We start from the raw sequence: 71,916 nt of genomic DNA on the forward strand, positions 1-71,916 counted from the left end.
GTACTTCGTTTCAGTGTCAGTTGTCCGGCCTTTCCTGCCGCATTTCAGCCACTTCAGCCACTTCAGCTACTATCCGGTCACTCTGGCCACTCTCGCCCACTGTCCGGCCACTTCTCTGGCTGCAATTCGGCCACTGCCACTATCAGGCTACTGTAAGGCCAATGCCACTTTCTTTGTCCATGGCATCTGGTTGTCACCACTCCGGTCGTCGCTCCTCTGTATTTGTCCGGCCCTTCCGGCATCTCTGACGCCGGCCGTCATTCATGGTTGTTCTTAGCCGTTGTCCGGTTTCCGCTATTTTCTGTTGTCCGGTTGGCCACTGATCTGGCCGCTACCGCTCTGGTGTCGTCGTTGTTCGGCCATGTCTTTCCGTCCGACCGCTGCCCTGTTCTGGCCGCTTGTCCGACTGTTGTTTTCCTTTGTCCGGCTGCTCCGGCTATTTTTCAGCCACTATCCGGCAACTCCAACTGCTCCGACTGTTGTTCAGCTGCTCTTCAGCCATTGTCCGGCCATTCCGGCCGCTCTTCAGCTGTTATCTGGCCATTCCGACCGCTCTCCGGCCACTCCAACCTTTGTTCGGCTATTCCGACCGGTTCGGTTGCTTTTCGGCCGCTGTCGGTACTCTTTATCTGTCTTTGTCTCTTCGCAGATCCATCGTTGTCGACCTTGTCTTACTGTCTTCGTTCATCCTAGCCGTCGTCCCCAGTCATCTCCATTGTTCAGCACGAATGGCCTTGTCTTTCTAGCTGTCCGGTTGTCGTCCCAATCGTTTTCGGTCCGGCCATCATTGTTGTCGATTTCTTCGTCATTCCGATTGTCGCTATGATTATTTCTTTTTTTTGTTATCATGGCCATTTCCAACACATTGTGGTCACCATTTCTTGCACATTACCGATTTGATTTGCCACACATCATCAATTCAATTTCTCGCACATCATCGTCATCATTATCTCACATTTCGTTGTATTTGTCTCTACCACGTATTAGTCTTCTTCGACTTCGTCTCGAAAGGGGGGTCGCCTTAGTGGTCGCCAAATAGTGTTGTACGTTTTAGGGTTAGGGTTAATGGTAATGATGATTATCGATGACGAAGATAGAAATGGTGGAATAGTGAAGATGGACATGGTGATGGAGAGTATGATGGTGAGAGAGATCATGTAGAGAAGCATTGTGGGGTGGGGGGTGGTGCCTAGAATGGCTCCACCCCCCTCCCATGGGGATTCAACGTTAAAGGGGAGAGAGAGAGAGAGAGAGAGATGACAAAGAGAGACGGGAAGATAAAGAAGCAAATGAAACAACGTGGACAGAAAGGAAAACGAGGGAAAAAGAAAGAAGAATAGAAACGAACAAGAAGAAAGAAAAAGTAAACCTGGCAGCGGGAAAGAAGAAAACGGAGAAGAGGAAGCAAAGAATGATATCAGAGACAGGAAAAAGAAGAAGAAGAAGAAGAGAGAACCATAGGAATTTCGAAACTACTTTCGAAAAAAAGAAAAACCTAAGGGCATTGTTGGAATTATAAAAACATGAGGGTACATGATACAATTTTCAAAATCCAAGGGCATTGTCATTGGTTTAGAAAATTTCAGGCTACAATGCTTAAATTTAAAAACTCATCCACCTAAAGAAATGGACGTGATCGACCACGGCAACTCACAAAATCAACAAAAGGAAGATACACATACACACAACATTTTGGGACCCATGACGAAGTTCGTAAGTCGACAGAACGAGAATGTTCGTGTCGCGGAAGATTTGCTGACCAACAAAGATGTTCGAGTCAAGCACTCCGATCGAGGGAGTCGATCGTTGAAAGGACCGATGGAAGTTCCGGTCGAAGAAATATCATCATCAAGGCATGTGGGATCGACATGCAAGGCACTCTCCCACGGGTGTGCCATATTGTGTTACCCCGTACAAGATGTACGGAGAGTCAATGTGATGAGCGAGGGTCAAATGTTATCATGATGATTGTTGTGTGTGTAGGGGGCATAAATGTAATTGTGAGTCGATATGTATGTGAACACATGCACATGTGTGTGCATGTGGATGGATACGAGGAGGTGTGAGTGAGTGTCCACTATGAATGCTCTAGGGGGCTTACACCCCTTTGTATCTACCCCCTCTTGTACTATTTAACTCCTTATGGGGAATGAATGAAACAAGAATAATCATTTTTCTCTCTCAACCTCTCTCTCTCTCTCTCTATCTCTCTCTCTCTCTCTTCCCTTTCCCTTATGTTGAACCCCCTTGGGAGGGGGGTGGAGCCCTTCTAGGCACCACCCCCCACCCCACAATGCTTCTCTATGCTTCTCTATATGATCTCTCTCACCATCATACTCTCCATCACCATGGACTCTATCTTCATTACCAATCATCATAATTATCACCAATAATCAATCATGATTATCATTAACCCTAACCCTAAAATCATACAACACCTTTTGGCGACCACGATGGGATTCGAACCCACGACCTTTGGATATCATGTCTCCGCCATCGGAAGCCTGATGTACGCAAAGTTGTGTACCCGGCTGGATATCATATATGTAGTCGTAGTGGTCAGCCGTTTCATGAGCAATCCGGGAAGAGAACACTGGATCGTGGTCAAGTGGATACTCTGGTACTTGAAAGGTACCTCGAGTATGTGCCTCCGATTCGGCTCAAGAAAACCCTAACTTGAAGGATTCACGGATTTGGATATGTCGATTGATGCGGATACCAGCCGGTCTACATCCGGGTATGTCATGACTTATGCAGGGGGAGTCGTATCGTGGTAGTCGAGGTTGCAAAAGTCCGTTGCACTATCGACAACAGAAGTGGACTACATGGCGGTCGTGGAAGCCGATAAAGAGGTAATCTGGATGAAGGACTTCATCAAAGAGTTAGGGATGTCATCCACCTCGCGAAGAACGTGGCCTACCACTCACCGACCAAGCACATCTAGAGGAGATATCACTGGCTCCGGGAGAAGGTGGAAGATAAAGAGTTCTTGCTGACGAATATCCATACGGAGGCGAACAGGTTGGACATGCTGAACAAGTTGTTGTTAGTTGACAAGCTAGACGTGTGTAGGAGACGGGTAGGATTGACAAGACATCCCATGCCACAGTGAAGGGGGAGCTTGTTGGGAATTTGGTCCCTCCAGATGAGAATCGGAGGAACCGAACCAGATAGATCCAGAAGGTATATGGATGGATCCGGTGTGAACTGGATCCAGGGACATATCTGTAAATATGTTTCTAGAGTGCCTATCAAGGCCATATATGTAAATATTCGTAAAGTCATATAAGTATAAATATGACTTAGGGCAATCACTTATGCAAGGGGGTTGTTGTTATCATTGTATAGAGATACAACGATATATGAGAGAGAGAGAGAGATAGATAGATAACTTGTTTTCTATTGTAATCGCCGGTTGGCGAAGGCATAAAGCTCGAGGTCGTCGCCTCTGAGTCTCGCAATTGTACCCCTTTCTCTTATAGTGATATTTGGAGTCTGTAGGCTCCCGTGGCTTTTCCCTATTAGGGTTTTCTAGGTAAACATCTTGTGTCCTCTCTCTTCTATGTAAGTGTATTAACCACCATTTCTATTTTTTGTTCTTCCATTGAGTGATTAAGACTCGGTTGTGGCCTATCACCATTCCGCACACCAACTACGTGTAATGATTGTGTTGCAACAATCATACTAACAATCACACTACATTGATTCAGCGAAGTCACTGGCATGCACTAAGGTGAACTCATTCACTAAGAGTTGAAATCATTCACAATCTATTAATCGCACGCACTAATTTCATTCACCTCAAACACAATCAAACCATTCAAAAAGAGTTTGCATTCTCGATCATTCACTAAGAACTGAAATCATTCTCGAACTAAATCATTGAAGAAGAGCTGAAGTCATTCACTTCATTCATGTGCATTATCAATCACTGTTGAGAATCAAGCTCAACCTAGCCTAGTGTGTGAACACACACCCTTGAGAGTGTATGAACACTCAAAGGTCAAAAGTCACACCACTACTCTTTACACATTAACTATGTGTCATAGAATCATATTCTATGACACATAACTAATGAGTTTCCACATTCCCCGTGACTCATGAGCTTCGGTAGTTAATGAAGAGAGAGAGAGACTATATAAAGCACTCTCCTCCTACTTTGTAATATGACGGTTATCTCCTTTGTAATATACAATCTTCTTGAGTATTTTCTATTACCTATCTTGTGTTTCTCTCTCTCTCTCTCTCTCTCTCTCTCTCTTACACACACACACACACACACAATACACATCTCTAACCTATTCCGATGCACAAGAATCACCATCATTTGTTTTCATGGTATTAGAGTGATTTGATAGCTTGGTCTAGCCCACTCGTAACCATGTGTTGTGTCTACCCCGACAATTCAAAGAAATCTGGCTCATCGCTATCGTAGTGCCGCTACATAGCTCATATTCAAGAGAGAAGAAGAAGGAAGACATCTACATCGAACACCATGAATACTCAAATGGGGACCGCTCTCCCTAGCGAGAATTTGGACCGAAACAACTTCGCATCTTGGGAGTACAAGATGCACCAATACCTTGTCGATCAAGGTTATTGGAGCTACATCAAAGGAGCACAAGAAAATCGACCCGACCCAAAGGACACTGACTACTCAACATGGGAGCAAGTGGCAAGTCGAATAATGTATTGCTTGGCGACATGTGTTCATGATCATATGCTCGGCTACATTAGAGAAGCCAAGATGCCAAAGGAAGTGTGGGAGAATCTACGAAATATTTTCGCTGCCAACACAACTGCGAGAAAGCTTCAACTTTGCCAAGAGTTGAACAACATCCAACAATAGGACATGTTCATCACAAGCTACACCTTGAAGATCAAGGAGCTTTGTGACTTGCTCGGCTCAATAAGCGTCAATGTGGATGATGATGAGATGGTGCCAATATGCCTCGGCGGTCTTGCACCACGGTTCGACGCGATGAGAACCGTTGTCCTAGCAAGGGAGAATCCTCCCTCATTATTCGATCTTCAAGCCATGTTGTTGGTTGAAGAAAACCATGTTCGAACAAGGAGCAACACCTCGGAAGGCCACATGCTCTACACACATTCGAATGGAGGAAGAGGACATAACCGAGCAAGAGGCCGATTCAGCCAAGGACAAGGCGAACGAGGTCCGACTTACGATAACAACTCCCAATTACAGCAACAAGACGGAAGCTATTGAGGAACCTTCAGAAGAAGGGGGAGTGTCAAGACTGAGAGAGAGAAAGAGAGAGAAAAAGAGATAGAGAGATAATTGAAAGAGAATTATTATATTGAAGCGTAAAATGGATTACAAAGAGTAGGCTACAAAATGGCGTTGAACCAATTTAGGTTTGGGATGGGTGGTAGATCCCTATTTATAAGTAATAGAGAACTCTCTAGAATATTCTAGGTTATCCTAGAATGTAGAGTAATCTAGAAGATCTCTAGAGTATTCTAGAAGGTTCTAGTGGTATAGAACACTCTAGAATATTCTAGGTCATTCTAGAATGTAGAGTAATATAGAATATTCCTATGATATTAGATTTCATATTCTAGAGACTATACATATAAGAATATTAATACAATGGTTAAGGATTTGACATGTGTACAACAGGGTCGTGGGTTCAAATCCTTTCGAGTCATAATGTGAGTGTCATGATCCTTTCGATGCATAATGTGACTGTTATCATGACACTATCCCCCTTCTTCGACGACACGTCTCACGGGTCGTAGGGTTTGTATTAGGACCTGGTTTACAAGGATATTGGCGATGAAATGCATTGACGAGTTCTGCAGCATTGGAAAGATTTGTGGCAGGTTCCCAAGTTCGATCATTGGGGGTATAGCCTAGCCAATCGACCAAGTAATACAACTTGTTGCGCACGATTTTAGAATCGAGAACGGCAGCAACTTCAAATTCAGGCCCGTCCAAGAACTCGATGGTGGGGGTGTCGTAAGACGGCCCGGAATTGAACTTGTAGTATAAGGTTCCAAAAGGGATACATGAAACACCGGATGAAGATGCATGTGCGGAGGGAGGTCAAGACGAAATGCAACATCACTTATCTTACCAGTGATCATGTAAGGGCCAAAACGTTGGTAATCCAATTTACTGCAAGGTCGAGTGGTCTTGATGTTGTGTTGGAGAAGCCATACATGATCCCCAATGCGGAACTTTTTTGAGGAGTCTAGACGATGACGATCGGCAAGCCTCTTGTGTGTAAATTGAGCATCGTGCAAATTGTGGAGAATGTTAGCTTGAATTTCTTGGAGGCGACTAAGACGATCCTCGGCAGCAGGGTTGGTAGGAACTTCTGGATGCGCATTCATCGTCCATCGAGGATGACAGCCCGTATTTGCGAAAAATGGGGAATATCCTGTAGAAGAATGGGTTGAGTTGTTGTAAGCGAATTCCGCCAAGTGCAAAAATGCAACCCAATCATCTTGTTGATAGTTGATGAAACAACGAAGATATTGTTCCAATGTCTGGTTGGTACGCTCTGTTTGGCCATTTGTTTCAGGATGATAGCCCTGTTGGGATTTCGGTCCCTCCGGATGGGATGTCCGGAGATGAATGACGGCAAGCCCGGTTGCGGTTACGGTGCCGGATGATGAAGACCCCGGCTACGGAGCCGGATGATGAAGACCCCGGCTACGGTGCCGGATGATGAAGACCCCGGCTACGGAGCCGGATGATGAATACCCCGGCTACGGAGCCGGATGCTGAAGACCCCGGTTACGGAGCCGGATGACGAATGTACCCGGAGGGAGATCCGGATGCGGGGACATATTTGTGAATATGTTTGCCAAGAGCCCTTGAGGCTATATTTGTAAATAGCCCGAAAGTCATATGTGTATAAATATGACTTAGGGCAAACAGTTTATGTTGCTGCTTATTTTTCTGTTTTTCCACTCAAGGGGAGTGAAGAGAGAGTAGCCGTGAGAGAGAGAGAGAGATAGAGCGTGAGAGACGAAGAGGTAGACGCCTCTGTGTATTTCCGCCGCCTGTGGCGAGGACAGCGAGCTCAAGGTCGTCGCCTTGCAGCTCGCCATTGTATACTTCTCTGTATAGTGTTTGGTTTGGAGTCTTGTACTCCCGTGGTTTTTCCCGTCTAGGGTTTTCCACGTAAAACATCCAGTGTACCCTTCTCTCTATTGTTTTCGTGCATTGTTGTATTTCCCGTTTTCTGTGAATCGATCCAGTTCCTCGGTTGTGGCCGAGCACGGAATTTCGACAAAGTGGTATCAGAGCGACGGTAACACAGAAAATGGAAGGCGGCAGCAGCGGGCAGCCGGGGATGATGGTGCTGAATGCGCAGAACTACGTCGACTGGAAGATAAAGATGGAGGATCTGCTCATTGTTCGGGACCTGTATGAACCGATCGACAGGTCGGAAATACCCAAGGGGGTACTTGAGACGGAGTGGAGGCTTCTGAACCGGAAAGCCGTTGCAACCATTCGGCAATACGTCGACGTGAGCGTTCTACAACACGTGGCGAACGACACCAACGCATATGAGATGTGGAGGAAGCTGTCGGGCCTCTACGAGAGGAAGAATGCGTTGAACCGAACCTCCCTGATGAGAAAGATAGTGAACCTCAAGTATCGGGACGGCGAGAGTATGGTGGAACACGTAAGCACGTTCATGGGATTCGTGAACCAGCTTGCGGCGATCAAGTTCCCGTTGGAGGATGCAATGCAAGCCATCATTCTGATGTGTACATTGCCGGAAAGCTGGGAGAACTTGGTGGTGACTCTCAGCACCTCCTGCACCGAAGATAACTTGTCTCTACAAACGGTAAAGACAAGCATTTTGAACGAAGAAGCGCGTCGGAGAGATAAAGAACCGGCCTCCGACTCGAAGGCGCTGCTTACCGAATCGGATCGGGGAAGACAATGGAACCGGAGTCCGCAAAGACGGGAGAAGTCGGGGACCCGGTCGCAGTCAAGAGGAAGGCCCACATGCTTCCACTGTGGGAAGCCGGGGCACTTCCGGAAGAATTGTCGGCATTACCGAAAGGACAACGGAGCCGACGACACCGATTCGAAGAAGTCACCGGAGAGAAACGGTGCATACCGGGGAGCCACGGACCGGAGAGGTCCGGATCGGCGAGGGCAGGACCGGAAAGGAACGACGGCACTCGCGGCAAGTGAAGAAGAGATAATGCTCATTACCGAAGAGAGGGAGCTGAACCTTGCCGGTGTAGAGATGACCTGGGTGGTCGATTCCGGAGCGTCGTTCCACCTGACCCCGGAGAAGAAATACTTCTCATCCTACACAGCCGGTGAGCATGGCTGTGTCCGGATGGGAAATGAAGGCACATGCCGGATTGCCGGCATAGGAGACGTGTGGCTGATGACATCAACCGGATGCAAGATGCTGCTGAAGGATGTGCGACACGTTCCGGAAGTCCGATTGAACCTGATCTCGGCCGGGAGGCTAGATGATGAAGGCTACACGGGTAGCATCCGGAACGGTGTCATGAAGTTCAGCAAGGGGAGCCTGATAGTGGCTCGGGCCCGGAAGGTCAACACACTGTACCTGATGAACTCCCGGCTATGTCCGTAAGAGCTGAATGTGGCAGCCGACACTGCCGGTGAGCTGTGGCACAAAAGACTGTGCCACATGAGTGAGAAGGGGATGAAGAGGCTTGCAGAAGACAACCTTATCCCAGTGAAGCATGTGCACCTGGAAAAGTGCACCGATTGCCTGGCCGGTAAGCAGAACCGAACCTCCTTCCACTCAAGGCCACCGACGAGACGTAGCGCACCATTGGAGTTGGTGCACACCGATGTGTGTCAGGTAGAAACGAAGTCACATGGCGGAGCCCAGTACTTCGTAACATTCATAGATGATCATAGCCGAAGACTGTGGACGGCACCGATGAAGACAAAGGACCAAGTGTTGTCCGTCTTCAAAGAACTCCACGCGAGAGTGGAAAGAGAATCCGGCAAGAAGCTGAAAGCGATACGAGCGGATAACGGAGGGGAATACCGGGGGCAGTTCCAGGAGTACTGTCGCTCGAAGGGGATCCGGCTCGAGTTTACTGTGCCGAAGACGCCGGAACTGAACGGGCTGGCCGAGAGGATGAACCGGACCATAATGGAGAGGGTCTGGAGTATGTTGGCGCATGCGAAATTACCCAAGGGGTTTTGGGCTGAGGCAATGTCGACGGCGACGTATGTGATAAATAGATCACCCTCAGTACCTTTGGACGGAGACACGCCGCAGAAAGTGTGGACCGGTAAGGAAGTGTCCTACCGGCATCTGAAGGTGTTCGGGTGTCTCGCATACGTGCATGTGGCAAAGGACCGGAGAGGAAAGCTAGATCCAAAGACCCGGCCATGCATATTCCTCGGTTACGGCGACGACGAGTTCGGCTACCGAGTATGGGACCCGGTCGACAAGAAGATATTCAGGAGTCGAGATATCATCTTCATGGAGAACAAGACACTCGCCGACTGGGAGTCGGAGAAGAAGATGAAGAGCTCCAAGTCGACCGGTGAGGATCAACTCTACGAGGAGCAGTCCCGACCGGCAAGGGACCGGTTAGCTCTCGAGGATCCGGCCGAAGACGGTGAAGAAACAGAACCGGCCGAAGAAGATGAAAATGATACCGGAACCGGCCCCGATCCCGAAATGGATTCGGATGAAGAAGAATCGGAAGAACCGGTTACCGAAGCTCCGGAACGGAGATATCCTCTAAGAGAGAGAAGGGCCCCCCGGAGATTTCCGGAACCAGAGCACGTGCTGCTAACCGACGAGGGGGAGCCGGAGAGCTTTGAAGAAGCAAAGCATGACACCCAGAGCCGCAGGTGGTTGAGTGCCATGCAGGACGAGATGGATTCCCTGCATGAGAACCACACATATGAACTTGTGGAGTTGCCGAAAGGAAAGCGGGCACTTCGAAACAAGTGGGTGTTCAAGCTGAAACCGGGAGATGCCGGAAACCCCCCGAGATACAAAGCCAGGATCGTGGTGAAGGGGTTTCAGCAGAAGAAGGGCGTCGACTTCGACGAGATATTTGCCCCGGTAGTGAAGATGACCTCCATCCGGACGGTGCTGAGCATAGCGGCAAGCATGGACCTCGAGGTAGAACAGATGGACGTGAAGACGGCATTCCTTCACGGTGACCTCGAAGAAGAGATCTACATGCAGCAACCGGAAGGATTCGAGAAGAAAGGGAAGGAGCACCTGGTATGCCGGTTGAAGAAGAGCCTTTACGGACTGAAGCAGGCTCCCCGGCAATGGTACCGGAAGTTCGACTCCTTCATGACCGACGAAGGGTACCACAAAACGCAGTCCGATCACTGCGTGTTTGTGAAGAAGTTCGAAGGAGGAGACTTTCTAATACTCCTCCTATACGTGGACGACATGTTGATCGTCGGACGGGACCAGGTCAAGATACGGATGCTGAAGAAGGCTCTTCACCGAACCTTCTCAATGAAGGACCTGGGTCCGGCGAGGCAAATACTAGGGATGCACATCATCCGGGACCGGAAGAAGAAGCAGTTGTGGCTGTCACAGGAGAAGTACGTGACAAAGGTGCTTCACCGGTTCAACATGTCGGAAGCAAGACCGGTCGGGTCAACCCTCCCGGCAAACTACAAGTTGTCCAGCAAGCAGAGCCCCAAGACAAAGGCTGAGAAGGAGGACATGATGAAAGTACCATATGCCTCTGCCGTCGGAAGCTTGATGTACGCAATGGTGTGTACAAGACCGGACATAGGATACGCAGTCGGAGTGGTGAGCCGGTACATGAGCAATCCCGGCAAAGACCACTGGAACGCGGTCAAGTGGATACTCCGATACCTGAAGGGCACGGCAAACGTGTGCCTCCGATTCGGCTCCGGTAAGCCCGAACTCGACGGCTTTACCGATTCGGATATGTCGGCTGATGAAGATACCAGTCGGTCCACATCAGGGTATGTGATGACGTATGCAGGGGGAGCTGTTTCGTGGCAGTCGAGGCTGCAGAAGACGGTTGCGTTGTCAACCACGGAGGCGGAGTACATGGCGGCTGTTGAAGCCGGCAAGGAAATAATATGGATGAAGGACTTCATTAGAGAGCTCGGTATCCGGCAAGAGGAGTACCGACTCTACTGCGACAGTCAGAGTGCCATCCACCTTGCGAAGAACGCGGCCTATCACTCCCGGACGAAGCACATCCAGCGAAGATATCACTGGATCCGGGAAAGGATAGAAGACCAGGAGTTCATGCTGACGAAGATCCACACGGAAGAGAACGGGTCAGATATGCTGACCAAAGTGCTCACACCCGACAAGCTGGAAGCGTGCCGGAAGAGGGTCGGATTGGAGAGACATCCCATGCCGAAGTGAAGGGGGAGTTTGTTGGGATTTCGGTCCCTCCGGATGGGATGTCCGGAGATGAATGACGGCAAGCCCGGTTGCGGTTACGGTGCCGGATGATGAAGACCCCGGCTACGGAGCCGGATGATGAAGACCCCGGTTACGGTGCCGGATGATGAAGACCCCGGCTACGGAGCCGGATGATGAAGACCCCGGCTACGGTGCCGGATGATGAAGACCCCGGCTACGGAGCCGGATGATGAATACCCCGGCTACGGAGCCGGATGCTGAAGACCCCGGTTACGGAGCCGGATGACGAATGTACCCGGAGGGAGATCCGGATGCGGGGACATATTTGTGAATATGTTTGCCAAGAGCCCTTGAGGCTATATTTGTAAATAGCCCGAAAGTCATATGTGTATAAATATGACTTAGGGCAAACAGTTTATGTTGCTGCTTATTTTTCTGTTTTTCCACTCAAGGGGAGTGAAGAGAGAGTAGCCGTGAGAGAGAGAGAGAGATAGAGCGCGAGAGACGAAGAGGTAGACGCCTCTGTGTATTTCCGCCGCCTGTGGCGAGGACAGCGAGCTCAAGGTCGTCGCCTTGCAGCTCGCCATTGTATACTTCTCTGTATAGTGTTTGGTTTGGAGTCTTGTACTCCCGTGGTTTTTCCCGTCTAGGGTTTTCCACGTAAAACATCCAGTGTACCCTTCTCTCTATTGTTTTCGTGCATTGTTGTATTTCCCGTTTTCTGTGAATCGATCCAGTTCCTCGGTTGTGGCCGAGCACGGAATTTCGACAAGCCCGAAGAAAGCTTAACTGAAATGTGGAGAAGTTTGAACAGGTGCTTCCAAAACTTTGAGATGAATTGTGGACCACGATCACTAATAATATCATCTGGCAGACCATGATGCTTAAATACCTCCCGCATAACGAGATCAGCCGTCTCTTGACTAGTAATCGACTTTGTACATGGCAAGAAATGTGCCATTTTGGTAAATCGATCAACCACTGTGAGAATTGCATCAAAACCTTTTGAAACTGGGAGATCAGTAATGAAGTCCAAGGATATAGACTTCCAAGGTGTTTCCGGAATGGGAAGTGGTTGTAGTAAGCCATAGGGTCGGTGACGAGGATTCTTTGATCGACAACATATATCACAACTCCGAACATACTCCTCAACAAAATGACGAAGGCGAGGCCACCAATAGCGTCGAGAAATTAATTCTAGAGTCTTGTGAACTCCAAAATGACCAGCCATTGGTGAGTCATGGCAATGTTGCAAAACTTGTAGCCGTGGGGGACCATCAGGAACATACAATAAATTTTGTCGAAATAGAAAACCATCATGCCAATAGAACTGACAATAGTCATTACGAGGATTTTTCGACTGTGAGCAAGAAGCACGATCCGGGACGATATGATCCAAAACATCCTTGGCGAAATCATCAGTGGCCATATGATCTCGAATGGAATCAAGAAGAGTGGAATTTTCAAGAGCTGTTATGGCGTTAACTACCATTAATCGTAATCGATTAGGACCCAAAAGGATTTGTTTTTGATGCTCAAAAGCAGGTTCCCCAGGACGAAGTTCCATATAAGAGCGCCGAGAAAGAGCATCTGCTTTGCCTTGTTGCATCCCAGGGCGATATATGATGATAAAGTCGAAGTGAGTCAAAAATTGCGCCCACCAGGCTTGTCACCGACTCAAGACTCGAGCATTTTGGAAATAAGTCAGGTTCTTATGATCATTGTAGACAATGATCTGCTGAGAAGAACCTTCTAGGAAATGTCGCCATTGTTGAAACGAATCCACGATTGCAAGAAGCTCTTTGTCATGGATCTCGTAGTTGATCTCTGCAGCTTCAAACTTTCGTGAATGAAAGGCGACAGGGTGTAGTTGTCCATCATCTCCAGTCTGCGAGAGGACACTCCCTAGTGCAAAATCGGATGCATCGGCTTCGAGGATGAAGCGTTTTGTTGGGTCGACATGTGCTAAGATAGGTGCTGTTGTAAATGCTCGTTTTAAGCTTTCGAATGCCTCGGATGCATCTGAACTCCATATAAATGGTTGATCTTTATGTGTGAGCCGAGTAAGCGGAAGCACAACCTTGGAATAATCTTTAATAAATTTTCGATAAAAATTTGCAAACCCGAGAAAACATTGCACATCACGCACTGAAAGGGGCGTTTGCCACTCTAAAATTGCCTGTACCTTTATGGGGTCCATAGCAATACCATTTGACGATACAACATACCCCAAAAATTCCACTTGATTCTGGCCGAAACTACACTTTTCTAATTTTGCGTAGAGACCATATTCTCAGAGTCGGCATAATACTTGACGAACATGTGCATCATGCTCCTCTTGGGTCTTTGAGTAGATTAAAATATCATCTAGGTAAACTATAGTGAAGATATCAAGAAAATCTCGAAAAATATCGTTCGCCATATGTTGGAAAACAGCAGGTGCATTCGTGAGACCAAATGGCATCACTGTATACTCAAAATGTCCATAGCGAGTGCGGAAAGCTGTCTTCCATTCATCCCCCGGGCGAATCCGAACTAGATTATATGCTCCGCGAAGGTCCAACTTCGTGAAATATTTTGCACCACTGAGACGTTCCAAAAGATTCGGGATTAATGGTAGAGCATATCTATTTCGGATAGTCACTTTGTTTAGCCCTCGATAATCCACGACCAACCGAAGAGTCCCATTCTTCTTCTTAACGAAGAAGATAGGTGCACCATCAGGGGATCTAGAATGCCGAATGAATCCGTTTGCCAGATTCTCATCAATATATTCCCGCAAAGTCTCTAGCTCTACAGGGGAGAGATTATAAATTGGGCCCCATGGAGGTTCTTTCCCTGGTTGTAAGTCAATAGGGCAGTCGTATGGCCGATGCTCTGGCAATGTATTGGCCTTCACCTTATCAAAGACATCTGAAAACTCCTTGTATTTCTCTGGTAGTTTAATATCCGCGTCACGTGAAGTGGATGATGGAGTTGCTACTATTGCGAAGACGAACATGGCCTCGTTCCCCCCTTCCTCCCGCAACTGTCGTAAAGAGATGGGCGATAACTCTGGGGATCTATTAGCACATGTAGGAGAGAGGGATGCGGGATTTGTGCTTTTTTCCCGAGTCTCCTCAATTGTTCTTTTCATCCAATCAATCTTCGGGTTATGGAGTTCAAACCAGGGGAGACCTAGAACTATTGGGTGGTCTGGACTACGAATAATATTGAAAGAGATTATGATTGCCAAATTGCCAAGAACTATCCTAATTGGCTCGGACTCCTCGACTATATCTCCTGATGCTATGGGACGTCCATCGATGACTCCTACGGCTACTGGGTTGGGAAGCTTATTCAAGAGGATGTTTTGTGACAAGGCAAATTCACGATCCATGAAACAAGAGTTGGCTCCAGAATCTAGAAGGGCAGAGGCTAGGACTCGATGACATGTAGATGTGGTAAGCTCGACTTGTGCTGAAAAAACTCGACTCACTTGATTTGATGAAATGGAACCACGACTAGGAACTAACTCTACATAGCTAGGATGGTCCAGCCAAATGGCTCCTATTTTGGCCGGACTTACTCGTTTAACACATCCTCTAATTGACTCAAGACATCGAATCTATTCTCATGACATGGACTATGAGGCTTATTTATGTTATTAGAAGTAACAATAGAACTCGATGTAGGGTTTTCATGGGCACTTACTTGGTATACTTGACGCCTAGGTTTATGTGGACAATTTACAGCTATATGTCCTGGACCACCACAATACAGGCAGAGGCGATGCGCTCGACGTCGTTGCTTCTCAGCATCTGATAACGGCCCACGACGTTGTGTTGACTCTATTTCCATCGGAGTTGGGCCATCCCTTGTAATGGGTCTAGAAACTTGTGGAGGCGTTGCGACTACGGAAGCGTAAGTCTGTTCAGGTTGGTGGCGTAACATTTGTTGGCGCTCAGAACGTCGCTCAAATAGGCGATTATCACATCGCACAGCTCGACTAATGGCTTCTGTAAGTGACTTCGGATCTTCAGGGAAAGTAAGAAGAAGATCTTTGACATCATTTCTCAAACCTTGACGGAATTGATCCATTAAAGCTGCCTCATCCCAAGGGATATCGCATGCCAAGAGACGGAAATCGGCTGCATAAGATGACGCGGGACGATCTCCTTGTCGGAGCCTTCGAATCTTGTTTATCGCTGTCCTAGTGCTGTCGGTGTCTCCGAAACTAGCTTGAAACTCTTTAACAAAGGCCTCGAAATCCTCCAGCAATGGTGATTTCTTCTCGAGAAGTGGTGCGAACCATGCTAACGCCGTACCGCATAGCAAAGTTCCCACTAATCCCACACGAGCAGCATCAGTTGGATACCGATTGGGATGTAGCTGAATAACTAAACGAACTTGATTCAAAAAGCCTCGAAATAAAGACCTCGTACCATCAAACTTTGCAAGGAGGCTGATCTTTGGCTCTCTAGGGGAGTTCTGAGCCCCCGACGCTTGCTCTCGTAATGACAATATAGTCGCCTCAAGTTGATGAACCCGCTGTGATAACTCTTCATATTGTTGAGCTTTTTCGGCGCTCACGTGTTGTAGATCTCCAAGTAGCCTTTGATTCTCATGCTCTAATGCCACAAATTTATTCGTGAGCATGTCGAGCTCAGAAAGAACACGCATGTATTCTTGTTTGCTCACGGACTCCATAGCTTATGAGGGGAGAGGAGAAGGAAGAAGAGAACTTGTTAGGGTTTGTGGAAGACGAAGAGATGAAAGGAAAAAAATTGGTTCAAACTGTCAAGACTGAGAGAGAGAAAGAGAGAGAAAAAGAGATAGAGAGATAATTGAAAGAGAATTATTATATTGAAGCGTAAAATGGATTACAAAGAGTAGGCTACAAAATGGCGTTGAACCAATTTAGGTTTGGGATGGGTGGTAGATCCCTATTTATAAGTAATAGAGAACTCTCTAGAATATTCTAGGTTATCCTAGAATGTAGAGTAATCTAGAAGATCTCTAGAGTATTCTAGAAGGTTCTAGTGGTATAGAACACTCTAGAATATTCTAGGTCATTCTAGAATGTAGAGTAATATAGAATATTCCTATGATATTAGATTTCATATTCTAGAGACTATACATATAAGAATATTAATACAATGGTTAAGGATTTGACATGTGTACAACAGGGTCGTGGGTTCAAATCCTTTCGAGTCATAATGTGAGTGTCATGATCCTTTCGATGCATAATGTGACTGTTATCATGACAGGGAGCTTCCATTTCGGTTCAAGCCGACAAAACTCGATCGAATGCGGATATTGCGGCAAAATCGGTCACCATGAAGAAGAGTGTCAAAAGAAGATGTGTGAGTCAGCTTCCACTAGCCGACGACTCACCAATTACGCCACCAACTCCGACTATGAAGATCATGGTGGAATGTTCGTAATGAGACATAGAGAAAATTCTATGTCGACCTCTACTTCGACTAATGCCTCCAATCCGGAAGATGTATGGTTCATCGACTCCGGTGCTTCGAACCATATGACGTCCCATCAAGAATGGTTCAAAGTTCTTCGAGATCTGGATCGACCCGATTATGTCGAGACCGGAGACAACACCACTCATCCGATTTGGCATGTCGGCAATGTCCCATTCGAGAAAGAAGGTGAACAAACTTGCATAAAAAATGTCTTGCATGTACCCACCATAACGAAGAATTTGGTCTCGGTCGGCCAAATTGTGGAGCAAGGGATGTAAGTTCGATTCAACCAAGGTAGTTGCTTCATCAAGAAGGAAGTTCGACTAATTGCTCGTTGTCGAAGGGAGGGCCGAATGTTTATCCTCTAAGCGAACGAGGTAAAATTGGGCATGTTTGCAAAGGGCCTCAAAACCGACACCGACATAGAGTTATGGCATAAAAGAATCAGTCATATCAATCTCAACAAACTCAAGGCGATGTAGTCGAAAGGAGTCGTCATTGGGCTCCCGACCTTCAAAGAGAAAGAGATTGAAGGAGTATGTGAAGCATGCCAATTCGGCAAGTAACATCGGCACCCATTCCAGAAGGAGAGGAACGTGAGCAATGGCCTATTGGACGTAGTCCACTCGGATGTGTGGGGACCAGCACAAACAACCACAGTTGGAGGATGTCAGTACTATGTTACCTTCATCGACGACTGCTCTAGATACACATGGATCTTTCCCATGAGGATGAAGAGCGAAGTGTTTTCACACTTCCAAAAATTCAAAAGAGAAGTCGAAAAGACAATTGACTGCCATGTACGATGTCTTCAGTTAGACGAAGGAAAGGAATACTTCTCTGATGCGTTCATGGCATACCTTCGACAGGAAGGAATTCGGTGAGAACTCACTTGCCGACACACACCGCAACATAATGGTGTAGCCGAATGCAAGAACCAGCACATCCTCAAAGTAGCAAGGTCCATCCTAAATGAGAAGCATATGCCCAAGTCATATTGGGTAGAATTTGCAAATACCTCCGTCTACCTCATGAACCGGTGCACAATAGCCGGAGTGCACAAGGTCACCCCGCACGAGAAATACTATGGGAAGAAGCCGGATCTATCCCATGTAAGGATATTCGGCTCCATTGCATACGTGCACATTCCCGATGAGAAGCGGCAGAAGCTTGACCCAAAGTCAGAGAAGTGCATCCTCGTGGGATACTCACTAGAGCAAAAGGGGTACAAGTGCTTCAACCCCTCTACTCAGAAGGCTCGTGTAAGTCGGGATGTCATCTTTGACGAATCGACATCATGGTACAAACCCGAGCCGACTCCTCCCGAACCATCTGCGAATGACCTCGACAACACAGAAGACGATGATCAACTAAGGTCAATACTTGAAGAGAGTCTGATCTCAACCAGATTGAGCAGTGTCGTGAAGATCCGTCACTACGTGCGGATTGTGAGGCGGAACCACCAGGATCCTAGACTGGAAGGATTCAAAGTTTGCACTAGCTTTAGCAAGAAAGGATGTAAGATAGATTGAGAGAGAGAGATCGATATTAAGATTCCAATTTTGAGACATATTGAGAAAAAGAGAGATTGAACCTTTGACTTCAATTTTGAGGGAGAAGATACATCACCAATAGGATAACTAGTTTTCTTAAATTTAATTTTGATATAAAGTACAAAGCTTGCTTGATTTCCATTCCTTTCTCCTCTACTCTTTTATAGATGCCCCCATCATATGATGCATGTGAGGGTACAAGACATGCATACAATGCATGCTTGCCATTTTTGCATTCATGCATGATGACCATGTCACTCATCCAAGCTCTCATGTATGGGAATTTATATGTGAAAGTATAGTGATGAAAATATAACTTTTAAAGAAATGATTTGACTTAGTGGTAAGTCTATTGGCTTCTACCTTGGGAGTGTAAGGTTCAAGCCTTGCTTGCATCCCTTTCTATGCTCAAGATATTACTAGGCTTTAGTCTTATGTTTGAGTACACATTACACCTTCTTGATTTTGTTTGTTTCACACAATTTTCACACCATTGCCGAAAATCTTCACGACAGCAAACCACAAAAGCCTCCGAGCAACCAAAGCATATCTCGGCCAAGTCCAAAGATGGACAAAGGGAAGGCCAAAATGCTGGAATATGAAGACAATCACTTTTATGACAACGAATCGACTCACTCACTCGATAGTGAGTTTGATGGCTTTGATGAGCCTCTTATGAGGTCACTTGGAGTTAAGAAAGCACTCACATCGGCAAATGAGAAACTTAGTCGCTCCACCCGAGAGAAGAATCTGGTTAGCCGATTCGGCTACAACAACTATATGGCATATCACTATGCCTTTATGATGAAGGTGGCAGCGGTTCGAGAACCGGAGAGCTTTGCCGAACCCGCTAAAGATCCGCGATGGGTCAAAGCGATGAACGAAGAGATGCAAACTCTCAACAAGAACGAGACATGGGATCTCGTCCCTCACTCACTGCACAAGAAGGCAATCGGCTGCAAATGGATATACAAAGTGAAGTATAATGTCGACAGTTCCGTCAACAACTGCAAAGCTCGACTCATAGCAAAGGGCTATGCACAAACACATGGAGTTGACTATGAAGAGACCTTTGCCCCAGTGGCAAAGATGACGACCGTGCGCACCGTGATAACGCTTGCTGCAGCGAAAGGGTAGCACCTCCACCAGATGGATGTCAAGAATGCCTTTCTTCAAGGCGAATTAGAAGAGGAGGTGTACATGGTACAATCACCCGGCTTCGAATCCAATATTCATTTGAAAGTCGTCCGCCGACTCCAGAAGCCTCTCTACGGCCTTAAGCAAGCATCACATGCTTGGCACTCTAAGATAACACAATATCTTCATCGAATCGGCTTCTGAATGTAAAAATCTGACAATTGTCCCTATGTAAGAAGCGATTCTGAAAGTCTGATTGTCATCATCCTATATGTGGATGATCTGGTCATTGGAGGTGAGCATCTAGTCAACATCAACAAGGTCAAGTCCCTCCTCTCCAGCAAATTTGAGATGACAGACATGAAAGAGCTCAATTACTTCCTTGGCATTGAGGTAATCCGGACTCCAACCGAAGTAATGATCTCTCTGTTACCGGCCGGCAAAGGAGTCCAGAGTGGGAAACGGAGAGTTATTTAAGTAGTAGGAATGTGGTTGCAATTAAGCTATGAGTGTGGACGGACGGACCGGAAACGGTATGCCGTTCCGGATCCGGACCGATCCCGAACAGGTGCGGATGGCACCGTTTTGTAATACAGACCGGAAACCTATTTAAAGGCCCGGATACAATGTAATAGTGAGCAGTTAATTAATGAAAGCTTAAGCGTTGTTATCTCTCTGTGTTAATTGCCGTTCTGTCTTAATTGTTATATCTTACACGTGTGTTATGAAAGACGATCCTAATATGTAACTTAATTAAGTCGGATTAAGCATTGAAGTCTAATCCGGTTGCCGTAACACCCTTTGGTGAAGTGTCTCCCGTAGACACCCTGTGTTAGGCCATTGTCCGGCCCGAAGAGTTAACACTCTCAACGTCACTACATACTCAACTTGTTATACAAGTTTGGGATGACCGAGTGCAAATCTGTGGCAACCTCTCTCGATCGAAACCTCAAACTGGATGCCAATTCTGGCACCACAGAGTGTGAGCCGGCACACTATTGACAACTTCTTGGTAGTCTCATCTACCTCACGATCACTCGACTTGACCTGAGCTATCCGGTCGGCCTCCTTAGCCAATTCATGCAAACTCCACGAGATATCCATTTGGATTGTGTTAAGCGAGTGCTACAATATGTGAGCGGAACGATGGACTATGGTATTCTCTATAAGTTGGCCACGCTAATTCAACTCGAAGGGTACACAGATGTTGATTGGGCCAGCTACAAAGCCGATAGATGATCAACCTCTGGTTTCGTCTTTTCCCTCAGAAGTGGAGCCATCTCCTAGAGTAGCAAGAAGCAACCCATCGTCGCTCTTTCGAGCACAGAGACAGAATACAGGGGCGCGACGGTGGTTGCATGTGAAGCCGTATGGCTCAAGAGGATATTGAAGGATCTGAGCGTTCCCATCAAAGATCTGATTCCTCTTTACTGTGATAACATGAGCAATATTCATCTGGCTTGGAACCCGGTGTTCCACGCATGCACGAAACATATCGAAGTGCACTATCACTTCATTCGAGAGCGCGTTCAGGCTGGAGATGTCGACCTTCAACACATCAGTACGAATCTTCATACAACCGACATCTTCACCAAACCCCTGGGAGCCAACAAGCTTCGGCAATTCATGTCAGACCTTGGATTGATGCTCCCTTACTTGCCAAGCTTGAGGGGGAGTACATCTGAACAGGGTTCAGCCGAAACGGACACCAAACAGAGAGAACTGAATACCGTTCGAATTAGGTACCAGCCGAAGTGGACAAGCCGACCAAAGTTGAGCTCAAGGGGGTGTGTTGAGAATCAAACTCAACCTGGCCTAGTGTGTGAACACACCCTTGAGAGTGTATGAACACTCAAAGGTCAAAAGTAACACCACTACTCTTTACACATTAACTACGTGTCATAGAATCATATTCTATGACACATAACTAATGAGTTTCCACATTCCCCATGACTCATGACCTTCGGTAGTTAATGAAGAGAGAGAGTGAATATATAAAGCACTCTCCTCCTACTTTGTAATATGACGGTTAATCTCCTTTGTAATATACAATCTTCTTGAGTATTTTTTATTATCTATCTTGTGTTTCTATCCTCTCTCTCTCTCTCTCTCTCTCTCTCTCACACACACACACACACACACACACACACACATAATACACATCACCATCGATTCTTTACAACACATTGAATTCATTTGAACTTCAATAATTGGCATTCATTTGAATTCATTCAAATCATTCATTGGCATAATCACTCACATTCACTTCATTCACCTCAATCACTCGCACTCTCGATCACATTGTAGTCGTTCACTTCAATCACAGTAGTAATCGACCACAACCATCTATGGAGAACACACTGCATGATGGTGTCTTTGCCATGTCTGAAGATGAATTGGAGGATATGTCACATCATTTGTATCTAAGGACGAATTGGAGATGCCTTTTGAGTCATCTGATTTTGATTGTGAGGATGAGGCAGTAGATCCCATCATGTATTGTTCCCCCAAATATTTTGTATTCTCAAGAGGTATGTATGATTTAATGGTTAAAGATTTATCGGGACAAGTTAAGGTAACATTAGAAGCATTACGTGATGTCGCAAGGAGCACACCTCTCAATCTCCATGCATGGAGGCACATGAAGAGTCGTCTCATACTCAGGAATGAGAGTGCAATCTACCTTAAGACATCACCTAATCTTCAAGTAATATACGTTGAGAAATGGAGGGAGGTAGTATTAGCGTCACATGGTGACGCATCCCATCACACATTTTCAAAGACTCTTAAAGAGTTCAAGCAGGATTACGTGACTGATGTACATGATTATGGCATCACAACGGGGTATGTAAAAGCACTCATTAGAAGTTGTGATTGACAAATGGTGTTGAAGGTCTACCTGAATGAAGGTTTGGGATCAAGCATGGACAAATATAACAAGACCCTACCCATAGAAGTGATCAAGGTAGAAACCCACTAGTTAGATGTTGCGCTCACGGATTTGCAAACCAAGTATATCACACACGCTTAAGGGAAGGAGTCAAGAAGGGTATGACATGTGTGATTGGGTATAGTTGTCATCATGCTGGGACATCTTGACTTGTGTCTAATTCCACTCAACGACACAAGTGCACGCCCCGATGTGGGTGTACATTCCATGTGGACGTTAGAATGAACCATGGGGTTGACAATGAGACACTGACTATTTCAATAAATGAACCTCATAGTGGTCATGTACCATGTAGTAGGTCAGATGTGTACCATTTGCCAGCATACCCCAATGTTATAAGTTATTGCAAAGATGACCTATTTGATGTTGGGTGTGCAAGGCATGTGGCACAAATGAGCATATGTAAGGAAGCATATCATAAGTCCAAGGCTAATCCATTAGAGCTTGTTAGCTATAGGTTCTTTATGGTACAAAAGGAGGTCCATAACATGGCAAATAGGTTAAAAATCAGTAGTGCCATGACTAAGGCTGATTGGTCTTTGATGATGGAAGATGCCTATGCACCCTGAGATCTTGGGAAAGTGGCTCATGTTCAACCTTACCTGCTTGGTGAACCAGGATCTCCCACCAGACAACCATTTATATTGATACTTCAAGATCAATGGATGTTGGAAATGTGTGAGCGGTTTACCCTAAACAACTCTTGGCAATCAACTCAACATTTTAAACAAACCAATTTGTGCAACCCACCCAAGTAGTACATGATTGAAGGTTCAGGTCTTTTTTCTTCTTATTGTGTTTCATATTAATATGGATTCCATATTATCTTATCAAGATTTTTACTCTAGCATGCAGTGGAGGTCAATAATAATATGGATTCTAGTTGTGAGGAAAATATGATTTGAAACACAAAACTCGAAGGTATAACCTCCACAAAGTCTGGTGATACATACCTCTGGACAGCAAGACAACAGGTGGTGCGCCTTGCTGAAGTTGCCTAAACCCTAAAACTCTAGCATCCTGTTTGAAAACATGCAAAAATGACAGGTATATGGGTTTTTATACTCATCGCAAACTGATGAGTCGGGATCCTTTTCACAATGAGTCAGGCTCCTTCTTTTCACAATGAGTCGGGATCCTTTTCACAATGAGACGGGCTCCCCAAAAAGAGAACTTCTGATGGCGCGCTTTTTCTTCATCCACATTGGACGGTGCAGATCACACGCGCCCTCATCTAGCGACCTGCACCGTCTATCTCCGCGATTCCCTCACTTGCCCTCATAAATATTTGGTAGTAGTTAGACACGTCGTACATACATACATACATACATAAATACATACATACATACATAAATACATACATACATACATACATACATACATACATGCTTTACTTACATTATATTTATTTACATGTGCATGGTTTGTGGATAGTGTGCAGAGAGAGAGAGAGAGAGAGAGAGAGAGAGTGCAGAGCCTTTGTCTCTGCGGCCGCCATGGCCCCGCCCACCTCAATCTCTCGCTCCTCATCCATCCTTCTTCGTCCCTGCACACTCCATGCCCTACTACTATCCTTCACCCCACCATCGCTCTTTCTCAACCCTAATCGTCCTCGTTGTTCTCCTTCCCTTGCCGCCTGTAAAAACAGATGTATTTGTATCACTGCGACATCGACTTCTCCTCCTCCTCCTCCTCCTCCTTCCTCTTCTTCTTTCTTGGCTGAACCGAGAAGAAATTCGAAGAAGCAAGAAAGGTCTCGTCCCCCTGATGAAAAGCTTGTTAAGCTCAGGAAGCTGTTTGAACTCCATGGCTTTGATGCTTATATCATCCCCTCACAGGATCCACATCAGGTGTGTGTGTGTGTGTGTGTGTGAGAGAGAGAGAGAGAGAGAGAGAGAGAGAGAGAGAGATGAAGCACACTACATTTTTTATTTATTTCGTGTGCATGTGGGTTTTATAGTACGTATGCTGAGTACAAATAATTGTTTCATATATGTATGTAAGTGGGTATGTATGTATGTACTTGAGTGTGTATATGACCCCTGGACACACATAATTGCAGCATTATATTAGATTCATTTGTAGATGTTGTGACCTGCAATATCCTATATAATGTTGAAGTTCCATGACTTGAAATTAAGTCATATCATCTTTGATCAAATGAACTGTTATTGGAAATTGTAGTTTGTCATGTGGGTACTTAATCTACTTTAAGTCAACTTGTATAATCATCAGCTCATCTAGCTTCTAGTGTATGCCAAAAGATAGTGAACTCCACAATGTATGGGCCTTTTGTATTTCTAATCTCTTCTAGTTAGGCCAGTGCTGTATACACATATGTCATAATGCCTTGAGCCATGCCAGTGATCATCTGTTACCTACTATGCTATAAATGTTTCAATCGGCATAATAACTCTTCCACATCATTGTGCAAATAAGCAAGTTATGTCTGTCCAAATTCCAGAATGGCATTGTTAGAAATCTTGGCCTTATTTAAGTAGAATTAATAAATCTAGAGTCAAATCGTACACAGCATGTCAATGGTGGGCTGACTTTAGTATTGAAATTTTGGATTTTCATAGAGTGAGTACAGTGCCGACTGCTTCATGCGCAGAGCATATATCTCTGGTTTTACGGGGTCCGCAGGGACAGCAGTTGTTACAAGGAAGACGGCTGCACTTTGGACTGATGGCCGCTATTTTTTACAAGTACAAGCCCTTATCAGTCTTCAATTTTGCAGACAATTCTTTTGAAACAATCCACTGCATTGTTTCCCTTCTGACTATAATTGTTTTGTCTCTATAGGCAGAGAGTCAGCTTAGTTCAGATTGGCAGCTCATGAGGGCAGGAACAGCTGGCACCCCATCGTATGAGGAATGGTTGAGGGATCAATTGCACCCGGGATCCAAAGTTGCCATTGACCCTGTAAAGGCTTCTATCTTTAAAAGAAGAAAATAATCCACTAGCACAGTATGAACACTAATCTGTGAAGAATCAAATGCCTAAAATTTTATAGAGTTACTTAGTTTTCTATCCTTGTGTTCAGTTTCTGTTTTCCTCGGAGGCAGCTTCAGAGCTGAAAAGGTACCTGCTTGAGAAAGATCACGACCTTATACTTCACAATTCAAACTTAGTGGATGAGATATGGGGCGAAGCGAGGCCAAGCATACCTTCCTCGCAATTAAGAGTTCATGATATCAAATATGCTGGTATTGAAGTGACAACAAAGCTCCAGAATTTGAGGAAAGAGCTGTCTATGGCTGGTGCCTCTGCTATAATTGTTACAATGCTAGACGAAGTTGCATGGTTGTTCAATCTGGTGAGCGAATATGTTATTTGATTTGTTAGTATATTCAATTTTCATTCCATTTTGTAAACTATTGTTCATTCTTCTCTTTCTTTTTCAATATAATTTATTGTAATGTGTATTATATTATGTGCAATAGAAGGTGCAAAAAACCAGCACCGCTGATAAAAAAGATAAAGAAGCCACAATCCATCTTTTAGTTTGCCGAAGAATATAAAGCCAATGCAAAAAAGGAATTCCTAAAACTTAAGATGACTAAAAGACACCTATGGAGGCATTGCTCTCTGAAGATGTAATGTGCAGCCAGAAGGTTAGAGAGCATATCAAAGACTTCATAGAGGCGAACAACTAGCCGTTATCAAAGACAAGAATTCAATCATCCTCTCCCTTCTACAAAATGAACATCAGAATGTTCATAGCATGTCCTCTTAGTATATTCTTATTCTCTCTACTTCCTACCTGCTGTCATCCACATCTCATGGCTTGAGATGTTCAAAATGAGAGGACTTGATCACAATTTACTTTCCTGATAATTAAATTTGATTTATTACAGCGTGGTAATGATGTGCCCCACAATCCTGTTGCCTATGCTTATGCTCTTGTGGAGCTTGAGAGTGCGACACTTTTCACCGACCTATCAAAGATCTCAGATGAAGTTTCTTTGCACCTGAAAATCGCAGAAGTTTCTGTCAAGCCATACACCATGATTCTATCTGAAGTAGAAAGGTGAATATTCTATAAGTAGTTCTCTCTGATCCTTAACTATTGGAATTTTTTGAGGAGTTATTTATGTGATCTTCTACAGCTTAGCAGCAATGGGGTGCAAGCTATGGTTGGATACATCTCGTGCAAGTGTTGCAGTCGTCCATACTTTTGAGGATGCATGCTCATTATATTATGAAAATTCATCAAGTAATAAACAATCACTGCAAGCCAGAGATGGATCCAGAACTTCCGAGTATAGACATGAAAAGAATGGTCCTGCTGCTTTGCACAGAACTTCTCCAATAACCTTGGCTAAGGCAAAGAAAAATTTGGCAGAACTTGAGGGTATGAAACAGGCCCATTTAAGGTTTGTTAGGCATTGGCTATATTTTATTCTCCTTTGTCTGCTTCTGTTGCCATAACAAATCATGAAATGTTTAACAGTACGTATATGAGTCCCTCCATATAGGGCATTTAAATAAGTAGGAATTTGTAATTAATATTAAGGTTATATATTTTTTTGCAGAGATGCTGCAGCTCTAACAGAGTTTTGGACTTGGCTTGAGAATACAATTGTAATGGAGAAAAGAACACCCACGGAGGTAGAGGTGGCTGAGAAACTTCTAGATTTCCGATCAAGGCAGAGTGGTTTTCTTGATACAAGCTTTGATACTATTAGTGGTATTTATGCTTTAAGATTATGATTGCGTTTTGTTTGAATGCAAATTTTGTACTTCAATGCATCAAAACATTTTCTAAGTTTCATATATTGGTGAGGTTTTCAAGAGTTCAGTAAATTGAAGCTTGTGAGGGTTTCTCTTTGTCTCATATTTAGAACGAAATTATGGAAGAGAATAGAATCCCGTTCCATGACCATTGAAATTCTTGCAGGCTATACTTAGGGGGGAAAAAATAAGAGAGAGATTTAGAAGAAAAATATTAGTGGCACACTAAGTGAGTAGTAACAATTATGGTTTGTATACACAAAATTCTCATAATGTTGGATAGGTAAGGGTAATAAATCAAAGGCATGTCATGTAAGTGTTGCTCCTGTCTAAAGGAAACTCATCATATGCACCAAGATATAGGCATAACCATAGGGACCGATTCTGAGGCTAATTTCAATGGTTTAGGGGTAGAATAAGTGGGAAACAAGTTATCCCGGGAATTAGAACAAACCCATAAGGACCTATGACACGTGGGAACACATGGTGGTTTTGGAGCCCAAGGGGCTGGGCTATGTAAAGGAGACAAACTACCCCCTTCATTATGGTATCTTAAAACTTTGTTGAGACACTGTTGGTGAGGCAAAGCTCTCTTCCTTGAGATCCGTTCATCTCAACCCCCAGGTATAGCGTAAGGTAGTATTTGGTGGTGGTATGGGACACCTTTGGTATTTTAGGTTCGTCTCTTGTTTTTCGCATGGGCTGGCCGTTGTGGTTAAGAACTCTTAAATCATTCTTTTCTTAATCTTAATATTCATTGCATTTCATTCATATAAAAATTTGTAATACATCACTCTTAGTTATTGTGATTTCATCAAGAAACTCACGTGCACCAATACTTATCAAAGTTGAGCTTAAAGAGTGTTGTATAAGCTCAAAGGATATACTTTGGGATTTTTCTAGTCCCTATGCTTTAAATATTGGATGGGTAATAAGTCAAAATTATGCCACATAAATGGTACCCTTATCTGAACAGGAGTCATTATATGCACCACTCCCTATCTATCATGATTTCATGAGACAGCACCAACTTTCACCGATACTCATCAAAGTCGAGCTACTTATCCAAAATACATCAACAGTGGCGATTCAGTTGATGCATGGCTGCATTTGGGCAGTTATATTGGATGGCGTTGTCAATTGCAGTATGCAAGTGATCAAATGCTCTAGGCAAGGTAGGGTTTTTGAATATTCTTGTGTGTATAATCTGGGAGCTCTTTCTGCTCTCCTTGGAAGCTAATAACCTGGGCATTGACACTGATCACCATCTCAATATATTTTCAGCATCACTATTCCATCATACCACAAGAGTTAAATACATACTGTATCCTATGATAATGAGAAGTACCTAAAGGATCAGGTAGCTAGATAGTCATCCAGACCATATGGCAGCAATAATAGTATTGAATGATTATACACTCATCTGATGACTGTACCAAAATGTCCCTGGGAGACATGGCAAATTCCTGGTTGAACCAATCTTCATCTCGAATCAGCATGTCATTATCTGTATAGTTTTGGTACTTGTGCCCCAGTTCTTGATGAGACTGTTGTTAGCCAGCAAGAAACTCAGAAAAGATTCAGATTAATGCTGTTTCCATTATTGAAGTTTTTCTGTGCACACAATAAGTTGAATAGGCAAATGCCATATGTCTTTTGAACCTACATCTTTCATGTGCATAAATTAAAACCAGAAGCCAATTGGAAAGCTAAAAGAAAGCTTGAACATGTGAATGACTTTGTCTGTACAGAGTCCAGATATTGACAGTTTCATCTAACTGTACTGATGGATGTAGTCTAACTGCTGCCCCCATGTGCATGCTCCATTTATGTTCTGATTTCCTCCATTTTTCTCGTGAGCTAAGTTCAAGGTTTTTTGTTCATATCTCTAACCTAAGGCTCCTATAAGGTATTATTAGCATGGGATGCTTCTAGTCCTCTAGACTAGACGACGGAGGTGAGTTTTTCTAGCCTTCTTATGTTGTTAAATCACATAAGTAGTGTCCTATTTATTTTCAACCCTCACAGACTTTAGTCTACTGTTTATATGCATCCACTGAGATTAATGAAGCCTGAGCTGCTCCAATGTGTCGTGTAGAGATGTGGTTAAACTTATTACCAGGTCTGTGACCTGTCACATACTTTTTGAGTGTCAACTAGTGATATGTCCCAAAATGGTGCATTATGTATCTGAGTGGGTCCCATGTGTTGGAGCTTGTATAGATAACAAAACCTTTTGACAATGATATTGGGTATGATGAATTACATTGCAATGTGAGTTGATTTTATATCAAATACACTGCTACATGAGTTCTCTTGATAAAAGACAGCATCTTGGAGAATGATATTGGGTTATGATGAAATACAGTGCCACATGAGTGAAAGAAAACATGTCATGTGGAATACCTCCAACATGACTTTCTTGGATCTAGCTTGTTTCTCTCATTTTCATGTTTTAAAACCTGTCTCAAGTTTATGGATTTTTTATTTATTGTATGATACTGATCAAGTTTATAACCAATTGGAACATGGGCATTGTATTTACCTTTTTAATTTAATGATTAATCATCATACATATCATTTTTCTGATAGAATAACGGATGTTTTCAGTGTGCATGAATATGTGTTTTTGAAATTTAAGTGTGAAATATATCAATCATTGAAACAGAATTGCCAATAGGTGGGCAACGGCATAATCGAAATATATTAATCTTACTGCTCAGGTGCTGGTCCAAATGGTGCTATCATCCACTACAGGGCAGAGCCTGAAAGCTGTCGAACTGTGGATGATAGACATATGTTCTTGCTGGATAGTGGTGGACAATATATAGATGGAACTACTGATGTTACAAGAACTGTTCACTTTGGAACTCCAACAGCTCACCAAAAGGAATGCTATACTCGAGTTTTAAAGGTATGGACTTCCTCTCATTAACATTGTGTATTTGCAGATGAACCTCGCCTACTATTTTGGCCCCTGCAATATTCAAACATGGCCTTTTATTACAGGGACACATAGCACTAGACAAAGTCGTTTTTCCTGAAGGCACCCCTGGCTTTGTGCTTGATGTCTTAGCACGTTCATCTCTGTGGGAAATAGGATTGGATTATCGGCATGGTATTGGACAAACTTTTTCATCAAGGAACATCCAAAATGGAGTGAAAAACTGACCTCTTCTTGCCACACAGGAACTGGTCATGGAGTTGGGGCTGGTCTTAATGTTCATGAGGGGCCCCAAAGCATAAGTGCTCGGTTTGGCAACATGACAGCTCTAGAGTGTGGAATGATTGTGAGCAATGAGCCTGGTTATTATGAGGATAGATCATTTGGCATTCGCATTGAGGTGATTGCTATCATATCTCCTTCCATATAATTACTCAAGTTTTTTTCTCAATTGATATTGCGGGTGGACCGTATTATTAATGGGACATTTAGTTGATACATTGATTTTGTCATATGTCGAGAGATTTTAAAGTTTGTTGATTTGGAACCCTAAGCTAGTTTTTGGTTGGTACTAGAGAATTTTTTGGCTGATGAGGATCAAATTTCTATGCTCATGATTAGCACTTTTGACTGCTCTGCTTTCACATCTGTCATTTGAGATGATCTTTACTTGAACTTGGTATCAATATAAGGATTCCAAATTTTAGTCTTGTGATGGTTCAGTTATGCACTGATAGTGCTCATTTTAGAATTTACACTAAATCTAATTTAGGCAAAAAAGAGTTTATGTGCAGCTCATTGATAGAAGGCTCTTCAGTATGATATGAAATTTCCCCTCGATTCCTGATGTGCAGAACTTATTAGTGGTTCGAGAAATAGACACTCCAAACCGATTTGGGGGAACTACCTACCTTGGATTTGAGAAGCTGACATATGTCCCAATTCAGGTATTTATGCTGCCTCCTTTTTTAATGTTTAAAGCAGTATCAATAGTATGAGTCTTTCTACTCGCACATCCCGGAGGGGATATAAGAACTTTTCTGCCCAAGGCATGATCAGGGCCCCCAGCCCATACTGCCTCTTTTCAAATGGATAATTAGAGGTCGCTCAAAGTTGGCACTTCTTCCTAAAAGGGAAAGGAATAGAGATCTCAAAGTGGGCTTGTTTGATCGATTTTTCCATTGAGATTTTGCTCAATCAATAAACTCAATATGTCTTGTACTGGTTGAGATTTTTATTCTGCAAGAAAATGTGAGTAAGTTGCATGTTGTTTGACCAGACAAAACTAATAGAAGTGTCATTGTTATCGGACAATGAAATCAAGTGGATTAACGACTATCATCAAGAAGTTTGGGAAAAGGTAATAATCTTCGATGTTGATGATAAGATCAATTTGCGTCTTTGTTTTAACTGGAAAGTGAGATTATGGCCTCGTAACTCATATCTGGTTTCATGCAAGGAAAAGATCAATTGTTGAACATTGCACTTTTAACAGGTTTCTCCTTTGGTTCAAGGAGATGCATTGCAATGGCTCAAGCAAAATACCCTGCCCTTTTTCACATGATCCAATGTGAAGGTTTTCTATCTATTCTTCCTCATTTATCTGATAATTCTATATCATATTAATATTGGATTTCATTTTATTTCATCAGTTTTATTTATTTTTAGTAGAAAATATCTCAGCTAATGGTAACACCATATTAATGATTAAGTAGCTAATAGTAAAATCATATTGATGATTAGGTAGCTAATGGTAAAACCATATTAACCACTGAACAAATCATTTTAGTGTAATGGTAAAACCAAATTCTGACATTTAGAAATAGGCTTTCTGTAAACATATCACCAGACAAACTGTGGTAAAATGAGATTTCCAATGGGTTGGAAGATAATTAGAAGTTAGTACATAGAATAAACTCCGTTTTAATATGAAATCTCTATTTGTCATATACCAACATGCATTAGAATACACACTAAATGTACTCTCCTTTATATCACACTTTCTTTTTTATTCATTCATTCACGCTGTATCATACATAATAAACACACGTTTAGTTTATGATTTTGATGATGGACTTTGTAAGACAAAGGTCTCAAATTTTTCTTAATCATGTTTTTATTGATATTATTTCCGGTATCCTTCCATCCCATGTGCCCTTTTTAAGCTTGTGGCACCTATCTGACTTGTTTGTAGTGAAGTATATGATGTGGCACCTATCTGACTTGTTTTTGTTTTGCTGGCAGATTGTGTTTATCCCCTTTCTGTGATGTACCACATCATGAAATTTGTATTTATAAACCATAGTTCTTCAATAAAAAAACTAATGCAAGAGCTGTTCTCTCATTAAGAAACAATTGTGTTTCTACTGTGAATGTATCATTGCAATCATGTATTTATTAAATTAATTGGATATATCATTTCTACCATGAATTTGTCATTGCCATTTATAAATTGTATGCAGAGTTTTGGCTTCTCTAATGAATACACCTTTCTGCGTCCTTGTTTTGAATTCACGGAAAACATGAGAGTTGGGTTTATTTGAGTTTAGTGGAGACTCCATAAGTTATGGTGTCAAACCATGAGCTCTGGGTCTACTAATTCAATCATTTCTGATTTCTTGCTCTTATCTACTGTATGAGAGTTCTGAACATATTAGTATGGTATACAATAGCATGTGATTTCTTTTTGTTCACTTTTGGTTGGAAGTTCATATTGTTAATAGTGTGAGAGATTTTGTATATATTGCTTAAGGCTAACACATCACACTGGTGAATAATTACAGCTCATTCTGCTTTCTCTTATTCTGGTTCTATTTCTCGTTTCAAGGTCAGTTTCTAATATGTTTAGGAGTAGGTGAGAGGTTCCTTAGGTGAAAGCACATGGGAATATAAGGGAACCTCTTAGTGGCATCTCTGGTAATTGACAATGCTAGGGGGTGGGTTGTCTAGTCCCTTAGCCTCCACTGAACTTTTTTCTTCTCGAGGAGCCAATTAATAACGCTTCATTAGCACTAAGAAATGAATCTCATTAGCTATGAACGTGTAGTTCCATATCGAGTATTGTCAAAAAGAGGCAAATTAGGTTATATTTTGAAGCTTTTGATACATAGGTGGATTGACAATCCTTTCTGATGTTGACACATGTTGGACATTAGGAAATTTATCAATTGTTTTGGTCAATTTGGATTCATTTCTTTTGTTTTTCAAGATGAAGCAATTTTTACAGTCACTTTCATTCTCTGTGATCAGTGAGACATTTTGCCATGTGAAATCAAAAAACAAGTTTTATGCATAGCTTTCATTCCACTCATTGGGTTATCGGTACATACATGATACACATTGCTAAAAGAGGGCACTCAATATTTTACGTGTATGAGTTACTACCCAGCAAATGACTGTGCTTGAGCACAATGAGGACTGCCATATGGAAGAAATATGTTATTATAGAAAACATGTAACTGCAATAAAATTCTACTCAATGTCAAACACCTGAAGAAAGGAAAGATTGATAAATTGGCCATTCTCTTATTATGGGGAGCTGCTGGGAATCACCTAATGTGACAAGCTGATTCCACAACACACTAGAAAATTCAAATGTACTTCATGTATGTAGTTGCCTGAAATTTGTTCTGTCATATTAATCTTTTCCATATCCTTTATAGTTCTGATGTTGCAACAGCATTTTTCTCCGTCTTCTGCCTTTGAGTTGATTTAACTGTTCTTGTTGAATGTTTGCCACTCAAACTAGAATATGGATGTGAAAGATAACAAATTGCAGTAATTTGCTTTTATGTCGCATGCCCATCTTCCTCGGCTATATAGACATATTCATGAAAAGAGAAGCAAATAACTGAATTATTTCCTCCCATCAAAAAGCTTTTTCATACACCTTAAGCTGAACTTCAAGACCGTCCTTCCACATCATGAACATGAGAACATGTCATTAAATGTTACATGCCAGCAACTGATGCAAGTGAGGACGAAAAAATCAATATTTCATAAAGAGTATACCTCATTTAGGTGAAAACTCATTACTCCTAATCATTGGCAACCTGCAATAAAATGAATCCATAACTTAGAATTTGGATATGTTGCCATGTTATACACTATAAATGTTATAATACGATATAGTAATAGTGATCATTTACAGCATTTGAAAGAAACATGTGCATGCTATGTGACTTGTCATCACACCATTAATTTCCCCATGGTTTTGTTTTGCTTGCGACATAACCTATCATTGATATGGTCTTTCATGTCCATCTCTGTATTTAGCTTAGCCGTATGAATATGGCATATATCTTTTCAAACTGAACTTGGAGTATGTCTCTCATTCAAAGTATACTTAACGAATTTTACCAAACCCACTTTTCTCACAAGTTACACATTGCCACACAATCTAAGTTCTTGCAGTTTATTAAAACATCTCAACATGCTACCATCAGAGTATACATCGTGCATCAAGAAGCATTCATTGGCATCAAGATTATCTTTCTGTCGAACTCGTTCGAAGCATCGTTTCCCAATATCAAGGTTACCAAATGTTCTACCAGCAGTAAGCAAAACTCTACAACCATTAAGATTAACATTAAATGCCAAAAAAACCTTCTCAGCCTCCTTCAAGTGCCCAGTACGTGCGAGAAGATCTACCATGCAGATGTGATGTTGAATAGTAGGCATGATATTGTAGTCATCTTTCATGAGCTTGAAGTACTTATATCCTTCATCAACTAGCCCTGAATGACTACAAGCAGTTAGAATACAAACAAATATAGCTCCATTTGGCTTTATGCCATCATACAGCATTTCATGGAAACAGTGGAGAGCACGGTCCACATCGCCAGAGTTGGAATATCCCTCAATCAGAGCACCCCAGGAAACAACATTCCGAAATTGAAGCTTTGTAAGCAATTTATGTGATTCTCTTGTGTTACCACACCGTGCATACATATCAACTAGTGCATTCCCGACAACAGGATTTTGTATTCCACTTCTCATTAACTGATCATGAATGACCATACCATCTTCTGAAGCACACATGATGCCACATGCTTTTAAGATAATCGAAAAAGTGTGGGCATTTGGAGTTGTTCCTTCTTCCTCCATCTTTCGGAAGCAATCCATGGCAATAAGCCCATCATTATTTTGAACTAATCCTCCGATGATTGCAGTCCATGTTATAACATCTGTTTTTATACCATCCTTTTGCATATCCTTAAGACATTGTAAGGCAAGGTCAAGATTTCCATGTCGAGCATATCCTGAAATTAATGCATTCCAAGGACCCACTTCTCTGACAGGGAATTTTGTCAGCACATATTTTGCATCCTCGAGGTTTCCACACTTACTATACATATCAACTAGAGCAGTTCCTAGCTCACGCACAAGGTATAGATTCATTTCTATGATCTGAAAATGGATGAGTCTCCCTTCATTCAGGGAGCTGATGCTCCCACATGCTTGCAATGCACTTGAAAATACCACTTTGTCTAAACTTATTCCCTCTTTTTGCATGTTTATATAACAATCAAGAGCCAGAGAACCGGTCCCATTCTGGGCATACCCAGCAATTATTGATCCCCATGATATTAGATTTGGTGTTATTCCATCTCTCTTCATGTCTTTGAAACACTTCATAGCAAGATCCATATCACCAAATTGGGCATAACCAGCTATCATAGCATTCCAAGATACAATAGTCCTATATGCCAACCCTACAAAGACTTTATAAGCATCTTCCAAGCTACCAATGCCACATTTTGTATAAACATGTATAAGTGCATTTCCGACCATAACATCATGATATAAATAACTTTTTTCCATTATAACATGATGAATAAGCATGACATAAGTGAGTGAAGCCATAGAGGAGGCTACGCAAGCTTTTAAGCCAGCAAGACATATACATTTATTAGCATAAAAACCATCAAGAATTGCCTGATAATATAGTTGTATTGCAATGCTAGACTGACCAAAGTCTGCATATGCTGAAATGATAGAACTCCATGTGTATACACTAGGTTTTGATACAATATTAAAAATAAACGTTGCTTCCAGGAAGCTTTGCGATGAGACAAAAAGCCGAATAAGATGATTGCATAAGATTTCAATAGAACCCAATTCAGAAAAAATAATAAGAGATTGAATACGCCTGATGGGTTGTATATCTTTGGCGTGTCCTTTTGCGCATGCTTGTAGAAGCTCGTAAGCTTGTCCTTTCGTTATTCTAAATCCTTTGAGATGTTCCTTCTCTGCACATCTGATGGCATCCCACATCAAAACCCTAATTTGTAAAGAATACAAACCCTAATACTTTACTGTTCTGTGTAGATCCGATGCATGGGATGCCTGAGAAACCCTAATTTATCTTTACTAAGTAATTGTAGCGTTATTTTAGAAACCTTAATAAATCTTTGATAGTGAGATATATTGTATTTAAAATTCCTCAATTATTCGTATTGATGATATAGGTTGTGTGTGAACCCCTAATTCATCTTTACTGATGATTTGGGTTAGATGAAACTCTAAATTAGACATAATTTCCCGTTGGGTGGATGATTGCCCATATCTAAAACACCCTGGAATTGTTTTGGGCCTTCTAAAGCTAAACAGAAGCACTTAATTCGTGGCTCTGATGGAATGATAAACACTAGCAAGATCTTGGAATTTCATGCGGTTTTCCCAGCATCAGAAATAGGAAAATATGTATGTATGTATGTTAATATCAGAAATAGGAAAAGCTTCACAAGAGTTAGGTCCTATTTGGGAAGGGGAAGTATGAGAATTAGAAATTGCTGAAATGGGTTTTCATTTATTTCTCCAAAATGCCCCTTAGAGTAACATCAGTATTTCCCCAGCAATACCATACATCGGACCACTTAGGACTAACTAATACTTGTAATGTGTTTGCAAGTAGTTTGTCGCCTTCCATGGCAGTATAAATGTAATAAGAATGAACATTGCCATATTCCCAAATCAAATGCTTAAAACAATTCTATAAACATCATGGCTTGCCGTCATAATCATATTATAATCAATTCCAACAAGCATAAATGATCAGGTTATGCATAACCTTGACACACCTGAAGCATCAAAACCTTTGGCAAGTTTGTCACATCATACATTACATGTATGCAATGCAACCTACTCCACATTCGTTAATGTTGAGCACATTGAAAAGATTACAAGGTTATTATTCCATCCTTGTGTTAATGTGTTCCATCTAGATGTATGATAGTATTATCAGCAGCTACATCCAGATTATCATATTCAACATTTTACAAATGTTTCAGGTCCTACTGTGCTTTGGGAAGATGATATTCAGGTGAGTTTTGCATTCCCGGAAAACAAAAGCTCACCAAAAAATGCAAGCAAAAAGAAACAGAAGCCACATAACAAAGCTCTGACAAAAACAAACTGTTTGCAAGCGAAATAAAATGTTGTCCAGGCATTTTACTCACAAACACATTAAATGGGCAGCATATGCACGTGACTGGGCCATCAAATAAAAAATCCAGTACTATTTGGAAAGAAGTAACGTTTCCATCATTCATCAAAACCACTATGTTGATGGGAACGCTCTTCAATTGGAAAAATCCAAATTACTGACTGCACTCAGCGTATTTAGTAGTAGCTCAGCTAAATGGGTTTTTCTGAATGTAGCAAATAAGGAAATGACATTTTTTACATTTACACATACAAAACCCACTGAGATAATGGGTCATGAAATATATATCTACAAGCAAAAAGCGTTATTTGGATTTTTTTCCAACGGAAAGAAAGTATTTCTTAGCCACAAGGGAAAACATTGTCTCGCTACAATGGCAAAGCTTTCTTTGGTTTTTCAATGGAAGACATCTTTGGACTACAATGGCAATAGAAAAACTTTCCATGGAAATACTTTCTTCAGATTCTCAATGGAAAACCATTTATTGTTTAGCCATTAAATCAATGGTGAAGGTAGCCCATGGTTCGCTTGTAATCGATCTCCTCTTTAAAGGTTAATTTGTCTGAAAGCCAATCACCACTAGTTCCTCTTTGCTTAAAATTCAAGCAGTTTTTTGAACCTGCTGTTCCGAAAACTGGCCAAAAACCAAAACATAAAACATAACCAAACAATGTTATTCTTTTATGATAGAGAATGTATAAAGACTAAATTCAATAGACACACTTGAGTTGCATGAATGACCTAAACATTCAACTTGTTATGCCCTCATCCATAGATATTGAGGGGATTACTTAGAAGTACAGAAATTTATCTCAATAGACACACTGGATTGCAGTAATGACCTAAAAATATGACTTCTCACACCCTCATCCATAGATATTCAGAGAATTACTCAGAACTATAAAGTTTATGTCAATAGAAACACATTGCCTCTAACTTACTTTCAGTAAGACTGCATGTTCTTTCACTGGAAAAAATCTCATCAGGATCAATACATTGTTGACTAACTATCTGAGGAACCAGATTCTCTTTCCTGTTTCAATCATGAAAAAGCAATAACGTTTAATAATATATGTAGGGTACTTCAAAGAAATTAAGATGGCATTCATGAAAAACAAAAACGAAAACCCAAGTTAGCAGTTACCATGCCCAAGAAGGAATTGGTCTCTTTGGTTTATCATCCTCATCTTCCTCTTCCTCTTCATCATCAGAACTTTTGTAGGGAGAAATCTGATATGACTGAAACCCACTTTCTAAGGTTTTCACTTGCTCAAATGGGGTAGAGCATTGTGTCATTAAACTTTTGGGCTGCTGACCCAGGGACTTATTCTCCTTTGCTGATTGCTTGGCTAATATATGAGACATATTTTCATCAAATGATGTGGACAGCTTTCCACCATACATCTGCGGATACATGCTAGATCCAATGCGTGGTATACTTGGCACCCTTCCTGCTTCTGTAGGTTGATTTCTTGTTGGGAGAAGAACACGTCTCGATTGTACATCCCATTCAGCCGATGATGTCATTGTGAAGTTCTCGGTTGATACCTCGGAAAACTAAGCACACATATTTACAGAAATCATTGAAACGTGTAAAAAAACCAACTCTGACAACAAATTAAAAAAGGTAACATGTTGTGTAATCATGAGGATCATTTCACTATACCATCCGCGGAACAAATGAAGTAGAGCTATCCTCATCATTAACTCTAGGTTGCAAAAACACTGCTTCTTTCTGCTTCCGGTTGGCTTGCTTCTCAGCAAACCGAGCAACTTTTGACGACTCCTCTTGTTTTCTCCGACGTTCAGCTTCTTTCTCCTTTTCTATGCGCCGTTGTCTCTTTGCTTCCTCCTCTTGAGCTTTCCTTTTCCTTTCCTTTTCCTCCTGCACAGATTCGTCAAAATATTATTGGGCATTATGTTCGAAGAACTTGAATTGGTACAAGTTATTTTACACATTCTTAACTCTACTCTACGTACCAACATCCTTCGTTTGTTTTCTTTCTCGTCAAGCTCCAACCTCTGACGTTCTTCTTGCTCTTTTCTTAGCTTCTGCACTTCTTCTACTCTCTTCCGTTTCTCTTCTCGTTCTCTCTTGTCGGCTTCTTCACGTTTACGCTTCCTATCAGCAAGTTCTAACTCTTTTTTTCTCCTTTCTTCTTCTTTTTTCCTCTTCTCCTCCTCTTGCTTCTTGGTTTTCTCTTGATCTATTTTCATCTTCACCTCAGCAGCACGTTTCACCTTTTCAGCTACACCTTTTGTTGTGCCTTTTGTCTCATGGCCCTCCATTCGGCCCAACCTTCGTTCATATTCACGCTTTTCCTCCAGCCTCTTCGCATTTTCAGCTGCTTCAAGGGCTTTTACTTTGACTTCTCTTTTACCTGATATCATACAGCCATCCAACTTATGCTCCAGATGAGACAATAACCCATGTAAAAAACAAGGTCTAGAGACGATGAAATCTCAAGGAGAGCAATAACCCATGTATAAAGCAAACTCTACAGAAAGCACAATGAAACAATAAGCATGTAAAGGAAGTCGTAGAAAATGAAAGCAACTCACCATTTGCATAGGGCAAGGCTGCCTGAGCCTGTTTTTGATGTTGAAGATCCAGAAACGAACTGGTAACTGTAGCTAAATTGTAGCGCTTGTGAGAGCTCTTCATCACATTCGGATTATCAAAAGTCTTGTTAGCTTTGAAACAGCATTGCTTTTCTGAAAGCGTGTCTGATTCATCACAGGTTTTACCAATGGACCAAGAATGATCAGAAGTTTCAGCTTCCTTTTCTTCTTCTTCTTCTTCTTCGAGATGGGTGTTGAGACACATTTCTGACTTTTGCATTCTAGACATTCCACAACTGTAGTCCAAATCAGACCTAGCACACCTAAAGTTTGGTGTGTCTAGATATCCACTTCGTAAACCAAAAGCTCCTGAATGACTACGATAAATTTTATCCATTCCGTTTGCCTGTTTTTGTGAGCTATCAAAACACAGTGCCTTGCCTTGCCATAATATCCCGAGCGGTGAGAATGAAGGACTTTCACATTCCTCGAATGAGGGCCTTGGAATCAGAAACTCAGATGGCAGAGAAACATCCAATAAGTTTTTGATGCCATTCTGTTCTTCATTTCCATTCATGGAAATTTTCATTTTCTTGAACAATTCTAGTGAGAAATCAGATGGAGACCGAGCCCTTTTCCTTCGATTGCTGTTTACAGTTCCCTGGGCCAAAAGCATGTTGAATTTCAGCGCACCAACATCAGTAGGTGTGGACTTCTGTATGTCTTCTCCAATATTACTTGCTGAACTCTTTGGAGAAGAAGTCTCCTCTTTAGTGTTAAATCTAAGAAACTTTCCTGAGCTCCCAGGAGAGAGAGATTCCTCTTCATTATCGAATCTAAACGCCTCCATCTCAGCAGAAGTCTTCAAGCGGTCAACACTGCCATTATTCAAACATGATCAATTCCAGTTGCACGTTTTGCAAAACCAATTGAAGAGATAAAGAGATGAGAAAATACTGACCAATGTTTATGGTTGCTGGGTGAGCCAACAAGCGCAACCCTTTGGTAAGCAGTATTCTTTTCTTTTTGTGATACCAGATGTGGTATTCTGCTTGCATCATTCAGCTCCAGAATGCTGTGTTTCATCGCTGAATTCTGGGATAAATCTTGAAGAGCTAGTGGACTAAATTGGAAACTGTTGTTGTCAGGGCCCTGTATAAAAATGGAGTGATGTAAGTAAGGCAGTACAATATACAACCAACATATTTAACCCTACATTGAAGAAAATGCGTTCCACCTCCTGCATGAACTTGTATTGGAGGGCATTCTCTGTTTCACTTGAATCTTTCAGCCTGTGAATCTCCTTCATTTCATTCAAATCATTTAGTTCGTGAACATCATTTGGTTCAGTGAAACTTGTTAGTTTGTGAATATCCTCTGTTTCTCTTGTGTCATTCAGTTTGTTAACATCCACTGGTTCAATGGAAGCTCTTTGTTTGCGACCACCCCCTGTTTCTCTGGAATCATTGAGGTTACAGACATCCTTTGTTTCATTGAAATCCCTTACTTTGTAAGTATCCCCAGTTTCTCTGGAACCGTTCAATCTATGAAAATTATCCACTTCTTTGGAAAAGAGAATGGGGTCTGTTTCCTTGGTATCGCTTTTTTGTCTTAGGATCAAAGTATTAATGCATTCTGTTGGTAATGAGATCTCCATGTTCACATGAGCATACCTTGCCAATGAAGCCACCTCTGCAGTGTGATCTGAAAGTTCCCTATATTGCTCTTCTTCAGGGCTTTCATGCAATATATTCTTTCGCGCTCTTGATGATTCATAATCTACAGGGATTTCAAATTTCTGTTGACCTTGTGTTTTTACAGCAGTCCTTGTCATGTCAATATTCCCCCCTCCTATCTCCATGAGATATGGCTCAAGGTATGCATCAGTTCTCAGCAGAGAAGCTGTAGTAAATGGGCTCCTCAAGCTGCAAGCACTTATTACTCAAAAGATCAAAAATCCAGAAACAACAAGAAATCAAAGGACATGATTGTAATCAATGAAATCGATCAGATACAGGAGGATACTGACCAACTGTCATGATTGCTCGCAGAGTTATACAAAAGACCTTGGTGTACAAGAAGTTGCCCATTGCCAGATGATGATGATCTTCCATCATTAAAATCTGGAGTATTGAATACATTAGGTGAATTGAGAGATGAATCTTCAGGAGATAACAAACTACCTTGAAGATTGCCTGTGTGATTTTTGTCAGAAAAGATAACGCAAGCTTCTTCCTGTGCCAAAACATCTCAAAACATGTCAATTGAAAGAGCACAACCATGCTGAAAACAATGAACTGAATAATATATTCCTCCTTATCACTTGGATTTAAACAAATTTGGTCCCCATGCAATACCTTGGTTTGGAGAAGTTCACTTGTTTCCTCAAATTCAGTCAGTTGGTGAACAGAGCATCCTTCACTGAAATTACTTGATTGACGAGTGTCCTTTGCTTCAGTAGATTTGCGAACATCTTTCATGTCTTTGCAAATACTCTTTCTGAAGGTTGAAGTGTTTTCACATTCAGTCAACACTACGTAGTCCTTGAGGACTGATTGTCTACTTTTTACCTTTGCACTCATTGTTTTGTTTTTAATGAGCTTTGAAGCTTTATTGAGTGAAGAATTTTTAGTTTCTAGAGATGACTGATCATGACTTTCCACAATCCTCTCTCCAGATTCATTGAGATCAGCCTTCATGAACTTATTACAAACCATTTTCACAGGGCTTGGAAACTCTCGAGTGCTGTCATTGCTTAAAAAACATCAAAATTTAGAATTTTAAAGAGAAACACAGGAAAAAGAAGAACACAGGTAATCCTTACCAAGTGCTGAAACTGACTCCAGATTCTTCACATGCAAAGCATTGCTGAAGAGGACCATCTCTTTTTCCTGGCAATAAACATGGAGTTTGGATTTGCCTGTTGAGCTTCTGTGTATTGAATTTGTTTCCTGACTGCTGCAATGAATCATTAAGAACCAGTGGACTAAGTCCGAGTCTTCTTGTGTGATTCTTCTTAGAAGAGGTGACACCTTCCTGGACAAGCAAAGCCTGATGAGACAGATTATTTAGATAAGTGAAAAAACATGGAAATAAAGAGCTTGAAGATAGTTTTATTACCATACCTCACAGGAAAATTGTTTTCTCACTCGCTGAGCATCCTTCGTTTCGTCAGCTTGGAGAACATCCTTTAGTACCTCCAAGCAATAACCTTTTTCTCCAGTCGACTTTTTCAAGCATTCCATTTCTGAGGAGACCTCCATTGTCTGAGGAAAACCCAGTTCAGACACTTTAAGATTTGATGGCAAGTTGTTTCCAGCCAGTGACTCTCGGGAATGAAGTTTGTGGGAGCTATCTTTTCCTTGATTTGTTATGTGTCTTAGATCTTCATATCCTATATCACCTTGCACCATGAAGGATGCCTTTTGAGAGTGCAAGATGTGAGGAGTCTTTCTTTCCACAATAGTTTCTGTCCGCAATTTTCTGACCTCTGTCTCGATCGTGAGCGGGGTCTGTCTAAACTCAATAGATTGTTTTCGTGATCTTTCTGCTACCAAGGATGCCTCATGAGACTGCTTGAAGTGAGGAGTGGTATCTTTGGTTCCAATCGTTTTGATAGCTGTCTTGATACGAGATAATGATGACCTACTTTTAGGGTTACTTGCAGAGCTATTATGTGCAATACCTTCATAAGCAGGAATTTCTTTTTTTTGTAATATAGGTTTTGGTGTTCTGATTGCATTATTCGGCTCCTGAGTGCTATCTTTGATAGTTGAATTCTTAGATGAATCTTTAACAGCTAGTGACCTAAATCGAAACCCCGATGACAGTAGTTTTGTGGCATTGAACTCTGGAGTACTGCCTATATTGGCTGGATTTGGATATGAATCTTTAGGAGGTAGAGGACTACTTTGGAGACTATCTTTGAGAACATCTTTTAGTTCTTCGGAAATATTATTTCCGAAGGTTGAAGTGTTCACACATTCTACCATCATTGCTTGACTATCAACTGAATCACTAACATACCTGTAATACACTATTATCTTGCAGTTAATAAAAATAAGTAAAGATATAAATGGAATGTGCAAGGAGAGACTATACTGACCAAATTTTACGATTCTTTATAGAGTTTCCACACTCAAATCCCTCGACTGGAAACTGCCTTTTTCCTAACAATGGAGGCAGAGTTCTGTTTGCTCGATTAGATACCTGAATATCTGGTTTGCAAGTTAGAATCTGAGCTGAGGTTTTAAGAGATATTGGACTCAGTTGAGAGCTAGCCATGTGAATACAAGTACTGCTGCAATATTCTCGTTGTATATTAACAGATAAATCTTTAGTTCCTAAAGATGATTGATGTTGACAATTTTCCACGATCTTATCTCCTGAAGTATTGAGATCTGTCTTCATGACGTGAGTACGTTCCATTTTCACAGGGCTCGGAAAGTCTCGAATGCTGCTATTAGTAAAGAAACATTAAAATCGGATTAAGGAGAAAAAAGAAGAAAACAAGTTATCCTTACCAATTGCTGAAACTGACTGCAGATTCTCCATATGCAAAAACTTGTTGACAAGGTAGTTCCCTTTTTCCTGACAATAAACATGGGATTTGGATTTCCGTGTTGAGCTTCGATATATCGAAATGTTTCTCTGGCTTCTGCAATGAATCGCTAAGAACTGGTGAACTGAGTTCAGGTCTTACTGTGTGATTCTTCTTTGAAGACATGATATAATCATCATCCTGTATGAGCAAAGACTGATGATACACGTTAGTCACATTTTGAATTTTGCATGAAAATAAAGAGCTCAAGGGTATTTTCATTACCCTACCTTACACAAAACTTCCCCATTCTCTGTCAGATGGTGAATGGGATAGTTCCTTTGGTGGGCATCCCTTGTTTCTCTAGTTCGTAGAACTTCCTTCACGACAACTGCAGAATAACTCTTTTTGAAAGGTGACTTTTCTGAGCATCCAGTTTGTGAGAAGATCTCCATAGTTTGAGGAAAACCCATTTCAGAAACATTTAGATTTGATGGTGCATGTGATACATTCAATGCCTTTGGTGGTCTTGAAGCAGATGAAATTCTCAATACTTCAGCTGATGACTCAAGGCAACCCTGTTTGTAGGAGCTATCTTTTACTTGGTTTTTAAAGTGTTTCATTTCGTCATCCTCTATAGCACCTTGCACTACCAAAGATGTCTTTTGAGAATGTATGATCTGAGGGGTTTTTCTTTCCATCATAGTTTCTGTTCCTAATTCTTCAATATTTTCCTTGATCATGGAAGGGGTCTCTCTGACCTCAATAGATTCTTTTAGTGATCCTTCAGCTACCAAAGAAACCTTTTGAGTGTGCTTCATGTGAAGAGTGGTCTCTCTGGCCCCAGTAGCTTCTATCTGCAGATCTATGGGATCTGTACTGATAGCCTCCTGAAAGTTCATCATACAAGGGGTCTTTCTAGCCCGTGGGTGTGATCCTTCTGATACTGTGGATACCTTCAGGGATTGCACGTGAGAGGTGGTCTCTCTTGTACCAATAGTTTCTCTTGGCAATTCTTCTCTCTCTGTTTTAATAGCTCCTTGAGAGTATACCATGAGAGGCGTCTCTTTGGCCTTAATAGCTTCGTTTTGTGATCCTTCTCCTAGTGATTCTTCTGCCACCAAGGGTGCTTTTTGAGAATACATCATGGGAGGGGTGTCATTGGCATTTCCTCGTGATTTTTGTTGTTGTGATCCTTCCACCACATGAGACTGTACAGTAACAGGGTTCTCTTTGTCTCTAATATCATCTTTTTGAAAGCCTTCAGATACCAATGCTATAGTTTGAGAGTGGATTGTCTGAGGGGTCTCTCTGGATGCCATAATTTCTCTTTGGGATTCATTAAACTCTGTCACGATAGGCATAGTGCAACGGGTTTTGCCATCCCCAATGTTTTCTTTCTGTGTTTCTTTGAACTCTTTGTTGGTAGCATGTGGGAAGCCCATCATGTGATGAATCTCTATGGCTCCAATAGATTCTCCTTGTTGTGACTCTTTGAGATTTTTCTTCATACTCCATTGAGAATGCATCATGTGAGGGGCCTCCATGCCCCAAATATTTTCTGCTTGTGGTTCTATGGCTTCTGTTTTAATAGCTTTTTCCACATGAGACCTTATCACACTTGGAGGAGCCATGGCAATACATGGTCGCTTAGTTGTCCGAGATCTCGATGCATATGCTCTACCTCTAGGATTGTCAATATGTTCATCAGCCACATGTGAAAATGACCCAATAGCTTCTTGGTCTGTTCCTTTCAGCTCTTCCTTGATAGTGACCTTGATAGATTCTCCTTGTGATTCTTTAAGGTTTACCTTCATAGGCAATTGAGAATGCATCATATGAGGCACCTCTGCAGACGCAATAACTTCTCCCTGTGGTTCTAAAGCCTCTGTTTTCATAGTTTTTTCTACATTAGATCTCGTTACTCTTTGAGGAACCATAGAAATGCATGGTTTCTTAGCTGTTCGAGATCGTGATGTCTTTGCTCTACCCCTGGGATTCTCAATATCATCATCAATCATGTTTGAAAATGATCCAATAGTTTCTCCCTGTGCTTGTCTGAAGTCTGTCTTGATAGCATGTGGGGTACCCTTCATGTGAGGAATATCTATAGCCCTGATAGATTCTCCTTGTGATTCTTTAAGATTTGACTCTGTAGCCAATCGAGAGCGTGTCATATGAGGGGCCTCTACGGCCCCAATAACTTCTCCTTGTGGTTCAATGGCCTCTCGTTCAATACTTTTTTCCATATGAAATTTTCTTACTCTTTGAGGAGCCATAGCAATACATGGTTTCTTCGCGGTCCTAGATCTCAATGCATATGCTCTACCTCTCGGATTCTCAATATCTTCATCAAGAACATGTGAAAATGACTCAACATTATCAAAATTCTTCTTACATCGTATTGAATCCAAACCTAACGAGCCTATTACCAATGGAGCAATAGGAGGATCTACACATAGCCTCTGCTGAGAGTTTCTGAGATCTGATAGAGATTCGTGGAATTGATCCGCCAGATCTTTAAACTGTTGAACTGCTCGATTGATGCTTTGGAAGGAGTATTGATCTAATATGCCGAGAGCATGGCTAACACTAACTTCATCAGATGCCATTTTAAACCGTAAAACCTATGTTCCCTGTTCAGACCGTTCTCACCAGAAACTTTTAATTTGTGCAATGCTGATTCTGTTGAAATCTTTTCACCAGAAACTCTATTTTTTATCTCTCCAAACTATGCTTTGGTATAGATTATTGGACCTGCAATGTCAATTTCTCTGATCAAATATTTCACTTGAACCTCCAACTTTCTTTTCAATAATTGTAATCAGAAACCCTAGCTTCTGTTCAAAACTGTTCATCGAGGAACCAACCCTACACTTTTGTTCAGATCTTTTTCAGCAGAAACAAGCCCTAAAATCCGACAGTTCACCAGAAATCTTACAGTTCGGTATTCCTCGGGATTAGGATTCGGTATCACCTCACGCAGCGAGAAGCTAATCGGACACGAACCCACCATAGCTTCGGAGCGGAAACGAGATGGGCTGAGCAGGAAAGGGGAGAAGACCAACGAAAAAGTGAAAACGGCGGAAGGATGGAAGAAGCAGGGGGGGGCGAAGCTTCCATGGAAGCTTGGAGAGAGGTCTAGGGGATCGTAAATCTGTTTCTGTGGAGGGTATGGGGAGGAGGAAGATCAGAGGGAAGGATGAGAGGCCAAACAGGAGGAGGTTTCTCTCTGTCTTTCTTCCTACCCCCTTCTCTTCTCTCTCTGTCTCTGTCTCTGTCTCTCTATCTTACCGTTAGAGCTAAAAGAAGGGATACTCTGTTTTCAAATGCTTCCCACCCAAAAATATGTTGGCTTACTACATAAATACATATATGTGTGTACATACATACATACATACATACATACATACATACATATATGTATGTACATACATACTCAGTACATATACATATGTACACAATACAAGAATTGATCGCATTTTCATGGCTATGTGTCGGTATGCATTGCATATGTATGTATGTATGTATGTCATTGTTGGTTTCTGCTTTCCGCTCTCTTCTGACCGACCACCTTTTCGCCTGCCTGCTCCCTCTCTGACTTCAAAACCCGATTACATGGATCCTGGGGGTTTGTAGCTCCCTAAGCCTGTGTGTAGCTTTCTGCCTCTGCCCATTGTTCCTCGCATGCTTCTTTCGTTTCGGGAATCTTGAACCTCGATCACGTGGACCGCAGCTATTATTGCCACAAATCTGATGATTGTTCTGATGACATGCTCTATAGACGAATGTGGATCGACAATATGACCTAAACTTAGTCATGACTTGTGTGATGTTTTTGCTTGATGGGCTCGAGAGAGGCAACCAAAATTCGAGTTGTTGGATTGACCTTCAGTAGCTATAGTTTGTCTAGCAAGCTCAATTGTGGAGGATTCAAACTTGACTTTGTCAGCTTATTTTGTAGCCATTCCTAGCATGTAACTCAATCACCCACTACATACGCGTCACCACAAAAACAACTTGTGTTGTGCAAACTATTGGGTTGAAAATGAGACCAAGATAATGAGTGTTTTTAAGGTTTGACCACACTTATCATGTATTACATAATAACTAAGAAGTTGAGATTGGGGAAACCAACTCATTGATAATGTTGAATATTCAAACAACCTCCACTAAACTCATCTCATCAGCAAGTTCAAAATTTGAATTTCCTTTATCGTCCATTTGTTATAAGCGAGATCATTGTCAAAACATTGAGACTAATAAATAGCCCGCTTAGAAGCTAAGTCTAATGTTCCAAACAATAAAGTAGACCTTCTATAGTCATGAAAGTGCCAACAATAAGGTTTGTGTCGACATTACCATGGTCCATAATGAATGCTTGATGGATTTGCCCAAATTTTTATTTTAGAATAGTCCACAACAAGGAAAGTTGAGGGCTTCAAACAATGATCAAACAAACTAAAGCCAACGAGAAACTTAGAGTTGGCAAGATCAACATCGTTTATTAGGTTGGGAATCCCATAGGATATATATAATGAGGGTGAAGATCATGGAAAACCACGGATAGCCCATCGAGAGAGAAAGTACAAAGCTTCAAACAAATAAAGTAGATGTAATTCTATTCCCACTTGCACTGATAATAAACCGTGTCTTCTCTCTACGAGGGATAATAAAAGAATAAGGGAAAACTTTGCAACACTCAAAAGTGTTGGAATTGTAAAATAACTATATTTTATTATTACACACACCACTTAGTTGTGACAATCATCGATATTGTGTACGAACATTGAATTAGTCATTAAGTGTGTTATAACATGTTGACATATTTGGAAGACAGGTATGTGAAGGTCCCATAAGAAAGGATAAGGTTGAGCCTTTGTAACAATATGTGTTCTCAAGTTAAAGTTAAACCATAAAAAACGAGTCAAAATATCCACGTGCACATGTGATTGGGACCAAGCAAGTATGTATTCATACAAAATATTAGAAAGACAAGTAATGGATGTTTTATAAAGAACGAAGGGGCTCTAAAAGAATCTTATGGAGAAGGGTTACACATGTCACACACCCAAATCATGAAGACTATGTAAAAAATGAGAGTTGAAGAAGAGAAAGTAGTTAGCATGGGACACACACATATTTACACTAATTTACCCCATAATGCATATATTCAACTCTAAAGTAAATGTAAAACTTTTGCAATTGATGATAAGGAATATTGGAGTATATTTTGCACGCTTGTAAACATGTCTAATTGTTTATGCGTGAAATACATTTATAGTATTGATACCTTTCTGGTTATCCACACAACATAGTGCAGAGAGACTTTGACTCGGTACTTACTATCAATACTGCTTTGATTGACATGTATGGAAAATGTGGGGCCTTGGAACCTTGAAGTTTCTGCCAAGCATGAGGTAATTCAAGCATGTTACAAACACAAATTTGAGACCAACATCATACTTGGTAATGCTCTTATTATCATGCATGGTTGATGATGCACAATCAATTTTCGATCAAATGCATCAACGGAATGTGAGTAGCTGGAATACAATGATATTTATATATGGTCATCATGCGTAATGTCAAGAAGCACTTGAGTTATATGAGGGGAGTGCAAATGACCTCGCATGGATATATTGTCAAAGTACCTATGGCACCTTGGGTGAATTAGGCCAAGGTAAAAAAATCCATAGTTGCATAATTGAGTGTGGATATGAGTCCAACATAGGGTTAGGAAATGCTCTCATAAACAGTGTGGGGTTTTGATGGAAGCATTCACAATCTTCAATGACATTAGGAAGGATGTGGTCTCCTAAAATGAGATGCTCTCTTGCTTTTCTCAACATGGTCATGGGAAGAGATATATCGAACTCTTTGAACAAATGCAAGACGAGGGCACGAAACCAGATGAAGTGACCTTCCTTACTATGTTAAGTGCATGCGGCCATGTTGGGTTGGTCGAGGAAGAATCAAAATTCTTCAAGTCAACGAGTGAGGAACACTGCGTTTTACTTGTGGTGGGTTAATATGGATGTATGGTAGATTTAGTTGTAAAAACTGGCAATCTCGATGTGGTTGAAGACCTTATTTATAGTATGTTAGGTCATGCCTTAGCTCTTATATGGATGACTCTAATTGGTGCATGTAGGAATTTAGGCGAGTTCAAGTGAGGGGAAAGGACCTTAAATTACATATCTCTCTTGGAACCCAATAATGGAGCTCTGTATATCTTGCTCTCAAATATTTATGCCAGATGGGAGTTGGAATGATGTAAAAATGCTAAACGAAACGATGGTCCAATGAGGAGTAAATAAACAACGAGGATGCAACATGATTGAGGTGAATGATGAAATTCATAGATTCTTTCCTCGTGTTCAATGGCATCCCAATTGCAAGGCTATATATGCAAAACCACACACTCATGATGGCTCGAGGAGGCGTGTTGAGATAACGAGCTCAACCACATACTCATCATGACATGTATGTGCATGTGTGCGTTAAAGTTCATCATCAACTTAACAAATGTGAAGGTCATTTGCATTGAATGAAGTGGTATGTTAGATATCCCACTCACTCTCCCATGGTTTGTTCCAAACTTCCATGCGTACTTTCATGAAAGTTCAATATAAACCAAATCCCACCTCTAGTACAAATTGTTGGTTATATGTTGATGATAGTTTATATACTTGTAGTATTAAACGCATCACTTTTATTGTACACTCCATCGCAGGCTTAGTATATAGTAACCTCTGCAAGTCATTCGGCTTCTTGATTAGTTGCTCGACTCGATCGGGTTGCGGGTGAGGGGACCCACCCGCCCTCTCCTTGTATTTCATTGTAATCGTCCATCATATTGCTTAGTATAAAGTTAATGACATTTGGTGTTATTCTTTGATTTCTCTCTCCCTCTCTCTCATGGACGCACACACACACAAAACATATATCACACTTCTTACTCAGCCTACTCCACTACACACTTACACTTGATCCTCCATAGAACTATAAACTATGGCTTATTATAGTAGTCTCTGTTTGCAAGGCTTTGAGATTGGAGAGTTCTTAGTATAGTAAATAAACGTACATAAATTGAAATTCATGACATTGTTCCAAGCATGGACAACAACACTAACAACGGTGGTGGGGATGGTAGTGTTAGCACCTAGCGAAAGAGAGAGAGTTGATGAAGAATCATGAGTTATTTTTCTTGTTATCACCTTATTGTGAACGTAAGTGTTTGCGGAAGCGTAAAACAGAGAACAACACAGAGAGAGAGAGAGAGCAGAATGCAATTTCAAAATTATATCAAGACTCTGTATACACACTGTGCTAAGTAGCACTATTTATACAAGTCCTCTTGGGACTGACAGAAGTACCATGTACTTCAATGCTCACACGAGCATCTGACACTTACTACGAGACTATAGATACCTAGTAGTCTATCCTATTCTAGGCTTCCGATTGGACTGCCGGTTACGGATTGCACCCGGCCTCCACTGCTTGCCGGTTCGGTTGCTCACCGTCATACCAAACCGTTTCGCCCGATCCGTCTCGCTTACCGGCCCTGGCTTATTCAACCGATCCGGCTCCGGTTGAGCTTGCTGCTCAACACTCCCCCTCAAGCTCAACCTGAGGTGGGGTCGTAGTGTCGACCTCTGTGGCAGTCGGTTCTTTCAACCGACTTCTCCTGGCGTCACTCCGCCTTGCTCGCGCTCCTCGTCCGGTCTGGTCCCGTTTGCTGCGACCCCTTTGGTTCTGCGTGCCTCGACCCTCTCGGTCGGCATGTCTACTCAATAGGCCCATCTCAGCACTCACGTTGTTGTGACTCCGGCACTTGCCGATCTGTCGGTTCTCCCATGATGGCATCGACTTCCGCTGTGCCCGTGTCCCCTTGGCCTTCAGTCGATCCGACTCATCTGGATCCATCTGTTGATCCGAGTCAGCTGTCTCCGACTCTTCCAGCTCTTGTCCGAATCGGTACACTCCGATTCGACTTCCGGCTTCAGGCCTCTCACCACATTGGACCACTTCTGAGTCTTGGCCTTCTCCATGCTTCCCTCGGCTTCTTCAGCCGGTAAACCGAAATCGAATTCTTCATTCGACTCTGCATCATGGTCAGTACCGTCGTGATGACCTCCGCACAGCATGCACTTCTCTTCCTGAGTGCACAACTCTTCTTCACAGCTGCTTGCTCCGACCTGTTCGGATGTGTCGACTTCCTTCGTCGACTCGGCTTCCTTCATCTTCTTGTCTCCTCTTCTTCCGGCTCTCCTCTTACCGACGGGTTCAACAGTTTCTTTGCATTTGCCGGTTTTGGTAGAGACTTTGCCCTTGCTTCTCCCCCTCAAGTGCGGCACGTCAAGATGCTGAATACCAAGCATGTCGGTAAAGTGCTGCAACTTGTCCGATCCGAGCGGCTTGGTGAAGATGTCGGCAACTTGCCGATCCGTATGAATATACCGTAGGTCAACTTCACCGCTCAGGACCCGCTCACGCACGAAGTGGTAGTGCACCTCGATGTGCTTTGTGCGAGCATGGAACACAGGGTTCCTGGCGAGCTGCAGGCTGCTCATGTTATCACAGTAAATCGGGATCAGGGTCGGCACCTCGATCCGCAAGTCTCGCAGCAGTCGCCGAAGCCAGATGGCTTCACAAGTGGCAACGGTAGCGGCCCGGTACTCAGCCTCAGTGCTTGACAAAGCCACTGTGGGCTGCTTCTTGCTGCTCCACGCAACGGCCGCGCTACCTATGGAGAACATGTATCCGGAAGTGGAGCGGCGATCAGACGCATCGCCGGCCCAGTCAGCATCTGTGTAACCGACAAGCTCTTCGGGTATACCTCGCCGGTATAGCAGACCCCGATCCTTAGTGCTGCTGACATACCGTAATATTCGTTGCGCGCACTGAAGGTGCTCCACGGTCGGCTTCTGCATGAACTGACTTACCATGCCGACCGGATAGCTGATGTCGGGTCGGGTGATGGTTAAGTAGATCATGCTTCCGACAACCTGTCGGAACCGTTTCTCATTGCAGGCCGGTCCGGAGTTGGGACAGAGCTTCTGGTTTCGGTCCAGGGGTGTGGAGACAGGTCGGCAATCCGTCATGCCGAACTTATACAGCATATTCAACACGTAATGTCGTTGTGAGAGCAATATGCCGTCGGGGGTCCGGATCACTTCGATCCCAAGAAAATAATGAAGGTCCCCCAGGTCCTTCATTTCGAATGCGTCCGACAACTGGGACTTGACGTGGTTGATTTCGGGAAGACCCGGTCCGGTGATGACTAAATCATCCACATACAAGAGTATACATACCGGACCGTCAGAGCCTTGCCGAATGAATAACGAAGAGTCCGACATAGAGACAACAAACCCCAGCTTACGCAACTGGTGCGTGATCTTCGCGTTCCAAGCTCGGGGGGCTTGCTTCAAGCCGTAAAGCGACTTCTTCAGTCGGCATACCGCCGACTTGTTCATCTCCGAGTGAAATCCGGGGGGCTGAGTCATAAGGACTTCTTCTTCAAGCTCTCCTTGAAGGAAGGCGTTCTTCACATCCATCTGGTGAAGATGCCACCCCCTTGCCGCAGCAACCACCAGTACCACACGAACCGTCGTCATCTTCGCCACAGGAGCGAAGGTCTCGTCGTAGTCGATTCCGTGGGTCTGCGCGTATCCCTTCGCCACTAACCAGGCTTTGTACCGATTAATAGAACCGTCGGCGTTGTACTTGACCTTGTACACCCACTTGCATCCGATCGGTTTACAGTGACGGGGAGGATCAACTAGGTCCCAAGTTTCGTTGGCATTGAGTGCCCGCATTTCTTCGTCCATAGGGGCACGCCAATTTGCATCCTTTGCTGCTTCTGCGTAGCTCTCCGGCTCACACACTTCTGTCACCTTAGTCATGTACGCATAATGATGCGCCATGTATTCATTGTACCCGTACCGCATGACGGGATCCTTCTGGCGGGTTGATCGGCGCAACGCACCGTCACCTGATTTGAGGCCCTTTTTGGCCAGTTCGGTCTTCGTTGCCGAAGATCCGCCTTTCTCCTTTCCGGAGTCGGATACGCACCGATCCGACTCATCGTTGCCGGTTTCGAATTCCGGCATCTTCCTCTTCCCTTTCTCTTTGCGCGTGAACCGTTTCCTCGGTGCCTTGCGCGGGGAGAGCACGGTAGAGTCTCCACCACTTGCCGTCACTTCATCCGACTGGTCCAACCGACTCAGTCGCTCGTTCGGTCCACTCAACCGTAACGATTCCGGACTCTCATCTTGAGTCCCGGCTTCATCATCCTCTGCTAGGGCTAATTCAGGCTCACTGGCCTGATCTTCCGGCATCGGGTCGGGATCGGAAGTCAGAGTCGGTACGGAGTACCAAGATGCCGATTCATCGAACTCGACATCCCGGCTAACTCGGACTTCCTTCGTTCGGGGGTTATAGCACTTATACCCCTTTTGCTCTTGAGCATAGCCAACTAGGATGCATTTTTCCGATTTTGCATCCAGCTTTCTCCGCTTCTGATCCGGCACATGCACATACGCTATGCTGCCGAATATACGAAGGTGTCTTAAGTTCGGCTTGCGCCCGAAATACAGCTCATGAGCTGACACCTTGTCACCAATGCGGTTTTGTATGTAGACAGCCATCTGGACCGCCTCCGCCTAGTAGAATCGGGGCATGCTCTTCTCCTCCAGCATTGTCCTCGCCGCTTTGACGAGTGTCCGGTTCTTCCTTTCGGCCACACCGTTTTGCTCCGGTGTGTATCTGCAGCTGAACTCTCGCCGAATTCCCTTCTGCTGCAGATAACTAGTGAATTGGACGGAAAAATATTCCTTTCTGCCATCCGACCGAAGGCATTTGATCTTCCTCTTCGATTCCCGTTCCACCATCCTCTGGAGGCTCCGGAAACAGTCGAAGACTTCGCTCTTCCGCTCAATGAGGTAGATCCAAGTATGCCGAGTATAGTCGTCGATGAAGGAGACGAAGTATCGGCTCCCGCCAAGGCTTACACTTTGTGCCGGTCCCCACACATCCGAATGGATGAGATCGAGCTTGTTACGGCTCTGGTTCCGTTCGGTGAGGAATGGAAGCCGGTGTTGCTTCCCAAGTTGGCAGGCTTCACAGATTTCGGCTCTCCGGCCGCTGAACTTCGGCAAACCAAAAATTACTTGTTTCGTTTGCAGATCTTGAAGCCTCCGGTAGTTGACGTGGCCTATCCGCTTGTGCCACAGGTCGATGTCCGACTCGACCTTCTGTCGTTCCGCGAACAGAGCGGTGCCTAAGTCATTGGTGTTGAGAATAAACATCCTCCCGTCTCTGCGCCCTTGCGCATTGACTTCGCCCTCATCCTCAATGAAGCACCCGAGGTGCGTAAACCGCACCTGCATTCCCTAGTCGACAATCTGACCGACGGACACCAGGTTCTTCGTGATCGTCGGAATGTGTAATACGTTCATCAGCTTCCCTTTCTGTCCGACGTGGCTTAGAGGGACTTCTCCGACATGCACGATTGGGTGAGGAGTGTCGTCTCCGGTTTCGACTACTCCTGGTTGATCCGGTTTCTCCAGAAAGGAGAACCACTCTTTGTGGCTCGTCATGTGGTTCGACGCGCCGGAATCAACATACCACACTTCCTCCGTTTCGGAAGTGGTCTTCTTCATTGAGTTTGCCTTGTGATTCATCACCAAGGCTGGCCCCTTACCGGCCTTTCCGGTTCCGGATCCTCCTAATCCGTTTGCGTAGTGCGAGTTTTGTCGGCCTTCCTTACCGGTCTTGCCAGATCCGGATTTGTCCGAATCGGCACGCTTTCTCCAGCACTCACTTTCCCTGTGGCCCTTTTTGCCACAGTACCAGCATTCCGTAGCGGATTTGTCTTGCCGGCTTCCGGCACCGCCTTGACTCCCCCTGCTTGTGGAAGTCCCGGAACTGTTGTCGGCACGCTCATAGTGCCTCCGTTCCTGCTCTTGCCGGCCGCCTCCATTGCGTGCCGACCCACCTCTTCCACCACGCCCACGGAGCCGATCTGTTCCCGTGTACAGCATTCGGCTGTCCGGGGATGCACTGGTAGATGCACCGGCGTGGTTCTCCTCTACAAGGAGCATCGACTGTAGGTCGAAGAATGAGGGGGTATTCTCCCTTGTACACACCGCAGTCCGGAACGCTCTGAACTTGGACGCCAGGCCTCCGAGACATACTTGCACCATCTCGTCTTCCTCTACGGTAACTTTGATGGAGGCGAGTGAGTCGCAGATCTCCTTTATCCGGCTCGTGTAGTCTGCCACGGACATGTTCTTCTGTCGAACATTGCTCAACTCCTGTTTGAGTTGCAGCTTCCGGGCAGTGGTGCTTGCGGCGAAAACCTTTTTCAGGTTCCCCCAAGCATCCTTCGGTGTCTTGGCGTCACGGATGTGGCTGAGCAGCTGATCGCCGACACTGGACGCGAAGCAGTACATCACCCTGCTTGCCGCATGTTCCCATACCGGGAAGTCCTTGTGTGCCGAGTCTGGCGCCGCATCATTTGCTCCTTCGACATAACTCCAGTACCCGTGTCCAAGTAGGTATTGGTGCATCTTGTAAGGCCAGGATGCGTAGTTGCTCCTATCGAGCTTCTCCACCGGGAGCGACGTAGCCATGCCTCTATCCATGTCTTCTACTGTGTCTGTTTTCGACCTGTTAGGGTTTTCTTCTCAAGAGTAAATGTCTGCAGCAGAGGTTCTCAACCCTCGCGCTCTGATACCATGTGAACGTAAGTGTTTTGCGGAAGCGTAAAACAGAGAACAACAGAGAGAGAGAGAGAGAGAGAGCAGAACGCAATTTCAAAATTATATCAAGACTCTGTATACACACTGTGCTAAGTAGCACTATTTATACAAGTCCTCTTGGGACTGACAGAAGTACCATGTACTTCAATGCTCACACGAGCATCTGACACTTACTATGAGACTATAGATACCTAGTAGTCTATCCTATTCTAGGCTTCCGATTGGACTGCCGGTTACGGATTGCACCCGGCCTCCACTGCTTGCCGGTTCGGTTGCTCACCGTCATACCGAACCGTTTCGCCCGATCCGTCTCGCTTACCGGCCCCGGCTTATTCAGCCGATCTGGCTCCGGTTGAGCTTGCCGCTCAACACTTATGATATTACGTGAAGATATGTTCTCCTTCTTAGCCCTTATATTAACAATGTTACACTTGCTCATATGATTTCATGGTATTACGTCTAATGTAAGATTTCATGGTATTTCCATTATTGATATCCTAAGGTCACCAATAATATCATTGTTGTGGGGTTGTCATTTGTCAAAATTTCATTGCCATGGGACTTTGCCATTTTCTGCAAGGACATGTCTGTACCATTGGATATTTGTCATCGTTACCTCAAAGGGGTTGACACACTATCACCGCCAATGAAAAATGTGTTGCAATTGAGACCTTACAACTAGTGGGATGTTTCCATCAATGAAGAAAATATTAACATTTACACAAGTGACAAATAAGAGAGCAAAGAAGCAGGATGACTGAGTTAGTGAAGGATGAAGCAAGAATAGTTGGTCATTGAAGGGCATAGAAAAAAGACATAGGACAAGGTGTAAATTGATAACCATGTGAGTATTGAGCCAACTATCGATAGTTGTTAACATAGACTTAACCAATCACCATGTTGATCCAAGTTAAATGATAATCAAGACCAATAATTGACAGTCATGAGTCGAGAGTTGAGTTATTGCAATCTAAGCTTTGATAAGTTATTGTTGAGATATCAAGCTCAACTAGGTTTAGTTATATTAATCAACCATGTAATTTGGTAGTTACATAATTAGAATCTAGTTAGACATGTTGACCTTAAAGCCTTAAATAGGATTTTGTACTTAGTAGGGATGCATTCTAGATCATCCACTACCAAGTTCATTGAATATAGGACTTACATCCTTGTGCCTATATTCTCCTCACATATGTGCACCCTTGCACATGAGATGTATATATACCTCATTGTGGGTATCTTTGTTTTTTATTAATATAGAGAAAGGTCTTTAGCTACACTCTTGGTAATCATCTCCCATTTATCTTATTGTTCATAAGTGTATCTTCCTCTCTCTCTTCCTCTCACACACATACACACACATATCACATAATCTTCCGTTGCTTAATCACATATGTGATTAACTACTCACATAATTAGTTACTAATTAACCCTTAGTTAATTACCTAATTATTAACAATTATGAATGTATTGATTACCATCAGTTGACCAATATCCAAGTGATTGTTATGCCAAGTTACACCAAGTATAATTGGGTTGAAAGTCAATGGACAATTACTAAGACGAGCCAAGAGTTGAGAGATGGCAAAGGTAAGTATGGGTAAAATATTCACTAGTAATAATAAATAACCTATCTTAGGGGTTGACTAAGGTTTTATGATTTAAATTAGCACTCAAATTCCAAGAAGAATCACTCATTTAATGATCTTGTATACATATATTTATTAGGTCCTCTACAATTCATTGTCTAATTCTTTTGAGGGGGGCGGAGATAAGACCTTGTAGATTCAATCTTAATGTAAGATTATTGGCTAATCAATGCATGCTCACAAAGGCCATGCCACTCTACATGGAGCGTGAATATAAGAAATGATGGGCCTTATTAAATCTAATGAGAACAACAATGTTGATTATCAACCATGAACTGATTTATCATTCTGACCGGATAACTGATCTCAGGTCGCGTGATAGTCAAGTAAATAAGGCTTCTGACAATTTGTCAGAACTGTTGCTCGTTGCAGGCCGGTCCGGAGTTGGGACGAAGCTTCTAGTTCCAGTCCAAGGGTGTGGAAACAGGTCGGCATTCTGTCAAGCTGAACTTGTACAACATATTCAAGACGTAACGTCGTTGTGAGAGCAATATGCCATCGGGGGTTCGGATCACCTCAATCCCAAGAAAATAATGAAGGTCCCCCAGGTCCTTCATCTCAAATGCGTCTGACAACTGGGACTTGACGCGGTTGACTTCTGGAAGACCCGGTCTGGTGATGACTAAATCATCAACATATAACAAGATACATATCGGACCGGCTGAGCCTTGCCGGATGAACAACGAAGAGTCGGACTTGGAGGCCGCAAACCCCATCTTGCGCAACTGGTGCGTGATCTTCGCATTCCAAGCTCGAGGGGCTTGCTTTAGGCCGTACAACGACTTCTTTAGCCAGCATACCGCCGACTTGTTCGTCTCCGATTGAAAACCGGGGGGCAGAGTCATAAAGACTTCTTCTTCAAGATCACCCTGAAGAAACGCATTCTTCAAATCCATCTGGTGAAGATGCCACTCTCTTGCTGCTGCAACCGCCAGCACCACACGAACCATTGTCATCTTGGCTACCGGTGCGAAGGTCTCGTCGTAATCGATTCCGTGGGTCTGCGCGTATCCCTTTGCCATTAACTGGGCCTTGTACTGGTTAATTGAACCGTCGGCGTTGTACTTTACCTTGTACACCCACTTGCATCCGATCAGTTTACAGTGACAGGGGGGTCAACTAGGTCCCATGTCTCGTTGACATCAAGTGCCCGCATTTCTTCCTCCATAGCGGCACGCCAATTTGCGTCCTTTGCCGCTTCTGCGTAGCTCTCCGGCTCACACACTTTCGCCACCTTAGTCACGTACACATAGTGATGCGCCATGTACTCATTGTACCCGTACTGCGTGACGGGATCCTTCTGGCAGGTGGACCGGCGTAACTCACCGTTACCCTGTTTGAGGCCCTTCTTGGCCGGTTCGGTCTTCATTGCCAAAGATCCGCCTTTCTCCTTGCCGGAGTCGGATGCACACTGATCTGACTCATTGCCGGTTTCGAATTCCAACATCTTTTTCTTCCCTTTCTCTTTGCGCGTGAACCGTCTCCTCGGTACCTTGCGCGGGAGTACACGGCAGAGTCTCCACTATTTGCCGGTTCCTGATCGGACTGGTCAGATTGACTCAGTCTCTCATTCGGCCCGTTCAACCAAAACGATTCCGCACTCTCATCTTGAGTCCACGCTTCATCATCATCTACTTGGGCCGGTTCAGGCTCACTAGCCTCATCCTCCGGCATCAGGTCGGATTCAGAAGTCGGAGCCAGTAAGGAGTACCACGATGCCGATTCATCGAACTCGAAATCTCGACTAACTCGGACCTACTTTGTCTGAGGGTTATAACACTTATAACCCTTTTGCTCTTGAACATAGCCGATTAAGATGCATTTTTCCGATTTTGCATCCAGCTTCCTCCGCTTCTCATCCGGTACATGCACATATGCAATGCTACCGAAGATCTTAAGGTGTCTCAAATTCGGCTTGCGCCGGAAATATAGCTCGTGAGCTGACACCTTGTCACCGATCCGATTCTGGATGTAGACAACCGTTCGGACTGCCTCTGCCCAGTAGAATTTGGGCATGCTCTTCTCCTCCAGCATTGCCCTTGCTGCATCAATAACCGACCGGTTCTTCCTTTCGGCAACACCGTTCTGTTGCGGTGTGTATCTGCAGCTGAACTCTCGTTGAATTCCCTTTTGCTGCAAATAACTGTTGAATTGGTCGGAAAAGTATTCTTTTCCGCCATCCGACCGCATGCATTTGATCTTCCTCTCCGATTCCCGTTCTACCATGCTTTGGAGACTCCGGAAACACTCGAAGACTTCACTCTTCCGCTCAATGAGGTAGATCCATGTGTGCCGCATATAGTTGTCAATGAAGGAGACGAAATATCGACTCCCGCCAAGACTAACATTCTGTGCCGGTCCCCACACATCCGAATGGATAAGGTCGAGCTTGTTACGACTCCGGTTACGTTCGGTAGGGAATGGAAGCCGATGTTGCTTCCCGAGTTGGCAGGCTTCACATACTTGGGCCTTCCGGCCGCTGAACTTTGGCAAACCGAAAACAACTTGTTTCGCTTGCAGGTCTTGAAGCCTCCGGTAATTGACGTGGCCTATCCGCTTGTGCCACAGGTCGATGTCTGATTCGACCTTCTGTCCTTTTGCAAACAGAGCGGTACCGACGTCGTTGGTGTCGAGGATAAACATCCTCCTGTCTCTATGCCCCTGCGCAATAATCTGGCCCTCTTCCTTGATGAAGCACCTGAGGTGCATAAACCGCACCTGCATCCCTTGGTTGACGATCTGTCCGACCAACACTAGGTTCTTCGTGATTGTCGGAACGTGTAATACGTTCATCAGCTTCCCCTTCTTTCCGACGTGGCTCAAAGGGACTTCTCCGACGTGCACGATTGGGTGAGGAGTGTCATCTCCGGTTTCGACTACTCTTGGTTGATCCGGTTTCTCCAAAAAGGAGAACCACTCTTTGTGGCTCGTCATGTGGTTCAATGCACCGGAATCAACATACCACACTTCCTTCAATTTGGAAGTGGTCTTCTTCATGGAGTTCGCCTCGTGCTTCATCACCAAGGCTGGCCCATTATCGTTCTTGGATCCTCCCGATCCCTTCGCGTAGTGCGAGCTTTGTCGGCCATCCTTGCCGGCCTTGCCGGATCCGGATTTGTCCGAATTGGTGTGTTTTCTCCAGCACTCGCTTTCTCTGTGGCCCTTTTTGCCACAGTACCAACATTTCGTTGCAGTCTTCTCTTGCCGTCTTCCGGTGCCACCATGACTCCCCCTACTCCCGGAGGGTCCGGAACTGCTATCAGCATGTTCTCTGTGCCTTTGTTCCTGGTCTTGTTGGTCGCCTCCATTGCGTGCCGACTCGCCTCGTCCACCACGCCCACACCCACGGGACCGATCCGCTTCCATGTACAACATCCAGTTGTCAATGGGTGCGCTAGTTGACGCATCGACGTGGTTCTTCTCTACAAGGAGCATCGACTGTAAGTCGAAAAATGATGGCGTATTCTCCCTTGTACATACCGCCGTTCAGAACGCTCTGAACTTAGATGCCAAGCCCCCAAGACAGACCTGTACCATCTCATCTTCCTCTACGGTAACATTGATAGAGGCAAGCGAGTCACAGATCTCTTTGATCCGGGCCGTGTAATCCGCCACCGACATGACCTTCTGTAGGACATTGCTCAACTCATGTCGGAGTTGCAGCTTCTAGGCTGTAGTGCTCGCGGCGAAAACCTTCTTCAGGTTTCCCCAAGCCTCCTTCGGCGTCTTGGTGTCTCGGATTAGGCTCAACAGTTGGTCTCCGACACTGGACACGAAGTAGTACATCACTCTGCTTATCAATTGTTCCCACACTGGAAAATCCTTATGTGCCGCATCAGGTGCTGTTTCGTTGGCTCCTTCGATGAAACTCCAGTAGCCATGCCCAAGCAGGTACATGTGCATCTTGTATGACCAAGATGTGTAGTTGGATTTGTCGAGTTTCTCCACAGGGAGCGAGCTAGACATTCCTCTATCCATCACTTCTCTATCTGTTGTTCTTATGACCTGTTAGGTTTTGCTTTCAAGCATTTGTTGGCTGCAGAGGTTCTTAACCCTCGCGCTATGATACCATGAAAATGATTACTTGCGGAAGTGTTAGAAAACAGAGAAAGTAGAGAATACACAGAGTACACGGGAGTGATAGAGAGAGCAGAACGTAAAAGCTATATTCAAAAAATATAAACACTTTGTAATTACAACTGTGCTCAGTAGCACTATTTATACAAGTCCTCGTGGGACTGACAAAAGTACCGCGTACTTCAATGCTCACACGAGCATCTGACACTTACTACGAGACTATAACTGCCTAGTAGTCTAAACTAATACTAGGCTTCCGGTTACCGATTGAATCCGGCTCACCGGCTCAGTTGCTCACCAGCTTACCGATCCGTCTTGCTCACCGGCTCAAGTTTATCCAGCCGATCTGACTCCAGTTGAGCTTGCCGCTCAACACTACCTCTATTCCATAGTGATCCATTTCGGAGTTTGTGGACTCTTGTGGTTTTGCCTTTCGAGGTTTTCCATGTTAACATACTATGGCGACTTATTCTTGTGTAAGTGTATCAATATCTTATTTCTGATTCTATTTCTTCCATTGTGAGATTGGAACTCGGTTGTGGCCGAGAGCGATTGTTGTTAAAGTGCAGGTGAAACGGTCGACTTGAAATCTTCTATCACAAGAGGGTAAATAGTCAAGGTTGACCCAAAACATGGCACAAACGGTAGTGCTAGCGAGAATCAATGGGATCCCCAACAGGAAAGTGAGCGGTTGCGACCCCCACCAGAACTAGAAGGTGAGCGATCAAAATCGATCCTCCTCAAAGGAAAGTGGACCAAAATGTGGACCAAAATGAAAATGGAGTGCAAGCTACCAATGATTCGGTCCCCACCAGGAAAGTGAGCAATTTTAACCCCCATTGGAATTGTGAAGGTGAGTGATCGAAATCAATCCTCACCAAATTTGTGATGCTAAATGATACCTATAGATGATGACAATGACAATAAAGAGGGTGGAACAATGATGATAATGAAAGACCATGCAAAGTACTATTGATGACAATGAAGGTTGGGCGACGTAGCATTGATGAAGACAACAAGAGGTGCTGAAAAATGATGATGTCAAAGTTGAGGTAGTGAAGACGATGATGATGAGGAAGCGTCTCTAGAAGGAATGATTGCGACTATGGTGATGATGGTGTCTCTAAAACCAAGGATGTTGATGACGGTAACTCTGGAAGCAAGGACGATGACGATGGTAACTCTAGAAGCAAGGGCACAGATGCTTCCAGTGTGAGGGGATTCAAATGGTCAAGGACACACCAACCACACACTCGAACGAAGCACGGATGGTGGGGCTACAAACTAGAAGTGACGAGGCTAGAAACTCGGGAAGTTGGGAGCAACGATGCGAGGAACTTAAGACACTAGGAATGCCGCAAGAGAACGAAGACAAAGATGAAGATCAAGGAGACATGATGGGGTGAAACGAGAATACTAGATTGATTTGTCAATGATTGGTGTTGAATCCACTGAAAGGGATCAAGGAGGTTACAAGTATTTATATTGTGAGCTGATGTACAGCTTTAGAATATTCTAGAGAATATTCTAGAACCATCTAGAACTTTCTAGAGGTATGTGCCTAAAGGATATTTCTAGATCAAGACTTAGTACATTATATACAAATAAATGCTCATAGCAAAATGGTTGAGCATGATATCTTGTTGCGTGAGATTGCAAGTTTAATCCGCACTACCTATATATTTTATGTCACTGTGTCGTGCCAATGGACTACAAACCGACTTAAACTAGCCAAAGAATATGCAAGTCACTTCTCTCACATATTTGAGAACAATGTTATTGTTATAGATGCAATAAATAAGGTTATGTTAGGTGGGTTTATCTTGAAGATGACATCACGAATGATTCAGAGTTACATTCTTGTTACTTGTTCACCCCACTATTTGTGTTGATAAAGTTATATGATTTGGATGCAACATTCACAATGGAGGAGCTTTTGGAGGCTCAGTAGTGTCTCAGGATGGTATTATGTTAGATTTCATTACAAAATTTTGGGATATCCATAAGGATCTATTCATGTCTATGGCAAATAAAGCTTGGCAATAATGGGATATGCACATATCATGGAAAGAAGGTTTGGTCAAATTAATACCCAAAAAGAAATTGTGTGAATCTATTTCGAATCGGTGACCATAGTGATCTATAAACTTATTGCAAAGGTAATTGCTAATCGTATTAAGGACACTTTGTTGGGAGACATATAGCAATCGACAACGGTTCGGTTCAAGAGGGTCCAAACCGAATTGTTTAAATATTTTGAAACCTGAACCGAACCATGAAAACGTTAAACCGAACCATTAAATTTTTTTCAAACCATTAAGCCATTAAACCGGTAAAACCGCAGTTTCGTGGTTCGGTTTTGGTTTTCAACTTAGGTCAAAATTTAAAATTTAAAATTTTTAAAGATTTTTCTAAAATATGAGAATAAGGTATGAAAATGAAAATATTGTTTAAAAACACTTTTTTTAAAAATTTGTTTTTAATTTAAATAAAAAATAAAAAATAAAAAATAAAAATGTTAAACCGTTTAAACCACGGTTTCTAACTGTTGAAACCGAACTAAATCGTTAAAAATAACCCAAACCCGAACTAAACCAAACCGAACCGTTAAAACCTTTAAGTCACAATTTCGTGGTTTGGTTCGGTTCAAACCGAACAGTTGCCGATTGTTAGAGTCATACACGTAAACCAATACGGGTTCATTCCACGAAGGCAAATTACAAATAACATTGCAAATGCCTATATTGGAATGTAGTATGCCAAATACACCAAACAAGATGTATTGATCATGCAAATTGACATTGAAAATGCCTTTGACACAATCCAATGGGATATTGTAAAAGTCACAATGGTCAAACTAGAATTTGGCTTGAAATGTCTCAAGTAATCTACGAACTTTGTAGGTCTAGCACATCTTCATGCATTATTGATGGTGATTTGACAAATTCATGGAGCTTTGCCAAATCAGTACGGCAAGGTCGTCCTGTAAGTGCATTGTTGTATGCAATTGCAACTGACCCACTGTTATTGTACATGGATAATTTAGTATCAGTCGGCCAACTTCACGGTTTGAAAATGAAGGACGAAGATGATTTTGTGGCTTAGGCATATGCAATGATACATCATTCATATTACAAAACAAACCACATGATATGAGAGTGATTATGGATGCCCTCAAATTGTATGAATTAATTGTTGGACTACATGTTAACTCCAGCAATTCCAAACTCCTACCCTTGACACCATGTAGTTGGCATCAACTTTTGTGGCTAGGCCAAGTTGTTAGCCCAAATGCAATTGTTAGACACCTTGGCTATCCATTGGGATGGAATGTAGGCAAAGGAAATGATGGGTTCTGCAAAAAGTGAGACAAAAGTTAAGCTATTGGAAGATTGCAATATGGCCGCTTCATGTTAGATTGAGGATAATGCAATCTATATTCATGGCTTGCATGCAATATTACTTAATTATGATTGATTGGTTGAAACACATGATACAAAAGATTAACTCATAAATCATAAGAAACTTTTGGTGCTCTACATAGTCACGCAAGAGGTGTACGACTCCTATCACAAGAGAAGATATGCGCTCCATGATTGTGTGGAGGAGTAAATATTCTTAATTTGCAGTTGCATATGTTGGCTATGAAAGCAACTTTATTGCCAAAATTTGCTGAACAAACATTGTTGGGCAAGAATGCTATCATATATGTTTGATAATTTGAAAACCAAGTCATTTGGTTCATGGGATACTAACCATTGGGATGTAGTGTTTGGAAAGCTTGATGGGCACATAGAAGGATGTCCATTTAGCTCAAACTTTCTAAAGCATTGGACGGAAGTATTGCACCACATAAAATTGAGAGGCTAGAATTCAAAATTAGGGAACTCTCTATGCCTCAAAAGCTTATATTGGAGTGGTGTATTCCCATAGTTAGCTGAACAAGAGCCTAGAAAAACTTATGTTTTAGGAAATAAGGGGTTGAAATCAATTGCAGATGTGGTAAATGACCAAGGTCACCTACTAGGCTTTAATGACATGACATGTCGTTATATAGGCTCGGGTCACATCATCGAGTTATATGGAATCAAGTCACGGAGTTGGTACTTTCTTTAGTACATGTGCCCCTTCTAGACTTCTAGATGGAGATTAGAGGAATCAAGGTTGGACGGTATGAAAATGCAACATTGTTATTCCAATGGATAAGATTGTAACAACACATTTAGTGCATAGGTGTTGCAACCTCCCCCAAGTTGTGGTATTCTAACACAAGATGCGAAAGGTATGTTTGGACAAGTTAAGGGTGGTCCAGGGTTGTATATCGCATCGATCGATACCGCAAGGCACACATGCAATGAGAGTTGTCGAGGAAAGGGTTGGGTGTTAGAATTATCGTATCTATTGATACACAAGAGGCACACATTTGTATGGACAAAGGGCGGTGGAGGCTATGTCAGGGCCAAACGATGCCCATGCTATATAGCCCATCATCCATCTCTTCCTCCTAGTGAATGTGTCGAGGAATAACTAATCTATGCCTTGGACTAGGTATATCATACTCATGGGTGTCAGGATTAGTGTATCTATCGATACACAAGAGGCGCATATTTGTATCGACAAAGGGCGGTGGAGGCTATGTTAGGGCCAGATGATGGCCAGACTATATAGCCTGTCATCCATCACTCTTCCTCCTAGTGAATGTGTCGAGGAATAATATATGCCTTGGACTAGGTATATCATACTGATGGGTGCTAGGATTAGTGTATTTGTCGATACACAAGAGGTGCCCATTTGTATGGACAAAGAGTCCTGGAGGCTATGGCCAGGGCCGGACAATCGACCAGCTGATGGCCACCAGGCTATGTATGTAGCCCATCTCTCTTGAATCTTCCTCCTTGTGGATGTGTTGAAGGAATAATAATATGCCTTGGACTAGATCATACTCATGTACCCACCCACCCTCTTTTGATCAACACACACACTCCTCTTTTTTGTCTTCTCCTGCTCCCCTGCTCACTCTGCACAGACTATATTTCATCACCATGGCTAGACCCTGCTCTAAAGAGCTCTACAACTGCAGCCATGGAGAGCTTTGGCGTCGTCAGATTGGTGAGATTTCACCCTCTTATTTTGCTCACAGAGTTGGAGGATGCCAGGTTTGCCCCTTTCTTATTTCATATTCATCTTCCACCAATATTTTATTTCTAGGTTTATTATTATTATTATTATTATTATTATTTTTGCCTTCATCCATGAAATGACAAAGAGAAAATTGGCATGATTGATCTTTTATTTCTATATAGGATCTCTTACAGAGGTTAGAACTCTATACAAAGCTTGATGGGCATGCAGGGTGTGTGAATACTGTTCACTTTAGCCCCAGTGGCGATGTGTTAGTATCGGGTTCGGATGATCGGCAGATTGTTTTGTGGGATTGGCTTGCAAAGAGAGAGTTGTTATCCTACTGTTCTGGCCATGAGAGTAATGTGTTTCAAGCCAGAGTGATGCCTTTCTCCGATGATCGTAGTGTTGTTAGCTGTGCTGCAGATGGGCAGGTAAATTCCTATGTATATATTGATGTATGTGTATGTTTATCTGTATTTGTTGGTGTATATTTGTGTATGCATATGTCTATGTTCAGTGTATACGGTGTATACATATGTGTGTATTATGTATGCATATATGGATGTGTGTATGTATGATAGGTCTTGTTTGTATAGGTATGTAATTCTAGGTTTGTGTACAAATGTGCTGATAAGTTATGGAAGCTCACTTGTAATTTTATTACATAGTTAAAAAAAATGTACATTGCATTTCAATGATGCTTTTTTCTGCTGTCTAGGTTCGGCATGGCTTAATCAGTGATGATGGTAAAGTGCATACAAAAAAGCTTGCTAAACATCAAGGCCGAGCACATAAGCTAGCGATAGAGCCTGGGAGTCCTCGCTTGTTTTACAGTTGTGGTGAGGATGGAGTTGTTCGACATGTAAGTATCATTGCATTGTTTTCTTTCCACATGAATCATTTCAGGGGATGAATATGTAGAAATACATATTCATAATAGGAAACACCAAAGCTCCCCCTTAATCCAGTGCTTTCAGAAAGTTGTTCTTTTGTTTTTATTGGTGTCTATGTGATTAATTCTTAATTATTACCTAATATATGTTAATTTATTTCTACTCTTTTCAGACCTTTATGACTATTGCCTTTTTGTGTATTGCCTTTTTGTGTATTCCTGAATAGAACACATGATCCCCTTGGAGATAGTTTGTAGATGTATTTTGTAATATAGTTTGTTGCAGATAATATTTTCTCTTTTGAAATAGTTTCAAGAGCTTCATCTTTGGAGCAGTGAGCACCATCCCTATAATTCTGTATCTATTGTTTCTGGATTGATTATTTATAAACTCTTTCATGAAGGTTGATCTAGATTGTAACATTTGCATTTTCATGAACCACATTAATTGGAGAGAATTTTAGTCATAACCTTTTTTTTAGATAGTCAGGCCCTAGACAAAGTGTGTTGACTCTTGAGCTCAAATGTTTATATGGTGAAATATTATTTGTCGGTTTTAGCTATTCAAAAGTATTATAATAATCAAAGTCCTTGACATGAGTTAATCAATTATACAATTGAAAGTCTTAATTTAAGCCACCTTTATATCATGATGCGTATAGTTTGACTTGAGGAGCAACAAGAGCACACGGCTATTTACTTGCCTAAGTTTTCTCACTGGGTCGAAGCCTCGGCGCCGACCTGCAGTTGTGCGTTTGAATGCAATTGTTATGAATCCACGGGACCCTCATTATTTTGCTGTGGGAGGGTCAGATGAATATGCGAGGGTTTATGACATTCGCAAATCTTGTGTTGCATCTGGTATGGCTGATCAACCTGTGGACACATTCACACCGCAACATCTAGTTGGTTCTGATCAAGTTCATATCACGTGTGTGGCATATTCACTTCAAGAAGAGCTTCTCGCGTCTTACAATGATGAGCACATCTATTTGTTTGAAAAGACTATGGGGCTTGGGCCTAACCCTAAATCAGCATCTTTAGATGATCACAATGTATCAGAGGAAGTGCCACAAGTGTACATGGGCCATAGAAATGCACAAACGGTGAAAGGTGTGAATTTCTTTGGTCCCAATACAGAGTATGTTGTGAGTGGTTCGGATTGTGGCCGGATTTTTATATGGAAGAAAAAAGGAGGGCAATTGGTAGCTTTAAGAGTGGGAGATGAACAAGTTGTGAATTGCTTGGAACCACATCCATTTGTGACAGTTCTTGCAACAAGTGGAATTGACAGTGATGTAAAAATTTGGATGCCAACGGCAACTGAGGTTCTTTCACTCCCGGATGATGTCAATGAGGTTAGTGGAAATCTTGTTAACAATGTTAAGCTTTTTCCTTTTTTTCTGTTCTCGTTAAGAATTTAGATTTTCATCGTATTTACGATTGGGGGTGATTAGTGCTTGATTGGGGATGCTTAGTGCTTGATTATGGGTCATTAGTGTTTGATTAACCAAATGTTCTTTTAGATCATTGTGTGCTTCATTGACTTTTTTGGGCAAGGTCCAAACTATTGGTAGATTGGTAAATTTCCGTGGTATATTTATCGGGATTCCTTTATTAGGCTTTGAACATAATATTCTCTTTCAGCATACATGTGATACCATAAATGAAATCCTTAATATAATTAATTCCTTCTGAAGGGTATATTGGTGTCTTCCCTTCTATGTATATTTTTGAAACAATATTACACATACTATATTTTTTTGGGGGTATCTTCCAGGTGTTGGAGCTGAATAAGAGTGGAAGAGAAGAACAAGCACCATTTGCTCTAACTCCCGATGTAATAATCCATCTTCTCCGTTTACATCGGCGTCATTCTCAAAGACAAAGAAGAGATCACGAGGATGATACCGAGGACGATGAGAAGACTGGGGAAGGAGATTCTTTGTCCGACGAAAGCCAAGACAATAGCTCCCAAGAGTGCATTATAAGCTAAACATGTTCTCTCAACAATGTGATAAAACATTACATCTTTTTCATGTATATGCCAGATCTTTGATTCCGCCATCCAAATGTGTAAAGAATCTCGCTATCGGGGGAAAACTTCCATGCTTTCCCCTTTACTGGTGTTTCACTAAAGCATATAGTTTATTCATATATACATATATATATATATATATATATATATAATGGGTTTGGTTCTCCTTGGCTCATTTGCAATTAGTGTTTTTGGGCAAATTATATTGCAGTCAATTCACTTCCCCCCCTCGATGTTTATTTTAATTTCTTGAAGTTACAATTTAAAGTGGTGTCCACATTTCTATGCCAGGTCCAAAGATATTAGCTAACGCTTGATTATTAAGAGATCTTAGAAACAAATAGGAATAACCTTGAGATAAGAGTGTTATTTCTCATTAAGTAAGATACCCAAAATAGAAGCACCTTTTGAATATGGCCAATATCATTATAGCTTTGATGGAACCCAATGGCAAATTCTCGTGAGTATCATAAGATGGTAATGGTAACACACGATTCGCGTACCCAAATGTTATTCAATAATAGCGCTTGTGCGTGTGCCCCATGGTAATACGCTAGAATCATGTGGAACATGTGAATTGTATACCAATTGGTAGAGATGCATGGGATAAGGTTTTGGTGACCTCTAATTTGGTGGCATTTTAAATGCCGTCACAAAATTTTGTTTTCTTC

At 42.8% G+C, this 71,916-nt stretch overlaps 4 protein-coding genes across 8 annotated transcripts; 2 read left to right on the plus strand and 2 right to left on the minus strand.

Annotated features, from left to right (window-relative positions):
* The first annotated feature begins 23,949 nt into the window (after positions 1 to 23,949).
* Positions 23,950 to 32,576, plus strand: LOC147858839 (Metallopeptidase M24 family protein). Its single transcript, XM_087325678.1, has 14 exons — positions 23,950 to 24,318; positions 25,051 to 25,176; positions 25,274 to 25,393; positions 25,515 to 25,787; positions 26,329 to 26,501; positions 26,581 to 26,847; positions 27,007 to 27,161; positions 29,929 to 30,119; positions 30,215 to 30,323; positions 30,395 to 30,549; positions 31,004 to 31,096; positions 31,429 to 31,509; positions 31,645 to 31,725; positions 32,394 to 32,576. Exons 1-13 carry the CDS (start codon positions 23,965 to 23,967, stop codon positions 31,711 to 31,713), a joined length of 2,166 nt encoding a protein of 721 aa, XP_087181804.1. The 5' UTR covers positions 23,950 to 23,964; the 3' UTR covers positions 31,714 to 31,725; positions 32,394 to 32,576.
* Positions 32,577 to 33,594: 1,018 nt separating this feature from the next.
* On the minus strand, positions 33,595 to 36,827 carry LOC147858840 (pentatricopeptide repeat-containing protein At1g20230-like). Its single transcript, XM_087325277.1, has one exon. The coding sequence runs from the start codon at positions 36,423 to 36,425 to the stop codon at positions 34,530 to 34,532; it is 1,896 nt and encodes a 631-aa protein (XP_087181403.1). The 5' UTR covers positions 36,426 to 36,827; the 3' UTR covers positions 33,595 to 34,529.
* A 981-nt stretch (positions 36,828 to 37,808) lies between these two features.
* On the minus strand, positions 37,809 to 47,867 carry LOC147858841 (uncharacterized). 5 transcript variants are annotated; one of them, XM_087326548.1, is made up of 15 exons: positions 44,989 to 47,867; positions 44,682 to 44,899; positions 44,264 to 44,617; positions 43,284 to 44,184; positions 42,983 to 43,209; positions 42,516 to 42,912; positions 42,188 to 42,393; positions 41,396 to 42,083; positions 41,120 to 41,310; positions 40,159 to 41,036; positions 39,577 to 39,977; positions 39,263 to 39,481; positions 38,741 to 39,153; positions 38,538 to 38,629; positions 37,809 to 38,230 (listed from the first exon to the last, which is right to left on the minus strand). In XM_087326548.1, exons 1-15 carry the CDS (start codon positions 47,308 to 47,310, stop codon positions 38,097 to 38,099), a joined length of 7,641 nt encoding a protein of 2,546 aa, XP_087182674.1. In that variant the 5' UTR covers positions 47,311 to 47,867; the 3' UTR covers positions 37,809 to 38,096. The 5 variants fall into 5 exon arrangements, with proteins under 5 accessions (XP_087182674.1, XP_087182670.1, XP_087182673.1 ...); XM_087326544.1 differs by having other exon boundaries at positions 44,264 to 44,614; positions 44,682 to 44,914; XM_087326547.1 differs by having other exon boundaries at positions 42,983 to 43,194; positions 44,682 to 44,914.
* Positions 47,868 to 68,172: 20,305 nt separating this feature from the next.
* LOC147858842 (Transducin/WD40 repeat-like superfamily protein) lies at positions 68,173 to 71,374 on the plus strand. The gene is made up of 5 exons (XM_087326451.1): positions 68,173 to 68,347; positions 68,495 to 68,746; positions 69,034 to 69,177; positions 69,870 to 70,565; positions 70,988 to 71,374. Exons 1-5 carry the CDS (start codon positions 68,234 to 68,236, stop codon positions 71,201 to 71,203), a joined length of 1,422 nt encoding a protein of 473 aa, XP_087182577.1. The 5' UTR covers positions 68,173 to 68,233; the 3' UTR covers positions 71,204 to 71,374.
* The last annotated feature ends 542 nt before the right edge of the window (positions 71,375 to 71,916 follow it).

The sequence above is a fragment of the Azolla caroliniana genome, unplaced genomic scaffold (genome assembly GCF_043228905.1).
Source record: "Azolla caroliniana isolate FFs.n. ecotype wild unplaced genomic scaffold, voAzoCaro1.0.p SCAF_10, whole genome shotgun sequence".
Classification (NCBI taxonomy): Eukaryota; Viridiplantae; Streptophyta; class Polypodiopsida; order Salviniales; family Salviniaceae; genus Azolla; species Azolla caroliniana.

Bases quoted from the DNA above. Each gene is read 5' to 3' on its own strand.
- LOC147858839 (XM_087325678.1), top strand. From the start codon at position 23,965: ATGGCCCCGCCCACCTCAATCTCTCGCTCCTCATCCATCCTTCTTCGT. The intron at 24,319-25,050 runs GTGTGTGTGTGT...GGATTTTCATAG, and splicing joins CCTCACAGGATCCACATCAG to AGTGAGTACAGTGCCGACTG. The intron at 26,848-27,006 runs GTTTGTTAGGCA...ATTTTTTTGCAG, and splicing joins ATGAAACAGGCCCATTTAAG to AGATGCTGCAGCTCTAACAG.
- LOC147858840 (XM_087325277.1), bottom strand. From the start codon at position 36,425: ATGTGGGATGCCATCAGATGTGCAGAGAAGGAACATCTCAAAGGATTT.
- LOC147858841 (XM_087326543.1), bottom strand. From the start codon at position 47,310: ATGGCATCTGATGAAGTTAGTGTTAGCCATGCTCTCGGCATATTAGAT. The intron at 43,210-43,283 runs GTATGGTAATAA...CTGTCTCATCAG, and splicing joins GAAAACAATTTTCCTGTGAG to GCTTTGCTTGTCCAGGAAGG. The intron at 38,630-38,740 runs GTAACTGCTAAC...TGATTGAAACAG, and splicing joins CCAATTCCTTCTTGGGCATG to GAAAGAGAATCTGGTTCCTC.
- LOC147858842 (XM_087326451.1), top strand. From the start codon at position 68,234: ATGGCTAGACCCTGCTCTAAAGAGCTCTACAACTGCAGCCATGGAGAG. The intron at 68,348-68,494 runs GTTTGCCCCTTT...ATTTCTATATAG, and splicing joins ACAGAGTTGGAGGATGCCAG to GATCTCTTACAGAGGTTAGA. The intron at 68,747-69,033 runs GTAAATTCCTAT...TCTGCTGTCTAG, and splicing joins GCTGTGCTGCAGATGGGCAG to GTTCGGCATGGCTTAATCAG.